We start from the raw sequence: 68,726 nt of genomic DNA, 5'->3' as shown, positions 1-68,726 counted from the left end.
ATAGCTGCAGTTATTCAACTTTGACTTGTTTCTTTATTTCAGCAATGCGTGGCTAAAACTGTTCATTACTGCTCGGTACAACGCCAGTCCTCTGTTGGACTCCAAACGTCACTGGGGCAGCTCTGTGTTACAGTATCTTGTTTTCCACTCTGATTTATTCTACTAGTGCAAGGATGAAACCTTTATTGCCAGTAAATGACCTTAACCTCCTTTCTTCCACTCCACCTTTGTGCTCTCCAAGAAATATAACAAGTTATCAGTAAGTTGTGTATTCTGTCTTAACACTCTATTACAGTGTAATGAATATTTCATCCTCTAGGGGCCGCTAATGGGCTTTAGTGTTTAACCTATTAATGAGAACAATGATCAAACTACTTTCATTACTAGCTGCCAGGGTTTTTCTACATTTGTACTTTAATTTGGATGGTTCGTCTGTAGTTAAGTAGTGATCAGAATACCTTTTTTGTCTTTTAAATGTCCAGTTTCTCCCCCCCCTCTCCTTTGAACCTGGTTCACTGCACACACAGCCCACAACAGGGTGAGTTGTTAGCAGTTTACTCCATGCACAACAGAGGTCAGTAGAAGCTGCTCTTGCATGACGTTAGCCCATCCTCTCCATCAGTGCTAGTGTCACGCTGAGTGCTGTGGACTAAAGTTTCCAAAAGATGCTGTTGGTGTGGAAGTCTTTCTTTAAGGTACCATTAACAAACAGCTTGTATCTTATTTCCACCCTACCTGATTCAGCAAACCTGCAAGCACAGGCGTGCTTTATTTATGCTGGCGGATTTTATGCATGACAGTTTTGCTGAGAGGAAAAAAAGTTCCCCCTTCCCGTCTTCCCATGTTTCCCCCATTGATTTTGGCGCTGCTATGATGTGAATCTGAGCCAGAAGTGTCACTTAGATGAATCACTGTTAGTCCAAGCTGGCATAGCTCGGCACTGACAGAAGGGAGGATTCCACGCGGATCAAATAAATACAGATGTGAAGTAATTAGTTGTATTCCCAAGGAGCCTATTGTGTGCATGTTAAAGATGCCAGGGATCAGCTGGCTTTACCACTAGCAGCTTTTATCAATTTAAAAAGGAACGGAAACTAGGTGGGTCAGAACGGTCAGAACCCATGTGGCTCCGCACGAGACGAGTCACAACCTGGAAATTAGACAAGGTGAAATATCGACGATGCTTGAAGATTTAGAAAGGAGCTGACTTTTGTGATTCATCAAAAATAATCTGGCCTATTCTTTAACAATACTACATTTTCTAAATCAAGCAAACATTTTAAATTCCGAGGTAAATATATCGGTACAATTCATGCACCACATATTGCTAAAACTGAGTGTGGTTCCTAAAGTCATAGCCAGGGACAGTTAAACAACAGTTTATTGCATTACTTATTTTGTTGCATTTACTCATTTCCTTTTGATTTAACCTCGATAAACCTACCTACCTTAAAGAACATTCTCATTAATATAATAAACACCTCAATAACATTTTATATTTATTGACAGTCCCCAATATGGTGATGGACCTGTTTGAATTTATTTTACAACAAATGCTGTTGCTTTGGTGCTTTGCAGCATTTTGAAAGGGCACATCAGGATAGAGACCTTCAACAATTACAGTAAAACACGCTTTGATCTCCACTCAGACCAAAAGCTCATTTGAAAAAAAGCTCTGCTTTAAGTGCATCATCTGATAACAAAAGCAGTGTACATTAGACTGCCATTACGATTAATGCCACTTCCTTGTGAAATTGAAACCCACTTTTTGTTGCTCTCGCAATTATAGGCCCCTTCAGGAGGGGACGCATTTATGCCTAGCAGTTAGCAATGCATTGATTTAATACGTTTCTAATCAGGACATACAGCTTCAGGGCCTAAAATGTTAATTTTTCCTGCTGCTTACAAAGTAGCCTTTGATTTTCTGTCACGGCAGTAATTACAGTGTTTTGCCACTAGATAGGGAGAGAGCTTTGTCTCCTCTAATTATGAGGCAATCATTGTAGTGCCAGCATGTTGTTCTCACCTTTTTGTTAATACTATTTGAATTTTATTTGTACATCTTTCGGCTGTTACCTTCCCTTCCATGTCATACTGTGACACCGGTAACAATGTGTGTGTTTGTGTTTCTGAGTGTATATTTGGAGTGTAGTAGTATAGTGACTGTAATTGTTGTGGTATGGGTGCTGTTAATTACTGGAGTAAACGGTTGAATCACGGCCAGGGCCCTTTGTGGTTGCAGAGTGGCGGGCAGCAGAGGAGAGAGACAGAGGGCTGGGAAATTGTTTTTACCATCTGGGGACCGAGGGAGAGAGAAGGGGAAGCAGAAAGGAGAAAAGGGGGAACAGCGGCAGACAGAGAGGCCCGATTGGTGGCCAGAGCCTAAGGGTCCGGGGGTCCATATGGAAGGAAACACTTTGCCTTGCGCTTTATTGCACACCTTGCTGTTTTAATCAATGGCAAGCCTGTTCACAGAGCCTAGAGCAGCAGTGGTTGTTTCTCATTGTCTGACTGCTACTTCCACTTTTCCTGCTCCACTACACCCCAACACTTCTTACCAAATCTCTGAAGAGCTGTGCAGCACTTTCAGGGCCTCTCTGGAAGCTGGAGAAGTGGATGTGCTGTGGTGAAAACATTTACACTATGCGCGAGGTGAAAAGACCCCTTTTTTGTAATGATGATTTGATACGCTCTTGCTCCTGCCTGGCTGCGCTGCTCTAATTTCCCACCAAAGCAGGGATAAGAATGCAGACGCCTGCTGTGAGTGGAGTCGTTTCTTAAAATGGAGGACACCATTCCATCTGAATTCCATTTGAGTGTTAAAAGTAATGGGATTAGGCTACAAAAGGCGTGTTAACACCGAGACGCTGGGACGTGTGCTAATAGCACCATAAAAGTGCCAGCCAGGAGTCGTCTGACTCCCTTGTAACCTCATCCTGGTTGCAGGCAGTTTTGGTAATCACCCCCCTCAGACCTAGCACCACGATCAGGAGTGAGGAGAGGAGCCTGTGACTGTGTGGGAGGTTGAGTGTTTGGTGTCTTCACAGAACTCGTTGCATCAATAAGTCATTAAATTAGACTCATCTTGGGAAAAACATGTAGAGTTACCTGTTTGAAAGTGAAGTCCTGCTGTTGTTGTTTCATGGGCAACATCTTAGATAAGTACCAACAGAGCAGCAATCACACAGTGGAGTGCTACACAGTATGTCATGCATCTGATGGTACTCGATGATTATAAGGACAAATCCATTTAAATGGAGTTTCACATTGTTTGCTGTGAATTATGGCAACACCAAACGCGAGCATGAATCAGGGGTACGAAACACTACAATCTAAAATAAATTACTAAAAACAAATGTCATCATATTGTACTATGGACTTGAGATGTAATCAACACTTAATCTTTCACATGCAAGTAAATGGTTATACATTTCAACTGTGTTTAACTTCAGTAGTAACCCAGAAGGATGTTTTGGATATCAAATATATGGCCTGAAGAAACCTCATCATCCCTAAGAAAAAGTGTGCATTGCACTGTGATTGGCTGGTACAGCTGCATGATGTCAGTCAGATCTCACATGGCAATAAACAGGCTGCCCAACATAAACAGCATTCAGCATGATGTCTGCTTTCCAGAAGTCACAACAGTACACTGTCTCTCCTCAGCGTAAACTGACAGTCGCTGGTGTTTGGCCTGTTGTATTACAGCCTCTGCCATTACTTGGATTTGTGATTAAATGTAGCAAAGTGCTGCCGATAGCCGAATTGTCCAGCCACTCTCAATTACCGTCTAGGGAGGGTACCTGAGAAAGCTTAACGCAGCAATTAACAACTTAATTAAGTGCCACAGCCATTGTGGCACTTCTGGAGCCGTGCAACAAGGGCCGTATTGATTGCAGGGGATTGCCAGTTGGTCCCCGATTGATCGCCCAATTGATTGGCTTGAATAGGCATTCCTCAATGAGTCAGGGAAGAGGTGTGTGTGTGTGTGTGTGTGTGTGTGTGTGTGTGTGTGTGTGTGTGTGTGTGTGTGTGTGTGTGTGTGTGTGTGTGTGTGTGTGTGTGTGTGTGTGTGTGTGTGTGTGTGTGTGTGTGTGTGTGTCTTTAGTCTCAGAGGAAGTAGCCATCACAACGCCATGTGACACATTGATAATGACCTGCCAGACTGGATGCACGGCCTCTCCCTTTCCCCCTGGGATAGGAACGCATGTCTGATGTCAATCACTCACTCACTCACACACACACACACACACACACACACACACACACACACACACACACACACACACACACACACACACACACACACACACACACACACACACACACACACACACACACACACACACACACACACACACACACTGTCTCTTGCTTTCACACAAACACACACGCACACACACACACACACACACACACACACACACACACACACACACACACACACACACACACACACACACACACACACACACACACACACACACACACACACGCACACGCAGAGGCACACACACAGAGGCCCCAGGACTGTGCATGAATCCAAATAACATCTGCAGTCTGCTATTTTAAATACACCTGACAGCAACACAGTAATAAATACACAGTACAGGAACAATTGTGAGTAAACTGACACTTTGTTTGACTTCATTATTACATTTTATATAACATCTTTTATTAGGATATGATTCAAATGAAGTTACAAATTATGTTATGTCAGAGATACACAGATGAACACACGAGGAAAGACGAAATGACAATGCTCACACACACACACACACACACACACACACACACACACACACACACACACACACACACACACACACACACCACACACACACACACACACACACACACACACACACACACACACACACACACACACACACACACACACACACACACACACACACACACACACACACACACACACTCAGGTCCAGTGGTCCCTTAGGAGCAGTTACGATGCAGGGCTGGGCTGGATGTAGGTGGGAGTAAAGTGGTGGTAAGACGTCAAATAAACTGTCATCTCTTATTGTGTCAATGAAGTAATTCCCTTTAAATGCTTGACCCTTCACCCCGGAGGAGCTCGGCCAATTGCACCGTGCTCTGGAAGAGCCATGAGGTGATAACAAATTACTAAACTGAGGGGGAGGGTGTAACCGGTGGAGCCAGCCTCTACATGTTACACCACTTCACCAGGTAAAGGCTGTGTCCGAATCAATTATCTTGGTGCCCTTTTCATAATGAAAATTATTGTACAGGTTAAAAAATGTATCTCAATATTAGAAAGTTGTATTTCAATTTTAAAATGAGTTGGTCAGGAAGGGATTTCTAAAACAGCTCCTTTTTAAATTTCACTCATGGGGGTTCCTTATTTAGCCACTAGGGGGCAGTATTATATGGACAGACCTGAAGATACTGTGGCTCAATGAGATACTTTGACTTCCTGGGACAGAAGTTTTCAGTTATGATCATATATGTTTTTGGTGAATCCAACCTTTAAGTTGTGTAATGGCACTTGATTCTTGGGGGAAATGATGGCTGTGTGTACTTATGTTTGTGTGCGTGTGTGTGTGTGTGTGTGTGTGTGTGTGTGTGTGTGTGTGTGTGTGTGTGTGTGTGTGTGTGTGTGTGTGTGTGTGTGTGTGTGTGTGTGTGTGCGTGCGTGCGTGCGTGCGTGTGTGAGTGTGTGAGCGTGTGTGTGTGTGTGTGTGTGTGTGTGTGTGTGTGTGTGTGTGTGTGTGTGTGTGTGTGTGTGTGTGTGTGTGTGTGTGTCACAGTGCTTGACAGGCTGAGCCCTCCCTGTGCCTGCCGAGGTTCTGAGGTGGTAAACTTATGACCTGTAATTACATTGCTACGTTCCTCACACATCTCAACGGAGCAGGTTGGTCTCGGACACTTCAATTACCTCACTTCAATACCTCTGTTGCTCTCACATGCCCAGCAAAATCATAATGATGGTCTAGGGAATGGACTAAATCAAATTTTACTACATGTGCCACAAGAAATGTCGCCAATAGAAAGCCAATACAGAAAACAACAAAACAGATTAAACCTAATGTTATCTGGGAAATGGTATTATTTAACACAATTTGCATATTTCAAAACTTTTTGCAATTATTTATTAGAGGAAGAAAAACATGAACCCTTGTGCATCCCTTTAGAGAGGCTGTAAACTCCTCAATATGCAGACGTTTCAATGCTTAAACAAGGTAATCTGGAGAAATCTGTCAAGCAAGGCCAACAATACCCAGCACACATTTTTTGAAAATGGCCTGCATCAATTTGCATTCAAACTTGATGTAAAATAGAGAAGAGCAAAAGATCTATCTATTGGGGCAGATTTGAAGGTTGGGTCCAGGTCCCATATGTTTGCCCTTGTAAAGCGCTGTCACATTGTGGTGTAACGGAGCCTCAGCTGCAGGATTGCAGATTTTAATGAAAAAGTGGGGGCCGCCACAACCAGGTAAGACCCCAGGAGGTTGTATTTCCAGGGCTTTGTTATATCCCACAATGAAGCTGTGCGGACACACACTCAGACACACAAAAACACACAGGCACTGATCCAACCAGACGATGATAGCTGCAGTGGCTGATAACGAAAACATGTAGTAAAGCAAATGTTGGATGTTTCTCATCTCTTCCATCAAGCATATGACGGAACATCAGGTTATTAAATGCCCAGCAAATGTATATTTTAAGAATGGTGTAGAATATGAGTATTTTTGATAACAATATTAAACAGGCAGCCAGAGGTCTTTGTTCTTGGCTTATTGCTGGGTTCAAGGCTTGACTCATATAAACACTTAATAATTTTCTAGCACAAATAATGTTTTTTTGTCTTTTTTCTCCCATTTGTAACCAGGTTTGAATCAGTCAGTTTTCAAAATAGCACAATGGCCTTTGTATTTGTTTAGTTAAAAATGATAATAAATGGTACAAAATGATTATAGACCTGTTAAAAACACCTCCCAAAAGGACAACAGATTCATCAAATTTAAGTGAGACATTTCTAAGTTACTTTGTATTAAATGTAACACAATTATCACACACCTACATTTGGCAACAGTACGTCTCTTTCTTCACGGACACTATGGCTTATTGTTTGTCATCAACATATTCCAATCATTTTCAATCTCATAGAAAGCTGATCCTCCCAGGGTCAATTTACTTACTATTATTTCATCAGATTATTTGGCAGTCATAGTTACTAATTACCTTTTAGATTAAGATTTCAAATAAAAAAGATTTATAATAAGGATTAAACCAGTTTAGATAAATTAGCAGTTTTAGACCCAAATAGGTAAAGTTATAAGATGTAAAGTCCTTTGAATAAATTGCAAACATGACCTAACAATCTGTGCATTGCTTCATGCTGACAGTATTGCTTAAATACAGTCTGTCCTGCAGATGCTACGTAGGGAATTGCTGGGCATAAAAACGCTGGGCAGCCAGTATTGGTTATTGTGAGCAGAAGGTCAGACAATAGGCAGGAGGATAAAGATTTTAGTGCGTTGGCAGTCAGGAAGAATCTTATCTGACAGGAGGGACACAACAACCACACTACAACTTTCCGCTGACTCACTGAGTTACAACGGTATCAGGTGTGTTGTCTGCAATACATTAGACAAAGGGTAGGTAGGTGCTAATGGCCTAAGTGATTAACCACAACCCGTAAATAACTTGCCGTCCACAACACACGCTGATCACAAATAAATACTATTGTGAAATGTTATTGATTCTAAAAAGGAAACAAAAGACAGAGGTCAGCTAGTGACAGCTTCCTTGCGGCTTTTTAAACGTGTCTATTTCAAAGACCCTGAATGATGGGTTTCTTTTTGGTAACTGGGAGTTAAGCAAATGAATCTGAATATTGGGGGTAAGGTATCACATTAATTAAGATAGATCCTTTGAATACACTTCAAGAAATATTCCCAGGTTTAAAGTAGTGGGCTGATATAAACATTGTATATGATTCATTGGCTGAAAATATATTCAATATATTATTATTTTAATAAATTGTTTGATTGTTTGGCATTTTATCCTACTAATATTCACTATGCTTATGTGGGTGTATTCTGTAATGTCTCTAAACAATATCCAACATTTAGTAAATCCAAATTCACCTTGAACACGATTTGCAGTTATAGTGATATCTTAATGTGTCCTTTTAATTTACAACTGCAGCCTAAAAATGCAACATTTAAAACACTGATTAATGTAATAAGAAGGCAACATTTAAATAAAGAAACTAGGAACATGTTCAGTTATTCCTTTCATTGTATTATTGGTTTTCTTCCTTACTTTCACTGTTCAGTTGATTGTGTTGCGCTTTATATGACATGTGAGCACTGACCATGATGAGTTCTTTCACACACCAAAGGTCAGAGGCATCACTTACAGAAAGAGAAGCACCCCCCCAAACACTCACTAAGTCATTTACCTCATTCCCTATCAATTATTGACAGGCAGTTGTCAGATGAAAAGGCAGCCAGACTTTCCGTTGATCTGTTTGATGAATATTTCAGCTGACAAACAGGCTACCTGACACTCTGCACAAAATCAATGTGTGGTTAGAAAGAGGGGGCCCCTCTTGGCCACAGTCATGCACATATGCATGCACATGTACTGTATATACAATTACAGTGTTGCTGTTGTTGCTGTTCGGTTCTTAATGTTTTACTTACTGTTTATTTGCGTTGATGTCCCCCTCAGGGGTGTCCAAACTTTTTTCACTGAGGGCCACATACACATCACTTGCCTTATAAGTTAAGTTATAAGTCAGCGTATTCAATCAAATGTAGGTAAATTAAGCTTGATACCTGAATATGCTTTAATTAAAAAAACACAGCTTTCCATAGGGTTTCATTTATTTTGTTGGTAGCTCATTCCTTAAAACAGAAGCCTTAGATTTCTTATTATAAGGGGACATAGGAAGGGTATATATAAAGCTTGTTATGTAAATGAGTAATGACTAAGATTTGTTAGAAAATGTTTTCAACTTTAATTGAATTAATGTATTTGAACATTGGGTTTACTAACACATGTATACTGTAACATTTATTTTTTACAAGTACAATATAAGACAATGTGGCATGAGGCAACCAAACTATGCCAGCTAAGAAAATACATAATAATACATTTTCTTTAAAGTTATCATCATAGTCATCATGGGAATCATCAGTACAGTGGGAGCTTAACATCATGAAAAGAAAGTGAAATCTTTTATGGCTGTAACCATTTCTCTTTATGTGAAAAAAGAGCACCGTTTAGTCACATCTTGCATTCAATAAAGTCACTTGACCACAGCAGGAACGAGGAGTCAATGGTGATGTGTTATTTATGTCACGCTCAGTTCAGAAGCATCCTCTATGGAGGAGACATACCCCATAAATTCTTCTATGGCCCCTTTGAGCAGGTCAGGAAGGCACCAATATTTCCTCTTTATTAGAAACAACAGAAACAACATGCAGCCATAAAAAGGACCTCAGAGGTGAATCTGAAACACGAGGATCGGCAGGGAAAGCATGCTGCTCCCAAAGCTGAAAAGTAGTCACACAATCCCTTTCTTCCAACCTGCTTTGTCCGTATATTGGTGCATTTCCTCATAACTCTTACACCAGTGACTCACAGACGCCCCATGCTTCATCACAGGTCAACTTGGAGATGAACTTTAAAGGAAGGTGTAACAATTCAATTCATATCTGCTGAAGTGCCATAACCCTCTACATATCCTGACCTCAATTTGGAGTCTGCCTGTTGAAGGCCCATCTGTGGGAGAGGGTATCGATCTGAGCAGGGACTCTGGCAGCGTCAATAAACAACAGGCTTCAGGCTTCAAGGCTGAGGAGACACATCTCTATTTCAGCTGCAGGGTTCGCATCTGGATACCTGAGTTGGGACGTGGCCATGGACAGATGGTGGGACATGTTTTTTTCTTGTTAAATTCACAGCAGCTCCTTTGTAAGACAGGAGCCAGTGAAATATTCCCTAATGTTGGTTAAATCAAGGTAAATAAGGCCTTAAACCACCACAAGCTTGTCCATTTTTACATTGAATAATTACCATTAATGGTAAGGGACATGGTAAATAGAAAGCTACCAAGTAACAATCAATATCTCCGAGAATGATCGATGCTTAACCAGCAGACAAATAGTATTTCAAGACCTTCTATATCAGCATTACAGTGAAGGAGGACAGTGCTGACTTTGGCTCATTAATCAATAAACACAACAAGCCAACCAATACATTTGACATAGACTAATGGAATAATCATCATCATTAGATGAGGAAGAAAAAGAAGAAACAGAGGCTGAATTTGTATATTTAATTATGCAACAAAAAACAGCTATAAACGAAAATTAAAACTACAGTAAATTAGTAATGTAATTGTGTTGCTGTCTTATTTTACTGGCTTTTCCCTCTGCTGAGAAAGTTAAATAAGTGCCTCATATATTCAGAGTCAAACTGAGCTCACTTTGTGCTAAGCAGCTTGTCAATAGAAAGAAAATAGGAACGGGGCAAAGGAGGAGGTCTGATAAAATGGCTTTTAATTACCAGACAGCGGATGCTGGCCTTCCTTTTCCACTCTCTCCTCCCAGCTAAGTCAGGAGTTTGATTTCTGATAATGTGGATTGCTGACTGGGCTTCATCCTAGTTGCCCCTAAAGCAGAAGGACCTAGTGTCAAGTCCTGGGAGAGTATGTTTGACAAAGTGCCATATAGATCCTCTGCTTTTCATCAGAGAGCAGTGCTGCTGGAGGCATTAATCACAACGCTTGATGGCGCGGCTTTGTTTTCCCTTTTACCCTCCTGTAACAATTAGGCGCAGTAATAATTTCAGGCATTACATGGAAATCAATGGGTCTTTAACCTAGCTGTTTGTACAGGTGTACGAGATAAGATAAGTGCAGGTCGATGCAATGAACTTGTAACCTTTGTGTTTATGCGTTTGTGGGTGTGGTTTGTGTGTATGCTTGACAGTTGACGGGTGAACAAGTAGTATTCTTACTCAACTGTACTTGTACCCAACAGAAGTAATTAAAATGGAGTTACTTTAGTCACTAATTGTTAATCTGCACACTTAAAAAGATATGTACATGCTATGCTCTATCAAAAATAACACCATTCTTTAATATATTATAAATATAAATATGATATATATTTAAAGGGGACCTATCATGCAAAATGCACTTTTTGATGTCTTTTATACATACATATGTGTCCCCGGTGTGTCAGGGAACCCTCTCTCTTTTCCTCCGTACCCAAATCTCTAAAAACGGGGGTACAACGGAGCTGATCCAGATTTGCGGCCGATATGACGTAATATCGGCGGCGGACCCACAGCACTATCAGAAAGTTGCTGTCAGAAACAATGCCTGACTGTGTTCACATTAGCATCGCTAACACTCAGAGCTAACCTGTATTGGAGAGCATGTGTGTGAAGAAGCAGGAAATAAAAAGGAACTCACCTTGTGGTATAACCGGCAAGAGAGAAAGCCTTTGAGCTCCATACTGTTTCAGAGATAATCCTTGATAATCCATGATGATTCAGCTATTGTTTAACCTCTAAGTAATTACATTCAATATATTTTAGAATTGACAGGAATTATACAGATTATAATTAATTTCAATACATAAATTTAAAAAATATGAGTATTTGAATAAAATCAAATAGATTTAAATGCTTAAAAATAAACTCTACCATGATTCATTTCTGTGAGTGCATGATATGACATTTCATCACTGCAGTATCTGCCGATAGAATCCATGGATGTATAATAAGGGTAGAATCTCCCGCATGAGCAGGCATAAACTCCGCCCCTCTTTTGTATAATTTTTTTTTTAAAGCTTTATACATAAAATCAGCACTTTTGAAACAGGAAGTGAAATAGAGGAATATGAGGCATGGCTAGATGGCTCATGGCTGTTTAATATTTTGAGCAAAACACTTACGACATGTTTTTAAAAAAAATTATATATCTGAGACCTATGCTATTGCCTAAAAAAAAAAAGGGCTGATCCTTCATATACCTTTTTTAATGCTTGAAAAATATTTTGCTGATATACAATTATTATTTGTTTACCTTGAGGATGTCTTTTTTTCAATTAAGATGGTAATAACCGACAAAGAAGTTCAGCTTCAGGCCAACCAGAGGCAGAGACTTTTGTTCAGCAAATTAGTGAAACCTAATCTAGTGCAATGGCTGGCACAGGGTACGTCTCATTGATATTGTTTTCAAGTGCAACATTTCCAACCAGACCTGAGACACAGACACAAGCTTTAACACGTTCTTATCATTACACAGAACACCGGTAAACAGACTTGAGTATCAGCTCTGTGGGCAGAGAGCTGTAAATTAACAGAAAAAGAGACTTCATGTTGCGCAGGGATCAATGTCTTGTTCTTGAAACTGCAATCAGAGTTCTTCGATGAACGAGCAGGGAGGCTGATGCGGCTCCTCAATCATAAGGCCCTAATCAACAACGGTTTTAAGTGCCCCTTTGTTTTACATTCAATTATACACTAATGACTTATGCCTAGTGGAAACATTTAAATACTAATGCTCTGTTAATTTAAACTGAAAGAGGTAAAAAACCTTTTCGGAATACTTGAAAAGCCATGGTCGTTATGCTGCTCTGTACTCCTTTTACCTTTTAAAATGAGTTTAACTCAGGTGTGTTGTCGATACGGTTGAGGGGCCTCGTAAATTGTTCATCTTTACAGCTTTGAGTTTCTGTGAAAGTGAAGATATATTCATTCATTATTCAACAACTTTACAAGAGGGATCTAAGGTCACTTGTGAAAAGAATATACACATCAGATACCAACCCATAAAGCTATTGTATGCTTAAAATTGCACTCTGTTAATAAACTTGATCTCACATTAAATCCGTCCAAGGTGACAATCATTTATTTTATTGGAGCATTCAATATGTTCAGTTTAATTGTACATGGTGTGTGTCCCAGTGATGCATTCAATCACTTTTCTTTGCAAATCTTTCCAGTCTAACTCCAATTCACATGTAGAGTATAAATAGGATCTTGGTTTTGTCAGTAGTAAATAATGACTACAATAAAATATATCAAAAAAGAAATATCCACTGTACAAAGATCAATTAAACATTAGACTGTTGTTAGTCAAGTTGGTTAATCTTTTTACCATATTGGTTGTTGGATAAACAAAGTCATGCATAAAACAGTTGTCCTGAAAAGTATTATTACAACTGTTCTACAATTGGAAAGCTTTTAAATGTTTTCTTTTGTAGGAATGGCAGGAGCACGGACTGTCAATTAGTTCATAATTTAACGAACTTAAAGGTCGGTTTCATAATGTGTAAATATTTGACATTTCGATTTTTTTTAAAGCAAATTTGAAAGAACACTATCTCTGTTGGTCAAGTTGGCGCAACAGCCTTCCTTATCTGGGCTTGTGAATTTGACAAACAAGCACATGTAAGAGCCTTTTTGTGGTTGCAGTTCTTCAACATAGAGCCAATTGTAAGTAGCCTACTATACATTGTAAGTATAGTATTATACAGTAGTACTGAATCAGTGATGTTCACTGCATTTCGTTTAAGTTGTATTTAAATGTAGTGAAGTTAAAAGTACCATATCTATCTAGTAAAAAATAAACAGAGTAAAAGTAGCATATACAATCGGGTAAAGAACAAAAAACTTGCTTTCTAACTGAATTCAGTACAGCAATGAGTGGTCTTTTATTTTGAAACTCCCTGAGCGGATGTTGATTCGGAAACGCTGTTGGAGCAGTTATGTTTCCTCAAAACTAGCTTCATGGCTAAATATCTAGTGTAACACTTCGCCCCAGAGAGCAGGCCAACACATATTCACATCAGAAGCTGAATATGTTACGCTGTTATGACCTGACCGTGAACTGTTAACGTGTTTAAATCTTCGCATCACTTGAAAAAAGTGTCTGGACTGAGCAGGATGCTAGCATGTGTCGTTAGCAAACCAATACAGGAAATTAGCTTGTTAGCTAGTCAAGTGTTATCATGAGGCTTAATGTTCCTTCTTTATGCTCATCCTCGATTTAAATAACCTCTGCGCAATGGACACCGAGGGAATAGTGATCCGTATAAAAACGCCGGCAGGGGATATGGACTCAGCCGTTGACTGTCCATCTCTTCTGAACTTCAATGACTTACTTGTGAGTGTTCAACATGCTAACAGCTAGCTAACTGTCATTTAGTGTTAGCTGTTCACAGTCATAAACAGCTGTACAGTTACATGGTCACACTGTTTCTGTGTTGGAAGATGTACTCGGATCCTTCACTTTAGTAAAAGTACAAATACTTTAGTCTTAAATACTCCCACTATGTGTAAAAGTCCTGACTTTTGTACTTCAGTAAAAGTACAAAAGTATTGGCATTACAAATTCATTACAAGTAAAAGTAATCATTCGGCAAAGTGGATATTTTCAGACTAATATAAAGTGCATAAGTATTATTAGCTACATGTACTTCAAGTATCAAAAGTAAAAAGCACTCGTGATTCAGAAAGACTCTTTTCACACTATTATAGTATTATGGTTATGATTTAATCCTGTTTTTATTGATGTAATAGTATTTTCGTGTTGTAGTTTGTCAATGTAGGCCAAATGTAAATATCAATATATATCATGTGTTTTTATATGTTTTTAATGTAGGGTTAAAATAAAAGTAGTGGAGTAAAAAGTACGCTATTTGCTCCTGTAATGTAGTGGATTAGAAGTATAAAGTGGCATTAAATGGAAATTAAAGTACAAATATGTCAAAAAAACGTAGGTACAATACTTGAGTAAATGTACTTTCTTTCACATCACTGGTCTCAGGCAAACTAAGACGCACTAAACATACTAAAAGTTACCTGTTGATCAGAGGTGAGAAGTAACTGAGTACATTTACTCAAGTACTGATTTGAACTTAAGTACGATGTTGAGATACTTGTACTTTACTTGAGCATTTCCATTTGATGCTACTTTGCACTTTTACTCCACAACATTTATTTTGTACCTTTAGTTACTTTACAGATTTGAGTTAATGATATGAAATATAATCAACACTTAAATAATAATTTAGTTCCACCTGGAGTAAATTCACAAGCTACCCTGCAGTATACAAAGGCATTACAACTATCTGCACCTTTACCAGCTTTTTGATAACACTTTAATGATCAATCATTATTATCAAAACATATCATATATATTATTCTGAAATGGGCCAATTTTGTATTTGATAACATTTTGATTGCAGGACTTTTAAATGTAACAAAGTATTTGTACACTCTGGTTATTCTACTTTTACTTAAGTACACAATCTCAGTACTTCTTCCAGCTCTGCTGTTAATATAATTATTTCATGTGTTATATTTCTTCTGGTTTTAATTTACTCTACCAAACATTTTCAGGTTGCAATCAGAGATGTCATGCCTGAAGCCACTGTCACAGCCTTTGAATGCAAGTATCTCTTTCTATCTATCTCGATTAGGGATGCTCCGATCGCCAATTTCGGGGCCGATCGCCGGAATCAGTATCGGCCGATGCCGATCCGATCGAGTGGGCGGGGCCTAAATGGAAGATTTAAACATCACTTTAAATCTTCCATTTAAAGTGATGCTTAAAACTCAGTTGACTCAGTTGTCATTCACTGGAGCTGCCACAAACAACAATCAACTTAATTATTACATTCAATTTATGTACATTATTCAAGTTTACATTCACTTTGAATAATAACACGGGAGAAATGAGCGGAAGCGCTCTCTTTTCCTCTCTCCCTCTCTCTCTCCCCCCTCTCTCCCTCTCCTGACAGCCTGTCAGTATCTCATGCAGCTCACTGATCCAGTAATGAGTGACCCGACAATGAAGAATACATATATTTATAATAACTAGTTTAGCTTGTTCCAGAGGTAGATAAAATAGCTAAGTGTGTTAGGTAACTCTTACGGTACGTCCACACAGCAGCTTTTCAAAAATCTTGAAAATCTTGGAGCTGGGCGTGTCTGAAAGCTTGGGGATTTTTTGCAAGCAACGCGACCAACAACCAATCACATGAATCTCCCGCCCCTACATACAAAGCAAAAAACCCCAGGGATTTTATGCGAGCAATATATATCCTCCTGGGACCCCAGGAAAAAAAATGTCTTCATATTTCCTTTTTTTTGTGATTTCCTACCTATTTAGGGTTAAAAAAACATCTTGCAATTTAGACTTTTTTTATTTTATTTTATTTTAAAATGTTACAGTATGTCCACTGTAGAGGACGTCGTGACCATATTAGTTTGAAAAGACAGCCAAAATGAACAGATGGACTATGTAACGTGTTATGGTTATAGAGTGATATTAATACAATAATACATTCACCTTTATTTAAAACATGAATAAGTAATTGATCTGAATATTGCTGTTTATTTGGTCAATACAAAACTAGCTTGTTTTTTGGTGAATCTTTCCAGATCTTCAAAGACTTTGTAGTCAATGTAGTGGGAAAGTACCTCATTGACTCCAGTCAGCACGGGCTGTAGGGTCATCTTGACTAGTTTTATGGATGTTGTCTCCATTTGACCATGCTCATAGAAACAAAGCTTGCATTCCTGAGGCAATTCTCATTTGTCACGGCTCCACTTAAAATAAAAACAACAATAAGACATACGTGCTACTCTTGGCCCACAGGGGGCCATGTCTTTCCAGCTCGTCCCTATCTGTCTCTATGTATCTATCTGTGCGCTCATGGAGCATCCTGCATCTTTCCCCCCCTTCTTCTGGACCCTCTTCTATCCCAGGTGTGAAATCCTCATCTCTCTCATCATCTGAGAGCTCAAAATCTTAATCTCCCTGAACTATCTGGTACAGAAAATGTCTGCTTCAGTTCCGTCTCCTGCAACAATATTGAGTCATAAAGTCCATGAAGATAGTCCTGACGTCCACTATAATGGACATTTATAAAAGGGCTGTTATTTGAAAACTTGAATTATTTAATTGCTTTCAGAACTAATTATATAGTTCCTCACATGTTAATAAACAAGAACATATATGATTTTCATGGTAAAAATGACAATTATTCAACAATATTTGACTTCTCCTCCTGCTTCTATACAATTTTGTTCTTCGTATGCCAGCCATTTTGGATGAAAAGAAAGAGGAACTTCCCAGCATTCAATTTTAACCAATGACATATCACTGGAAAGACCAGGATGTCCTCTGTACAGCACATCAGGGATTCATAGAGTAGCTCAAAAGAGTAAAAGGAGATGCATGTTAACAATATGTCCACTACAGTGGACATTTTCAATGGGCTGGGTCCCAGGAGGATATATATATATATAAACTCCCCAAACAGGCGAAAACCTACCAGTTTCACCCACTGTCTCTGCCACCTCCCTCCATGCCTGGTTCCTCCGGTTTGTATCCCGTTAATAGTTCTGGTCGTAAAGAACCGGGTGATTTGCTACCGTAATTTCTCGTTTGGAATATGAGGAAATGAACTGCAGTCTGGTTCTCCCTGTGTGTGTGTTTCGCTGCGCTTACCGGTCCGGCGGGCGGAGCTGCAGGATTTCTGCTTCACACACGTTGCATACCACTATTTTACTGTCTTTTTCGGACACCTTAAAATAATGCCAGACCGGTGAAGCCATTTTGGCGAGCTTGTTTTGCCGCACACAGAGAAAAGTGTCATGTATTTTACGTCATGCGATTGGCTCGCGATCGGCATGTTTAGAGAGCACCGATCGATCGGAGCATCCCTACCGTTATATTTATTAAGTTATTTTTCTGTGCAGTTTTGACAGAGAAAAGTACTCCTTTTACAACGTTAATTATATGCGTATAGTCAGTTTTAGTGTTTGTTATGATCAAGTATGAGGATCTAACAGGTGATCATACTGACTGTCGATGTTGCTTTGCTTTGGAGTTAACCTCATATTATGAGATGCAGATAAAAGTAACATAAATGTGTTTCTCATTTCTGTGAGGATTATAAAAAGTTACAAAATCTGCTAATCCTTTCTTTGTCTTTTATATGGCATACAGCGGCGACTGTTTCGCTCATAAAACTGTAAAATGCACATTGCATTTCATGAAGGTTTTTTGGTTATCACTTATGTCTTGTAAAAAATAAATAAAGTATCGTTTCCCTTTTTGTAAGTACTAAAATGTTGCTTCTTTTCTCTTTTTTAGTTCCTCAAACTGATGAGTTTCTATATGAGTGTGTAAAGACGACTTTTATCATGCACACACGGTTAACTGTCTTAATAATATGGAATGCGTTGCCTCAAATATTTTGCATAAAAGCTAACCTGTTAAGTACTATTGATATAAAATTAGTTTAATTTTGTGTCAAAAACAATATTTGCTATTGTACAGTTTATGTTTTTATTATTTATTTAAAGGTAGGGTAGGTAAGAATGGAGAAACCAGCTCGAGTGCGCAAGAATTTGAAAGTGCGCAGCCCGGCTAAAATAATTGGTCATGCTTTTTACAGCGCCACGGCTTCCACAGATGAATTTTTTTGATGTAAGCATTTCATATATTCATTGCTATTGGGATGTTAAGAGCATTACAAGGAATATAACAAAAAGTGTTTCTGAAGTGAATTACCTACCCCACCTTTCACTAATATTTTGATGTTTAAAAATATGCTTATTTGTTTTCTAGATGAAGACGAGGTGGGGGACAGAATCACCGTAAGAAGTGATGAAGAACTCAAAGCCATGTTGTCGTATGTAAGTATATAATGAGTTCATTACTTATATTTGTTTCAACATGTGTTTTTGCCAATTGATATGGGCAGTAGAATATCATTTTGATCAAAACTGATATTAAGGTCATACAGTATGTCACTGTTGCCATTTCTGTATTTAATGTAGATACAACATCCAGTGCACGTCTGAACTCTTTTTTCTGTGCAGCATTTCCAATACAATTAAAGTGTCTAAGAATATAATGTTTATGTTGTACAGATTGTAAGCATTTCTAAGTCACTAGGACATTGTTTTAAAAGTCCTGTCTGAGTGCTTTGTGGAAAACAATGAGAGCCACTTATTTTCTTTTCATTTGGAAACAAATCTTTGAGATGGACAACTCAAAACGTTGGCACAACTTGAGAGCTGTCTGGCAAGAAAGTGGTTTAAAGGGACAGTTCAGCCTAAAAACAAATACACATATACCTGTAGAGATTTGAATCAATCTTTTTGTTTTGTTTTGAGATGCAAGGTGTTTGAAAAAACTGACTGTAAAGAAAACTGCTTCCTCCTCACTATAGTAGAACTAGATGGCACTCAACTTGTAGTGCTCGAATGTCCATACAAATTCATAAAGAAAAACTCTTCAGCAATTTATTTTTCCAGAAAATAAACCACAGAACTTGTTTTGAGCAGTTTCATGTAGGAAATAGTAGATGCAGCGTAGATGCTAGAATGTGCCCATCAAAGTATAGGTCAGGTCAAGAGCTTTGCAAAAACTCAGGCAAGTGGCTGCCCTATGACCTATCCTAACATTAACCATTCAAGGTCAAAGTCTGCAACTCAACAGCCTGAAGACTCTGATGCCTCATCCATTTGTGTGTAAAAAAAAAGTGCTAATTTGTTGTCTTTAGCAACCAAAGCACACATACACACACTTTCACTACCAATTCCCCCACCGTGCGCTGTGCATTTTCATATTCCACAATACTTACTGTTCATGCCACGGACAGTAAGAGTAATGGCATGTAATGGGCTTTTCTACGAGGTACACTGAAAGCTAAATGAACTGTCAATTTTTATTATTTATTATTCAGTACTTAAAGTTTTGCCTCATTAAAGAGCGAGGCCCCCTGGGCTGCAGAATTGTTCAAAATCTACTTTCATCTGTGGATGTCTTTTACCCCCCATCAGCTCACAATGATGCTGCGCGAGCCACAGGCACAATTTATACTCCTTGTTTTTTGTCCATTTTTCCATGCATTCACTTGTGGTTGCTTTTTAATCATTAAGTATCATAGGGTAGCAGGGTTATTAGGCAAAAAGAGACAGCTGTGGTGCCAATGAGCGTTGAAAAAAACCGGTATGAAAAAATGTATTGACCTCCAGCTTATTTATTCACACATCTGGGTCACAAGTTCTGAGGTTCTTTCGCCTTGCTGTGCTTTGTGTCTTGTTCAAGTACCTTTCTAGGAAATCGCAGTATTCATGTACCAATAATGTTTCACTGGTTTCCTGTGCTGGATGTTTTGGTATTTTGGCGTTGTTTTTTCTTCCAGGAGATGTATGAATGCATTATTTACGACTGTGGTACTTTAATACTAATTTGATCTATGATGCGGTATATCCAATATCACCAATAGCCACTCAAAGGTGCATTTTTAAATGGCAGGAAAAGGAATTTGCAATACAACTATGAGCTATAGTTTTAGTGTCTCTGTTGGGCACATTTTTGTGTGCGTTATCATTGATTTGGTTCAAATATTTTGTATTAAAATATTAATTTACGACCCTGACCCGCATTACAGCTATTGAGTATCCAAAACTCTGCACTGCTTTGTCCACAGATTTTAAAAAGCCACATGAATTTCTGGCAAACAAATCCAAGAGCCGTTTAATAGCTTTCTGCTCCTCATGGGACAGGCAAGTGCATAAAAAGCTGCTGATCACCTGGAAAATACGGGCTCACTCAAATATAATTTACACTAGTCGAGTAGTTTAAATCTCTTATGCAAGGGCAGTCATTCAGCAGTCATTTGCATTTGTTTTCTTATTATTTGTTCATGATGTGGTTGTTGCTGTGTTTGCCATTTGGCCTCCGTAGAGACCCAAGTGGATATTTTCCTCAGTGTTGTTAATTCCAGGTGAGCAGACAGCCATTATGTGAAATTAAAAGAAACCTGCTTGTAAGGTGAAAGGTGGGACATTTCATTAGTCTCTCATGGTTGCCTTGTGTGTGCATTATTTTCTCTGTGTATGTTTTTGTGATAATCCATTACAACATTTCTACCCAGATTTTTAAATCTACCAACACTGCACAGTGTCTTTTTCTATTTCATTCACGACCTCTGCTTAAACATAGCCTTGCGAAAAATTCATCCTCCTTGTTGCAGAGCAAAATTAATGCTCAAATTCAGAACTTAATTAACACCAGTCGTCAGAGGGCATTTATTGTGAAAAGTATCCCCCATCACTGAGAACATTGATTGCTACATGTTCCTGTGAGACTCTCAAGTCTTCCAGGCATCTCTAATCATTGTTCGACACCTTGAAAGACAGACGCCCCTGTTCAAAGTTAAAGACTGGCCTGTGTCAGGTGCTAAAGAAAACATGTAACCTCATCCCTTCCTCGCTCAGCTCCCCCTGGAGGTAGCGACTCTAATTCCTCCATTCTCACTCCCTTTTCCCCTTAGTCTGCTAATGATGATGAGACCCACTCTCTGCTCCCGCTCTCCCTCTTGTCCCTCAAGGCTGAGCGATGGTATTTGGGATCGGACACTGTTTAGTTATTGGCCAACAATGGAGAATTTCTTTTAATAACACACCTACTACAGATTAGGTGGTAATTGCAGCCTTAATCAATAAGCTAGCTGAGCGGAAAATTAAAGGTACGTGAAGCCCGACCCCCCCCCCCCCCCCTCTCCTCTGCAACCTCAACACACAACATGTTTTCTGGTATTAGGCCCATTGTTCAGATGTGGCCTAGTGAAAACGCTGGAGGGCGAAAGCAGAGGGCTAGGAGCGAGGAGGGATCTGACAGTGATAAATAGGCCTTTTAATAACAGCTGTGCCACTTGGGTAGCCATTCTGATCCTTTCCCATCCATGCCGGTCCCATCGTCCTCCCTCCCTCCCTCCCTCCCTCCCTCCCTCCCTCCCTCCCTCCCCCCCCCCCACAATGAGGGAGCACATTTACATATCACAGTGGTGACTTAGTGGTTCATACTGGATTGTAAACAAAAACATGTACGTGTGGACTTCACAAATGCATCTTCTATGTGTGTCTAAAATAAAGTCTTGTTGTTTTGTTTGGTTTCAAGCCTCAAAAAGATAAATAAATAAAGTTGTATTGTATAAGGACAAAAACAACACACACACACTCGGAAATACTCCCTCACTCCCAGTTTAACAGATGGTTTGGTTAACTGAAACATCAATTGTGTGTGTGTGTGTGTGTGTGTGTGTGTGTGTGTGTGTGTGTGTGTGTGTGTGTGTGTGTGTGTGTGTGTGTGTGTGTGTGTGTGTGTGTGTGTGTGTGTGTGTGTGTGTGTGTGTGTGTGTGTGTGTGTGTGTGTGTGTGTGTGTGTGTGTGTGTGTGTGTGTGTGTGTGTGTGTGTGTGTGTGTGTGACGAGGGTTTGTTGACCTGGAGGAGTGAAGGGTTAATGCTACACTCCTCCAGAACAAGCCCACGGGGCATTGGTCCTCATCGGCAACAGATTTCAGCACAGCATGCTCACATTTTTGGGAACACAGTGGAATAATCCTCTCGTCATTTAGATAAATGTTTCTATGTGTGGTATTCTAAAACGTGGTAATGCAGTGCATAGTCAAAATCACACATGTGTCGAGGTTTATCTTCATTTATTAAGTGATCCTTTATTAATGAAACAAAATGTCTACAGTATGTGTGATAATGACTCAACACCAGTAACACTCTCCACTGTTTGTTACTTTCTCTTTAGTACTACAACACAATGAATGAACAACGCATGAATGGACTGCTGCCGGACCCTCTACAGATTTTTCCACGAGGTACCTAGTGACATGTTACAGTTTGTCATGGATTGGTGATGCTCACAGTCTCTATACAACATTGCAATTAATGTGTTCACAAGCAATCACAAGCAATATTAAAATATAGAAAAATACTCACATTTCCCTGGTCCGAAACGATTACACCAAAATGTAGGTAATTCACTTGTGATTATGTTGGATAATATAAGCAGTTAATGACTTTAGGTAAGTAATGCAGCCTCTGGAAAACATTTAAATGTCCGTGGTTCCTTCTGTTATTTTATTGACAGTCATTTGTAAATCTACATTTATTTTTGCTTCAAGGTCATTGAAACTGCAAGCTTGTGTTCAGGCTAACCCTTCCCCAAATGTCTGGCACTGTGTCGTTTATTTTGTTAACAGTCCGTTTCTATATTTTCATATCGTTTTTAACACCACTTTAAGTCATACTGTATATGATATTTAACAGACTCCAAGGGCAACGTTTAGGGTCTCCCTTTCCTTTGCTCTCTCTCTTTACATCACTCTCTTCTCTCACTGTGTGATTCTGATTTTCCCATCCTACCCAACACCAACTGTCTCAAGAGCCCAACTTCTCAATCACAACTAATTTCAGAATAACCCTCATTTCATTTCATCATTCCTTTTCTTTACAAAGAACTGATTCCCTTTCAGCACATTTGTAAATGGCCCAGTGATGTGTTCTACAATCTAGTCAATTACTGTTTCAGCCGGCAAGACTCCAGGGAACCGGAACATACATGGCCTGAAGGTACCTATCTCAATAATTGTTTCAGCTGCCTTACACCGAGAACTGAGGGAGGGGAGGGAGGGGAGGGAGGGGAGTTGAGGCAAATGGATTGGTAACACCGTGTTCCACTTATTGAAATGTCAATTGAAGTCAAGGCTCTCCTTTTCTTTCACTCATTCTCTTTCTCCCCTTGTCTATGTTTATGTATGGGGTTCGTCTCCTTCTCACCTTGTATTCTTGCTTCTTCTGGCGGGATAGACATTTAAATGCGAGGTGGGATTTTTTTTAATCCCCCTCCAGAGTATTATGTTAGTCTCATTCCCTACGATAGGAAGAACATCAGCCTTGGTTAGAGCAAAAACTAAGTCGATAAGAAGATGTTATTGTTCAACCATGAAATTGTCATTACAACGCCCCCCTTCTGCCATTCACAAATGGCCTTCCACAGAACTTCCCCTTTTATGTTGGGCATATGTTGCTATTGAACCTCATGCTAATTACCATGGGTTAAATGACTTGACACCGCCTCCATCTCTCCAGATGATCCATATTATATCCATCTTCATTTCAATAATATTATCACCCCCCCTTTCCAAATACTGAGAGTGCTTTATTTAATGTATCCTCTGAGGAGCTTTGGAAACAACTACTGAACTGTGTCAGGTTTTGTTAAGGTCAAGGGTCTGTGTTGATAAGATGATGTTTTCCAAAAACCTTAAATGCTTTGGTAATCTTTCCCCTCTTTCCTCCCGTTTTAATATAAAAGTAATTGGCTGAGGGGAGTCTTGTGAGCTGTTTGAATTAGGTCTTCCTGGGCACTAATTAAAGAGACAATCCCTGTGCTTTAGTGGACCCAACACAGCAGCCCTTTGACCTCAATTACATGAGTTATTTTTAGTACACCCTTTACAGGGTCTTTAGTGTATGATATCTGGGTTGAGTACAAAGGGTTTTTGGCATGAACATAGATTAAGATAAGTCAGTGTAAAGACCAATGTCCCCTGTTAAGCACAACCACATGTGTTTGTCTTGACTTCATTTTTGGACCGTCTGAGTCTTCAAATGGTTACAGTGCACAACGCTGGTTCGATTCCACCTTGGGACCTTTGTTGTATATCATACTCCTCTTTCTTTCTCTCTCTCTTTTCCTCGTTTCCAGTCTTCCTCTATGTTGTCATCTGTCCAATTAAGGAAATAATGCCCCAAACAAATACAAAAAAACACCTTAATTTTTCACAGATTTGTCCAAATAAATTCGGTTTTAATCTAAATGTTTGTACTTTTATACAAATATATTTTCACTTTCATCTCCTTTCCTCCATTCTGCCTCTTGCTGTCTGTCCTCCTTTCCCCTCCTTTATGCGGACACCTCCTTCCTTGTTCCTTGCCTGCCTCCCTTCTCTCCTACGAAAGTCAATTAACCTCCAGGCTGAACAGAGAGCTTGTGTTTTGTTCTTGTTCATTAGGGGGTCTGGCCATATGTCTGTCTCTCTCTGCCTGTCTTCTGGCCTTGACCAGAGTGTGTGTCTCTGTGTGTGTTTGTGTTCTTTCATTTTTGTGTTTTTACACCTACAGGTTAATACAAGACCCAACCCAGCAAATGACTGCACTCAAGCTGTCCCGGACTCCATGGCCAACAACAGGTGAGCTTGCTGGGGCATAGGGAGCATGTGAAACCGCCTGGAATACACAGTGGAAAGATGTCTGAGAACGCTTGTCAACTGTGCTGTGTTCCTTCCTGCAGCTTAAAAAAATCATCTGCAGAGCTGAAGAGGATCCTGACAAATGGGCAGGTGAGCCGGTGTTCTGGGTTTAGGTAGCATTTCACAGCTGTTGTCTCATTGCTCCTGCTCTCACACCTAGTTTCCACTGACTTCAAACACATTTCTCACTAGTGGTTTGGCTCCTCTCTTCATTTTAGTGAAGCTGACTGTGGGCACGTAATAAGGAGTGGGTATTTGGGTATTGTCCCGTAAGCATGTCATACATGATAGGAGCACGGGGTCTTTGAGCTTCCAGGATCAGCTCTGTAACAGTTATGTCTCTCTTTTAAAACAGCACACACACACACACACACACACACACACACACACACACACACACACACACACACACACACACACACACACACACACACACACACACACACACACACACACACACACACACACACACACACACACACACACACACACACACACACACACACACACACACACACACACACACACACACACACACACACACACACACACACATATATACACTACTACTACTACTACCTTATCAGAGAGACAATTAGGCCAGCGACCTCTCAGGTTTCTGCTGTTACACAGGGAGCTAATAGAGCAGTTCTCTCCCCTCTCCTCCATCCCTTCATCCTTCTCTTCTCATTCGCTTTACTCCCTTCTATTGCCAAGGTATTAATTACATCTGGGGGACTGTGTGTTTGTTGTGTGCATGCATGCATTGCTCACATGTATGTAATTATGTTATGATGCTTTCCTCTTTATGTCTATACAAAATTACGGTAACACTTTATATTAAGGTACACAAATGAACCATCAACTAGTTGTTAATTAACATGCATATTAGCAGTATATTGGCTCTTTATTAGTCATTATAAAACACTTATTAATGCCTTATTCTACATGACCATATTCTACAAGTAATAAGCCATTAGTTGAGAGTTTTTCCTCAATAACCCTCTAATTAGTGCTTTTTTTATTGCAAGTAAGGAAGTTGTTGGACATGAGGTTTGGTCTTAATATGCTCTGCTCAATATGGGCCCATTACATTACATTACATGTCACTTGTTAGACGCTTTTACCCAAAGCGACTTACATAGTCAATACTGTGGATAATCCCCACAGGAGCAATTTGGGGTGAAGTGTCTTGCCTAGGGACACAACGACATGCTGACTGCAGTGGGGTTTGACTCTAATTGACCTGAACAGGTTCCCTATTCTAAAGTTGCCTCCTCTTCACACTTTGCGAATACATTATAGCACACAACTACTGAAATTAACCTCAACAGTTCATGAACAAAGTAGGCACACGTTGAAATATCTGTTTTATTAATGAACCACGAAAGAGAGGTTCAGACACATACCAAAACATGTCAAGTTTCTCCAAGGCTGAGAACACATAATGCAGCCTGTACTTTTTAATAAAAACTGATTTTGAACAGATTTGATGTATTTGTGATCATACTGTGTGACCTGCTTGTATGTACTTACACAATAGGTGTGTTGTACTGTCTCAGTGTGAACATAGATTAAACTGCAGCCAAACTCTTTTGAGAGCCAGGGAATGAGCAGCCATGCTCCTTTACAGACTTATTTGCAGAATAAGGCATTAATAAGTGTGTTATAATGACTAATAAAGAGCCAATATACTGCTAATATGCATGTTAATTAACAACTAGTTGATGGTTCATTTGTGTACCTTAATATAGAGTGTTACCTAAATTACTTTTGGTAGCCCCACATTGAATTAACCATACACATGTCAAATGAATTGTTTCAATTCAGCATGGTCTGGGGAAATAATCAATTACAAACTTATTTACCAGACATTATGAATTCTGGCCATTTTGGATGCAAATAATACATTTTAAATAACTTATTTTGTCAATTTGTAGATTGTCAGCAAACACAAGCATTTTTTCAATTAGGAATTTCCTGTTTTATTCACAAGACATAACATATCTTAAATGATAAGGAATGTCAGTTTTGTATCATAGTAATATTTTTATAAGGTCGCGTCTGACACTTCAAATCAAAGTAGAGTGGAAGGACGACTGCAAACAAATCATCATCAAACTCTACATCAGTTACTCCCCCACTCACCAAAGCACAATGTCTTTTTATAAATTGGGCAGTAAATGTTGTATTGATCTGCTCTTCTCCTCCTTCTGTCCCTCTTCTCCTCCTTCTGTCCCTCTTTTCTCTCCTTCTGTCGCTGAACTTGGAGTGACCTGAATGCTTGTCTTGTTTATAGACTCATGTGACAATGTAATCCTCTCTCTCTCTCTCTCTCTCTCTCTCTCTCTCTCTCTCTCTCTCTCTCTCTCCTTCTCTCCCTCACCTGTGTAGTTACCTACTATCCATTGGTTGCATGTCTTCTCATGTTATAACATGTAGGAACCATTATTGTTTACCTGTGCCTGCAGATAAGTGCCCAAGACATCAACTACCAAGAGCAGCTGGGCCATGGAAACGGAGGCACAGTTTACAAGTAAGTTGTTACTGACTCTCACATTCAGGCCCAACATTACAAGGCCACAGCACACTAACAGATAGTGACCCTGAAGAGATGCCTGCTGAAGTAAGGGGGGGGGGGGTTCTGAATGATTTACACAGGGACGTCAAAGTCTCTATGTAGTGCAACATTTAAGGAAGAATGTCTCAATTAGTGGCCAGTTCTAGAGCTTTCTGCTTAGTTTTTATGACAAACGAATCACTCTGCAATAAGGGATCTGTGAAGGGTCTCTTTTGTTCCCCACCCTTCCTTCGTCCCTTCATTTGTCCATGTATCTTTCAGTGTTTGGTGTGACGTCTATCAGGCTGCTTTGTGTCTTTACCTTCATTTATTTATTCTGGTCTGAAGGTTGCAAACATATATGATATTGATTCGGGTTTGTAAGCGATGACAGCAATTGACTTAATCTGTCTATAGCTCCGCACATTGCCTGCCACAGTAGGAGAGCTCGATCCTCTCCGGCCAGACAAATGTATTACTGCCCCGCTAACGTTATGACAAGGTTGGCATTTGTGGCGCTCCCTCTCTCCTTCTTTTCCCCATTTTGTGTTTTCTACTTCCCATCAATCCTCAGCTATTGAGCTGTTTTATTGAGATTGAAGTATTGATCACTTCTCAGACTAACCTTGACTTGACAGAGCGGTCTGTTTCACACAGTCCCCAGCAAACCCAGTAAATGTCTCATCTAGTAAATCCACAAAACTGTCGCTTTTTTATTTTCACCCCCTTTCTTTCCAACGCCCTTTCACGGTTTTATGACTGCAGTAGCTCCATTAAGAGCCAATCTCTCATAGTTGTTGGAGAATAGGATTGTTGATCAGTTTGGCAACAAAAATGGTTACACTGCAGTGGGAAAGGCCAATATTGCAAGCCCAACAACTTCTCAGTCAATTTAGTCCAGCAAATAAATCCATACGCTTTGGCGCTAACATTTTATGGTTGGAAGACGATAAAAAAAAAAAAAACACAGATAAAAAAAACCTGGACTGTTTGTCCGTGATATTTTTATGTTGGAATTGTTTTTATTCATGCTAATTTTAACCAATATATATTTCACTTATTTAGAAGATGAAGCGCTTTGAGCATGTCCCAGAACACATTGCATGCCCAAAATACATATTGCACACTAATTCTCAGCAGGTTTCAAGTATGTGGTGTGTGCATACTGTTAAAGTGATGAATATACTCAAAACGGTTAATATCTAAACTAAAAACATAAATTATTTAGTGTGCAAGTAGTTTTTTTATTGACATTTTGATTTGTCAGCTGTAAAATCACAGGTAAAGCAAAGCTTAATGGATGGCTGGTTCTACTCTGATCTTGGTAGAACACATGTATAAATCTAAACAAATCATCAATTAAATAAATAAAGCTGCTATGTATCTTTCATAAAGTTATACACTTACAGTATACACATTTACATTTTGAAGATTATGAATTGCATACAATCTGAGATCAATCAAAGTTCATAAGGTTCAGCACCATTTTTGGATCTTCAAAACGTTATTTTTGTGTGTCTGATATATAATGTGAGCTCTGCTACCAAGAGTGTCTACCTACAGACGTTTGACCAGTTTAGAAGCGTCTTCATTTTCTCCACACAACTGAGTACAGCTAGGTCCACACTTAAACTGGGCTATGTCAAACTGATCCAGCTGCATCCTTCCTGGCCTGCCTGTCCTCTCTGCTGAGTCAGCAGTAGCTTAATAAGCAGCAACCGTGTTCTGGGAAGCCTCTTTTTCTGCACATGTTTCGAAGTAGGTACATTCTGTCTCCATGTAAAATCATTCTTAAAAGAGTCCTCGCTCAGGCCTTGTCAGCAAACCTATATTACCAAGCTCCATCCAGCAGCATCACCTGCCATTAGATCCCCTTTAAGAGCAGGGCACAGCTGACAGCTCGGCTGCTCCATCAACCCAAGTGTCTCATGCATTTAATTGCAACTATAGCAACATAGGTTCGGTAATTGTAGACCACAGTTCAGATCTGGCTAACCTGAGCTGTACCTGTCCAATCTAAAGACACACCTGCACTTAATGCATGTAACCCTACACTTTGCAGGCCTGACTAATGTTGATAAGGTACTTAAAGAACAACTTAAATACTGATATTTTGCTATAAAACAAGTAAATGAATATAGTCAGTTTATATATCAAACGGAAAGGTATGAGACATGAGACAGTATGAGCCTATGTTTGTGGTCTTTATGCGTGTATAAAAGAAGACTGGTCATTAGAACCCGAGGATATAAGTGTTAATTGAATTGGTGGCCTTGTGATTGTCTTCTATAAATATTTGTTGATAACTGTTAATTGCTTCCCTGTCTTTATTTTTTATTATTTAGTGTGTCCAATTGGTTTCACCTTTGATGTGTAATAGACAGGTTGTCAGTCACCTGATTAAATAATGGTGATTTGCTGACCTCAGTGTAGCTTCATATTTAGTTTGGCTGGATTTTTCACTTCAACATTTCAATTAAATGATAGCAAGGCATATAAAACCCTCTTCTCTTCTCTGTAAATAACAATTTACAAATATTTGCTGCCAAAAGTAAATTGGATTATTTTGAGATAAAAAGTGTTGGTCCAGGAAATGGACCAATCTTTTTCAGGCTGTCCTCCTAAAAATCTTTTTCATGTGGGGATATTCCTAAAGTTCTGAATAGGAAGCTGTGATTATTCAATCAGGTGCGTAAGCTGAATGAAATGTGTTAAGGATGACCCCAACCATTATTTTATGTAGTTTTATTTTTGTTTAGTAATTGTTCATTATTTTTGTTTTGTTTGGTTGGATGTGACTACAGAAAGAAATCCAATTTTCAAACATCAGCTGAAGGTCATCTCAACTTTTTACTAGGGTTGTATGTTTTGCAACTCTACCTGTTTAACATTGTACCCATCAAAGTAATTGCGGAGGTATTTGGCCAAGTCAGAATCAATCAAATGGTCATGAAGCTGCCACTAAATAGCTACATTTGCATTGTGTCATGTCAGGGGATGCCTGTAGCAAATCAAGTACCATACAGAAGTCAAATACATTCAACATCATGGGCAAATTGGGCATATCAATTACATTAGGGAGGCGTGTGGCGCAGAGGACTAGTGCGTTGGTGTTCGGATCAGGGGGGGCACAGGTTCAAACCCCACGGCAGTTGTGTCCCTGGGCAAGACACTTCACCCCAAATTGCTCCTGTGGGTATTGCCCACAATATTGAGTATGTAAGTCGCTTTGGATAAAAGCGCCTAACATGTAATTTAATGTAAATTACTTTGCCTTTATTTAACTGCCACTTAACCAGTACATCAACTTCATCAAATATTGTGTTCTGCTTAAGGTGCTCAATGTACATGCAATAAGACAAAGGTTTTTATGTATTTATTGTATGGCTCAAGGTGAAGTTTGAACTTCAAGTTAGAAGATGTGTAGGGTCATGACTTTGGTGAGCGGTTGCTAGTCTCCCTCCATAGTGACGAAGTAGCAAGACGGGCTGATGTTAATGGTTTGCGGCCTAAACTAATCATAGCATGATGTGTTAATATTCACTCTGGTTTTAGAATGGCTGTTTGCTTAAATTATTGTTTTTCTGATTTAAAAAAACTATTTTTGTTAAACAAAACACTGTATGCATACTCACCAACCGCTGAACCCTTTGGTCCAGCTTATATTAAGCTTATCACGTGTGAAAACACCATCAATGGCTCCCCTGCCTTTTAACCTCTTAGCTTAGCCCATTTATGACCCAGAGCCATTTAAACTCAATTGGATGTTACCAGCACTTCAGCTCTCCATAGCCACACACTGACCTAGCCATCCATCAATGTCGGCCTTTGTTTTTTATTACACACTCTCAGAGGTCCATCGTGTCCAGCAATCTAACTGACTCCATGGCTTATAAATACAATAACAAGGACACACAGGCCATTTTCATGACTCATGGATCCAGTGGTGCAATTAAAACAAGCACATTTGCCTGACAGTGAATGTGGTGACATCTACTTAGACACCCATGGCTGTTCCTTCACTCTCTCGGCCCATTCTCTCCATTGATTTCGTTTTCCACCTCATTGAGTAGACTGTATATTGAACGGCCAAACCTCTTTGGTTAATTGGTGGTCACCTCGTATCTTGTATCCAAATATGTTCATATTGTGTCTAGAGGTAGTTGGGTGGGATATAGTTTTCACTAAGCATCGCAGCCTAGATTTCACCTATTAAAATATTAAGACTAGAAATTGAAAAATATATTTGTATTTACTTGCACTATATATATTGTTCTGTGTTATTGTGTTGGAGTGAGCCTGTGACCTAAGATTTTCATCGTCATAACTACACTGTAGCTATGTTCGTATTACAAATTAAAAAAAACTTGGAACCTTGATGGGAAGACTGTTCGGCTCTTTGAGTGCTCTACATACAATAAGGCTAAATTATAAAAAAAATGTAAGCGGAGAAAATTGTGTAAATTATAAAACCTACAATGCACCGCACATTTCTGTTGTACGCTTAAGCAAGTTGTAACTTTTAGCAGCTTCTACTGTCCTTGCCAACACTGGCATTGTCCAGGAAGGTGACGTAGCTCAGGATGTAGTGAAGTCACCTCGTAATCATAAGGTTTCCGGTTTCCAGAGTGTCATAAAGTTTCCTTTAGCACGACACTGAACCCATTACCACTCCCTATTGACACCCTGAGTGGCAGCCCCTGCCATCAGTCTATGGATGTGTTTGATTATTGGCGGTTTTCAATCTTAAATGTTCTAATGCCATTTTTATCGCTATCTCCGACTTTTATTTTTGTACTCTATTTTATATTTTATTTTTTGATTTCTTATTATTATTACAATTATTTGTCTTTTATTATCTCAAAGCGTATCAGTATCCCTTGTTGTGAAGCACTTCGAGATTTGTCTTGGCAGATGAGAAGCGCTATATAAATTAAATATATTATTATTATTATTAATGTTCCCTTCATAGAATTAAAGAATATCGTATTTCACTTTTTTAGTGTGGTAAGATATAAAGACAACAGACCTTTCACTGTTGTCAGTCTAACATCTGAGATGCTGTATATCTAGTAAGCACTTTGTGTAAAGTTGTGTGTACATACATGTCTGTCTGTGAATGTGTGTGAGGTTTTTGCCTCACCTGTGTCACTTAGGACACCTATTATAGCAGTATCAGGTGAGAGCGTCTGGGAGAGAGAAAGGTGTCCCGTCAGCCATGTGGCAGTGTAAACCATCACGTTAGCCCTGATCCAGAAGGCCAGTCTCTCCAACTTCAGAGACATGGAGAGGGGCCTTATGAATACTGCATGATGGAGCTTTTATTACAGAGCGAGCTGGAGTGTAAATAAGATCCAGGCAATGGGGCACGTTTACTGAGGTCAGATCAGGGGAAGTGGTGGGGGGTGGCTATGTAACCTTGTCCACATGTCTCCCGCTGTCATAAGCCTGTCACTGTAACTCATAAAGGGCTGCTCGGCCCTGAGGGGGCCAAGGACAGTCTGAGAATAAAGCTTTAACCAAGCAGTAGTCACACCTTATCTCCAGGCCCTAAAACATGCCCATCACACGTATTTGTTAAAACTTTGGAAACTCTTCTATTCTATTTTACACATACATTTAATTCATATAGAAAGAAAACCTGCTTATTGTGCTTGAATTTATATTATGGGAATATTTATTTATATTCTATGTTAAGCATATTTAAGACGCATTCAATGAATGGCTTTAATGTCTGTTTGCCTAGATCTTACTATGGCCAAAGTAAATTGCAGACAGAAGGGATATTGTACATGAAGGTACATACACAAAAAATGTACGCATACAAACTTGTACTGTACACAAGGTGTCCGACGTACTCTTCTCATGTGTCAAAGCAGTAGTTGGATGCATTCTGCCACGAGCTGGGTTTGTCTTTCAGCGCGTCTAGACTTCTCATTGAGAAATACATGTCGTTCAGCACGGAGACGACTTGCTTTAATCTCTTTTCAGGCTGCTTCACACACACAACCTGCCCAGCCAGTACTTAACATGTCTACCCCTGCAATCCTGCCTCAATTAACATTTTCATCTTAATTAAGAGGCAGCACTCATGCTTAACTGATATTGATTGTAGCTTAAAGGAAGATCGAGACATTAAAATGGAAACAAGGCCGTCAGCCTTATGTGCAAAGAGCTTTTTAACAGAGAAGATGACACCTAAGATCAAAAACACTCATAGGCAAAATAAACTGAAAAATAACTGTCTTTTACTATTACATTTCCCACTTTCAGCCTTTTGTGTAGACTTTTGGTAATAGCTATTTTCACCATCTCTGCAGTTTATGTTGTTTTCGCCTTAGCAACAAAGAGACCGTTATCAAAGATGTGTAAACCACAGCTCACATTCAGCACTGCACAGCTACTTCCAAAGCCCAGTGTTGGTTCTAACTCTAAATACTTGACATGGCACTAATGCATGGCTTTAATTAAAGGCCCTGTCCTGTTTTAAGGTGTCTGGCCGAAGAGCAATGTGATACTCTAATCTAAGACGCATTAATCACACCTTGCACCGTACGCGTTCTCTGTGCTAGACCCACGGACAGCTGAGTAGCCAGGTATCGCATTCACTAACCCCTCTCGAAAGCTAACCGGGCCGTGTGACGTACGCGGCCCCTCCTCATCCCCATCACTTGACAGCTGTTGGACAGTATTCGTCCTTGAGGATTGTCTGTTGAGAGGTTCTGAGATATTGTCACTGGTGCCGTAAACTAACCTTCAAGGGCTGTAACTAAAGCCGGTGTTTGGCATAAGGACTTTGATCATGAAGTCATTATGAGGCCAGTCTGGGGCCGCTGCTTCACTTGCAACTCAAAACTCTGTCTGGAACAGCGAGTGATGGGGCTGACTGGATCTGGTTCTGGGTGGTGACCTCTGACCTTTGAGAGAAATTAGACTGCTATATAGTCATGTTAATTTTAACTCTAAGACTTATCAACTAGCAGATCTATGGAGTTTTTATTGCATCGTCATTTTTGTCTTTTATTACCTATGATGTAAACGTTATCCACAGGTGTACTACATTATTATTACAATACTTAACCATTTGTAAATTATTGAGCACAGCGGGGCAGTGTGAAAGGGATTTTCATGTATGGGAAGTATAAATGGACCCTACATTAATAAAGAAATATTATTTACTTGGAATATACAACAATTAACTAATTTAAATGAAATGAAAAATGAAAAACAGCCTTCTACAATTTTGTTTTACATCTTCATTTTTGTATCTCTAGAGCGTACCATGTTCTGGGCAAGCGGGTTTTAGCTGTCAAGGTAAGAACTCCTTCAATGTTGATGATCGTAAATGCTCTTTAAAGTGACCTAAGCATAAACACAACTTACATTTTTTCCCACCATGTTTTATAACAGGTCATTCCTCTGGACATCACGGTGGAATTACAGAAGCAGATCATGTCAGAATTAGAAATTCTCTACAAGGTAAGTTTTGACTTGTTCTTTTTTTTTTTTTTATATACCCTAAACCGGATCTACATTGTAAATAAACCACGAGTCTTACCAATGAAGCAACCTATATCGCCTCTGGTCTTACAATGTAAGCCAGGGATTAGGGAACACGGAAACACACGCAAGACACACGTGGACTAGGCATGTGACTTTAATGATCACCTCCTTCGAAACTCTTAGTATGCATATAAGGAGTTCTTTGTGTCTCCCCTAAAATGCAGAGGCCAAATCATTGTGAGGACAATTTTCTCTTATAATGAGCATGAATGCATTGTGTGTTGTGTTGAGCCTGTAATAGCGAACATCCACTGGCCTGTACTCAGTATATTGATGTTTGGTCAGCTAGCCCTCTTTTCATGCAATATGTATGCAAATAAATTATATATATTTCCAAGCGTAAACATCTGATGGACTTCAAATGGATGCTGTTGATGATTTTTCGCACTGACTTCAATCAGATTTTTTATCTTCAAGATCAAATTGTATATTTTCTACTTTTTAATGTTGTATTATTTCTATTTTGAGATTTTACATTTTAAAATAGTTTATTTCTACTCTTTAAATGTTTTACTTATGTGCAATGCCTTGTTTTTTATGCTGCTGCAACACAAACATTTCCCAATTTGCGATCGATAAAGTTCATCTTATCTTAAAGCGTTAGACGAACATGAGAAACTTTGCACGATTTAGCTCCACTGTATCCCTTTTGCATTCAAACCTGTAATCAAATTATCACTTTTCGCTCATTTACTATCAAAGGAACTATTTTTTTGCATGCTCTTTAATGACCTTGATGTCTCTTCTCTTGATTGCAGTGTGATTCGCCGTATATCATCACTTTCTTCAGTGCCTTTTTTGTAGAGAACAGGATATCCATATGCACAGAATTTATGGACGGTGAGTTTCTCGGTGGCTCGAGTCAGTGGATCATGTGTTTTTATGGTTTTAGCCACAGCTGTGTAGAAGAGACTTTGGGGAGCTGTTCTCTGTCTCTCGGCTGTGTATCCATTTACACTTCTGCAGATCAACAGGACGTCTTACGCTGTGAGCTGCTTAGCATGCCTGTGTGCTAAAAGCTACGAGGGCGCGATAGATCTCGACTTGAGTGCATTTGTAGGTGCGTTTGTACGCGTGTGTATAGACTGGTGTGAGATGAGGGACTGTCTATGTTTTAAGTTCTGTGTGTTTGTCAGTGTGTGTTAATGCAGTGATTCCCCTGTTTCACACATCAGCTAGGACATCAGCAAAGTCTGTCTAACCTCTCAGCACTCTTTGCTTCATGACACATCTGATCAGTCACTTCCAGTTAGTCTAGAAATGAGGGTGAAAAGTTGACGGCTTAAAGAAACATCAATGACTTTGTCCTTTTGTTTCTTGTTTTATTCATATGGAAAATAAGTGTTAAAATTCAATATCATATGAAGAAACAGTTAATATATGAATTATAACTGTGTAGACTCACTATAGTTTTCGGTACATTTTGAAATATAACAAGTATGTGTCCTCTACATTTAAACAGTCTTACATATTATGCAGCAGACAGCTTTGCAAAGAAGGTCCAATGACTTGGAAACATTGGAAAAGTTATTATTATTTAGTTTTCTTTGTATATTTTATGTGTTTATGTTTTGAACAATACAAGTTGTCATTGAAACATTGTGGGATTGGCAGTTCTGCATTCAGAAGTGCTTATCGTTCTTCCTAATTATGAATATGTTTAACAAATATTTTAGTTTGAATGTTCAGTGTAAGAGAACCATCATGTCTTTGTTTGGGACATACTGCTTCTGAATCAGCACGGCTGTTTTTATGTGCGAAAAAAGGCATTGAGGGTATTTGTTCAACAAATACCCTCAATGCCTTTTTTTGTAACATTTCTCAACTGTTGAGAAATGTGTAATGCTGTATCACTGCTTGATTAAATAATTTGTCTTTGGCAGGTGGTTCTCTAGACGTGTACAAAAGAATTCCAGAGCATGTGCTGGGGAGGATCGCAGTAGCAGTAAGTTTGAATGAAATACTTTATCTCCCTGTCAGTAGTTTGAATACTAAGTAAACAGCATTAGACTTAACGGGTATCCCTTAGTCTTTCAAAAACAATTTTTTTTATGTGAGATTGTCCCATGTGTTCCTAGAATCAACATTTTTAAATGCAACCTGTTATTTGTTTATGGGATGCAGAAAGCCTTAGGAAAAAACTCCTTTTATTAAGGAAATAAAACAAAATAGAACCACAGGTGTGAATTGTTTAATTGGTTTCTATTTGGTGAAGTGATGGACAAAGTCAGTGTTGTATCTCCCTCTCTTTCTGCTCTCATTTAAACTAGTATTTTGACAGAAATGGCCTTTTCCAAACTCATTACCCTTCTCCTGTCGTGTCTGTCTTCCGCCCTTTAACTTTGTCCGTAATCAAACAATGACAGCTATTTAGTCAGTGTTAATTCTAATTCACAGCTTTCCCTCCTTCCCACCGTCACAGTTGTTAATTATCACAAAAGGGAAAGCACCAGAGAGGGTGTGAGTGAAGCTGCACGCTGCAGTATTTGCACTCACACCACCGCCTTTTGAGGCAGCGGGACTTCAGACAGCTTTTTGCTTTCTTAATTTAAGTTGCCATGCTTCAGAGATAGATGTCAGCAGTCGAGAGGCAAGAATCAGCTCCCGCATCACTTGAAGGAAAGCAGGATTACTCTATCAAATACGAAACTATCAAATATAATCATTTTATGGCTGCAGTCGCTGCTCAAATGAAAAAGTCTCCTATCTTACCCACTTTACTCTCAGCAGTGTGCGTTTTCCCTTCCATATCTACCCCGAGTCATTTGTACATGTTCAAACCCTAGCTAGGTTCCCTAACAGACTGAAGTGTTCTCAATGTGAAGGAGCAATTACCGAAGTCCTTCCTAATTGCTCAGCTCCTAGGAGACAAATCTCCCTTTGAAGAAACACTTTCTTGTTTGCTTGTATCTGCAGTCTTATTATTTCAGTGACTACCCAATTCTTTGAGCAGAATGGAGGACCGTAACAAAGATTGAGCTGTAAATTGCGAGTTCGGACTTTTCTTTTTACCCCACAGTCCAATACACAGTCTAAACAAGTTCAGCCTAGACACCTACCTAACTGTAATGCATTTTAGGATCCTTTACCCTGGTATTAAGACTTAAGAAAAGTCCAATTCTTCTACATCAGCCAGATCCCCCACTCATCTAGGCTGAGTGAGTAGGAGTAGTAAGTAGGGGGATCTTGGCAGGGAGAATTATGCGATTACCGATATCAACTACGATAAATAGATATAAAAGCCTACTAAGCTCTGCCTTACCGTGATGTAAACAGGACCATTGCCATTTTGATGCCAAAGTTCATCTGTTTCCTCTCATCGGTGTCTTCAGGTAGTCAAAGGGCTGACGTATCTGTGGAGCCTGAAGATACTTCACAGAGGTGAGTAAGGTAGTGTGCGGGAGCTGTGTTATTAACAAAAGAGTTGATAGCGACTGGCTGTACAGTGCTGATGCTGCAGTTCTCTCAAGCAGTTTGTCTCCGCAGATGTCAAGCCTTCCAATATGCTGGTGAACACCCGAGGACAAGTCAAGCTCTGTGACTTTGGTGTCAGCACACAGGTACACTGGTTTGTTTATGTGAGCATGAAAGAGAGCGAGAGCGAGAGAATGGAAGAAGAAATGTGTGTGTGTGTGTGTGTGTGTGTGTGTGTGTGTGTGTGTGTGTGTGTGTGTGTGTGTGTGTGTGTGTGTGTGTGTGTGTGTGTGTGTGTGTGTGTGTGTGTGTGTGTGTGTGTGTGTGTGTGTGTGTGTGTGTGTGTGTGTGTGTGTGTGTGTGTGTGTGTGTGTGTGTGTGTGTGTGTGTGTGTGTGTGTGTGTGTCTGTGGTCAACATTTCAATCACTGGCGTCATTTTCAACTCAAAACATCGAGGCGATCCCAAGGGTCTTCCTCTCACATTAACTTCCCCCCCACCACCATTGTTCTGCAGCCTCCAAAAAAATCACTTGTTATAATTATGACTCACACACACACACGCACAACGGCAAAGCCTCATTGATATGTATTCAGGAGATGTGGGGAAAGCGTGGGTAGCAGACAATAGCCTTGTCATTGTGTGTGGGCGTGTGTGTGTTTGAAATGAAATCATAAGGGACAGACCTTCAACGTTCCCCGAAACAACCCTGAGGACTGTGTCCCTCTTTTAAACAAACACACACACACACACACACACACACACACACACACACACACACACACACAATCATTTCCTTTCATCCATTTTTAACCTCCACTTCCTTAAAAGATACAAGGTGAATTGTACACCCTGCACGGATAGCTGGACACTGTAACATTGACTTGCCCTCAATCTTTTTTAACTCTGTTTCTGTTTACGTTTCCTTCACACATACACACTCTCCCTCCCCCCTATACAGTCTATGCTCCCCCCTCTCACATCGTAGGCCATGAGGGAACAGACACTCATTATCACAGTCCTGTCATTGATGGCATGGGGCATTGTACACGCACACACACTCACCAATGTCTCCTTGTCGTACTCCTGTTCCCCTTTGCAAGGGTTGAGAGCATCCCAAAATATCAACCTGACATACCGATACATTTAGATGCAATTTAGGTCCAACTCCTATCTCTATTTGTCTACATATAGGACACCAGAGGAATGACTCTATAACCATGCGTAATAAAGTCAATGGCATAGTCATATTTTATTTTGGACTGCAGCATTATTATTTGCTTATCCACTGTTTCATCTTTTGTTTTGCAGTTGGTGAATTCTATTGCCAAAACGTATGTTGGAACAAATGCATACATGGCAGTAAGTGATCCTCTCAGTTCCTCCTCTGTTTCAAGTTATTTAAAAGTTGTATAAGTAGATGAGGTAATTGTCATTCACAAAGTTTGTCCTCATGGTTTTTGTTGTTTGTTCTGTGCTCCACAGCCAGAGAGGATATCGGGAGAGCAGTATGGTATCCACGCAGATGTCTGGAGCGTGGGAATCTCTTTCATGGAGGTGGGAAAAAGTATATATTAATTCACACTATAGCTGGAATTTGTACATTAAAAAAAGTGTAGGATATTGATGGAGGTGACACTAAATGATAGCAAAAGTGGTCTGTTTTTTTGTAATAACACAGTCCAAATTGAGTTTGAAGATACATGTGTAGCTTGACTGACACCCTGTGCTTTAAAATTACATTTTAGTTTTAGTTAGACATTCCTTGGTCTCTTTTCCCCCGGCTGACATTATTGATTCACCCTCCGTCCCTGTCCAATAATCACTAATATCTTTACATTTATAACAATAATAGATGTGTTCAGAGGAAAGCAGCCATGTCACAAGTATTGACACGATCTCTCTGTGATAAAGATGTATAGCAGAGGACCCCCACCCCCCCTGGCCCGGTTCTCTTTATTTCTCGCTGTGGGTGTGTGCATTAAGCCAAATGAAATGGCTCTAAGTCCCATTACATTTGGATTGATCTTCAGCCTGATAGTTGGTCTATTTATGTTCAAGGAAAAACTGTGAGTGTTTTGACTTTTTAATAACATAATGTTGCCAATAAGCTGCCCTTGACCAAGATGAAAAATGCTCACCCCGTGTGATTTGCCAAATGTCAGAGAGAGCTGTCACCCCACCCCCAGCCAGAATAACACACGCACGCACGCACACATGCACGCACACACACACACACACACACACACACACACACAGACAGACACACACGCACGCTCCATACAACCGTCCCACAATCCTGTCCTGCCTCTCTTCATCCTACCATTTTATTCCCCGCAGGTGGTAATCGTGGGGGGTTATTAACTAATAGCTGGTGTTGTTTGATGAGGAAGTGTAATCAGCAGGTGGGCACTAAGCTTACCCCAAAGACAGAAAGTCCCACATTCGGTAGGCTTCAGCGGCTTTAGCAGCATTTTCCTTCTGTATCTTCAATGTAATGTCATTAAGACACTGACAATGGAGAGGCCTGAATACATTTAATGCAATTTTCTCAGACTAAAAACATGGATATGTTCATCAATCATAAATGCCTTTCTAGTTCATTGGGGTTCCAATCCAGCAGCCACACAAGACATTCTACCTTTTTGAAGCATCATTTGTGAGATAACATTTGACGCAGGGTCCCTGTGCTAGGGGTGTACACACTTACACTCTGCATGCATCGCGTTCTATCCTCCACACGGACCAACGTTCCCTTATATTATTATTTACATTATCCCTTTTAGCATTGGATTTAAATCTGAAATATTGCCAAAAAGGCGCCTTTTCTTTTTGCTCCTTGGCCATTGTCTTATTGGTCATGTCTCAGTGAAAGGCAAAAACCTGTTTTACATGTATTTACAGATATTGCCACAGTACTGACGAAACCTTTTCCTAAAGAAAATTCTTTTTTCTTTCTTCTTTACACAGTTGGCGCTAGGCATGTTCCCCTATCCACAGGTGAGTTCATTTCAGTCTCTAATTATTGAATTATTTTTAGGCTAATTGTTTTTATGGCATCTCTACTTAAACATGTCCATGTATTTGGCTGTGATGAAAGATGACACTATCAGAAATCCTGAAAAATAATGATATACAACTTTAAATGTTAACATCTACTGAGTTGTTGGGTTTCTTTCCTCATTTTATCTTAAAATCCAGCTCAAATGTAATTGCCGCCCTCTGAAGAAACTTCCCAATCCCATCAAGTCTTAATTAGCCCTTTTTAAAATGGGTTTATCTCACTAATCCCTATCGCAGCAATCTAATCTGGTTACCTCAGGTTACCTCCTGGCAGTCTGCCTTTCACGAGACGGGGAGAGATATATAATGAACACTTTGTTCTTAAAGCATGATGACATAGACATATTTTTCAACATATCAACAATACAACTTTACACTTATTGTTTGACTAACATGGAAAGTAAGTCCTGACCATGTTCTGCATATTAGCATTGGTCATCGGACTGCTCCGTCAGTCAAATGAAACGTTGTTGCGGTTGATTAAAGCAACCGAGTGTGATGCTCTATCAGCCCGGGGATTGCCTAATTGACGGCTTCCTTTCACTTTGCCAACTATCCTTTCTGGGTGAGAGGAAACCACTTTACTTAACGTTGGAGCTGAATGATACGAGATTTCAATGATCATTGAACTCAAATGTCAAAGTCTTTTGGATTTCAATGTTAGTAACCCCAGCTTAAAGATGTTATCCTATTAATGTTCTCTCTTATGTGCTGAGAGAAACCCAAGTATGTTTTCATTGAATTACTTCAGTACCTAGTTGCGTACTTCCACAGTGAACAGCAAGTCGTGATGTAGCTATTCGCTTGTTTCCTGTGTTGATCATTAGTTCTTGAGCCATTATGAAAACATATGCACTCCTTTGTGGAAGGGAGCATAGGTGTGTTTTTCGAACACTTGAATTGTATAGGGATGTAAATGTCACACAATGATCAATCTGTGTGTGAATGTCTGGTTTTAGAGGGCTGTAGCTTTCATTATCATGTTAATTGATGGTGTATTTTTTTTTAAATAAAGGGAGTTTATTCTACCCTCATTGACAGAAATAAGACAACATATTAGAAAACACCTCTCAGTTTGTAGTTGAAGCTCTCCACTGTCATGCAGCTTTCCTCATCGTAGTGTTAATTTCCCCCTAACTCCATATGGTACTGCAGACAGTTCACCTGCAGGCTGTGGCAGAGCGGTGTGGCGAGAGCGCTCGGATCCAGCTCGTCAGGCGCAGCCAGCCAAAGTCCTCGGGCCTAAACTGTCATTTTTGCAGACGCTGGCACAGCTGTAGCCGCTGCTACACTTCACGGAGAACATTTTAGTACATACTGAGGGAGGAGTTGGAGAAGATGAGAGAGAATCTGTGGCATCTTGGTGGAAGATACCGGTTGAGTTATTAAAGTTGGGTTTTGGCTGTCCATGATTTACCTTTTTGAAAAGCAAATGTTAGCATTGTTTGGGGTCTTAGCTTCAGCCTTTACATTCTGAGTATGAGCTTGTGATGCATTATCCCTCATCTCTTTGTGCAGCACGCACAGTGGAATCATCACCTCATGTTTGTCATGATTAGAGATGGTCTCTTTAATTCCACTTCACCACATGTCGGGATTCATTTGCGTCCTTTGTCAGGAGTTAATGGAGTTTTTGCGCGGCTCGCTCTGAAAGTCTTTGAAGACACCAGATCCTATGTGATGTGTATACAGCCGCCAGCGCTATTGCTTCTGATTGATTTGTTTGCTTTATGGTTGTTTTTGTTTCTCTCCATTTTGTCATATTTTTCTCAAATTTGAATTAATTTTTGGATGAACTACCGTGTCAGTTATTTTTGTGTATGTTTCAGGGGCTTCCATTACACATCACTGCATCCATCAAACGGCAGAGACACGTTCCCTTTGCTACTCTATTTTTCCCTCTCAAATGAAATGGAAAGAATAGTTTTGTAGTTCTGTATGCGTGTGGTTAACAATGTTTGCTGTAATTTTTCAGCATCCTATACCCGCTCCACAGCTCCAAAGTTGTTTGTTTTTGCTTGGTCACATGTCCTCCTTTAAGAGATTAGTTGAAAAAAAGAAATCGGAGTATTAGACCCCTTTTTAGGCTTTAAATGATGTGTACAGCTACATTCTGACTATTTCTTATCATGCTATTTGTTGTCACCCAAACATCTTTGAGCTATACAAAATGTCTGTATAACTGGCACTAATCAAACAGGTTACGCCATCTAAGTTTACCTCAACAAATCTAAATTGAGCCGTTTTGGAGCGTAGACTTTAGAATAAAGGGGTTGCCCTTGCCCATGCCCAAAACATGCATGTCAACCTTTGTAGAAATTGCTTTCTGCTTTTTTTTTATCACAAAGTGAGACTTTTTCTTTGGGAGTTTTCTGATTCCTTACCTTTGAAGAAATATCTCTGAACACCCTTGAGGGGGGAAAAGGCCATCTGATCTTTTAGAACTGTGTATTGTGTTGCTGTTAAAAGGAACAGAAATAATTTGACATCCAAAAATGGTGACTTCCTATTTTCACACTGAGCCCACAGTGATATTTTCAAACAACCCAAAAAGTGTTGTTGTGGCTCACAAATTGTCACAAAGCCAAACAAGGAGCTGTTGTTCTTCACAACTACAGTCGTCATTTAGCATTACACACACACGGACACATTCTCACACACACTCGGTTGCTCTCGTACACAATCCTATTGGATGTGGGTCCATTCCCAACTTCTTCAGCAAACACAAATTCATTTCTTGTCAAACATCATTTGTGTCCTTCTTATAGGAAGAAAATGTTATGATATGCATAATTATAGTCTTTTTAAGTTTAACTATGAAACACTATTACCCTCAGGATGAACATGCAGATAATGATATGTCTACCAGATAGTCAGCCATTAGTGATGAGAGACTGTTAAAAGGATACAAAGGAAATCATTTTGAAATATCTCTTTTTGATGCTCGGTCAATCTACCTAGTACAAGAAGAATAAGTGCTCAATTATGCTTGAATAAGTTAGTCTCCCACTATCCAATTTCAACCCCTGGAGCAGCACGCTATTTTGTCCTAGTAATTATTTCTGAACAAATTAGTTTTCCATAGTTGCTTTTAATGTGTCTGAATCAGGCAAAACTGGATATAGAGGCAGTTTAGGAGCCTCTTGGTATTTGCAGAGTGTGAAAACCTGTATTTAATTGAGTGAATCAATAAGTGCTCTAATGCACTGTCAAAAAACCTAGAGAAAATAGCAATTTATTTACCAAACATTCTTAGACATTTAGCTGAGACTATAGGTTTCAGGTCCTATAGCACTCAGTCTATATGAGTACGTTGTACATTTGGGCTTTTGGAAATCAAACCAGATTGTCCTGGTGAATTCAGCCCTGGAGGTTTAAAGAAGGAAAACGAAATGCTTTATGCACTCCCACTGTAGTATCACTACATTTACATTAGATTACACAAAACACTCATTGCTAGATCTTTCATATTAAGACTTCCTTCTCTAGCTCTTATTTGCAAGGACTATATGTTTTGAACGGGAACATAAGAAGCGCATTTAGTAATTCGTTTTTCTGATTTGTCGACTCAACACTAGATATTTGGTGTTATTTTGTTTGCAAAGATCTGCACACAAATCACATTTTTGCGTATTGCATAGTCTAAAAAAACAATAGCTTTAACCCCACTGTCATCATATAACATCAAGTGTTGTACCTGTGAAGCTGACACAATGAGCATGCTCCTTACAAAGCCTGCTCATACTGTTTGTAACAGTTATCCCGGCACATCTTGATAACCTGGAGGGTATGAACAAAGTACTTCTCTAAAAATGAGCATTAGTGGATCTTTTACCCCCATTCTCCACAAATGAGAACAAGGCCATTAACATTTGTGTGTTTTCATTATGTAAATGGTTGTAACGCATACTCACAAATTGCCAACAGGAAAGAAATAATTTTCTCCTAGTGATCATAATGTGTCCAAGTGTATCGTCTTGATTATGACACGCTAATTACATATTGCCTCGTCCCCTCTTCTCTGTCTTGCCCTACAGATTCAGAAAAACCAAGGATCTCTAATGGTAAGTTTTATTGCATTAGAGTAGGAAGGAAGAAAATAGGTCTCCCACACTATAGTCTGTTACTCTTGGTTGGCTCTCTCATTTGAATAAACACTCAAATTGCATTTTTACAATGAAATATTAGATCATGCTTAAACTGCTGGTAATACATTAGGTGCCATTATGGAATAATAATAAAAAACATGCAGGAGCTGAAGGATTGCTTTGGCTAAGCTCGCTGCATTTGATTAATCTAAGTAGATACTTTTTTTTATCACACTATTGATTTTCCCTATTGCTGTGAAACTCCATGTTTTCATCTCCCTGTGTCTCTCCTCTTGCAGCCTCTCCAGTTACTGCAATGCATCGTTGATGAGGTGAGTCGTCGTCTTATGTGCTTTTGCATCTAAAGTCAGTCCTAATGGCCCGGAAAGCTTATATTTTGTTTCCTAATGAAGCAAACCACTCAGGCGGCTTTGCTCCCCATTCACTCAACCCTTCACCCTATGCAACTGCCTCAGGCAGTACACATATGCACACGCACATTACTGTTGAGGCTGGACCTGTCACGACTGACACACTCAGCGGCACAGCTCTCCATTCTGTGTACTATAGAAACAACAACAAAGCAATTGTTTGACCAGGAATATTCTTTTGATGGCCCTGTGTGTTTGTTTCTATAATAAAAGGCATAACAAAACTCTTAAATAAAGGCAATTATAATGACATAAACAAACATATATGTATGAAAGAAACAATAAAAAGGGAAAAATATATATTACACATTTTATGTAAAAAATGTTCAACAATTGAAATTTCCCGCTTGTAATTTATTTTAACATACTGTAGCCAGATTTGTACGTACATTATTTGATGACATTTCGGCTTTAGAGGAAGTCTGCCATATTTATGCCCATTTCTATATAATATGTTTACCTGCTGTAGGTAATGTCTGATACTGAAATGCTCAAATGTTTCCCCTCTTTTCCTAATACACACGTTTTTATATGTCCTTATTAATTGACATGCTATTTCAATGAGTCTGTGTGTATGGATGTGTAGGCTCACACCACTAATGTGTTTTTAAAGCAGCAATCGCAAGCTTTCCACACTCTTTTCTTGAGTTATTTGCTGTCGTCCAGTAATAGCAAAACTGCCACAACACCTCTCTTGCCTAAACTAGCCCCCCAAAACCCCTTCTCCAGCCGTATTACACATTAAACATACAATGTCACTTGCCCTTAACTGCCTATAGATTTGGCCGTAATTAATAATGAAATGCTTTTGGTTGTAATGGATTGATCTAGGCTGAACTGTTCATTAGTCTGCGAGACAGAGGCATCACTCAAAACTATTTTTCCTGAGCCTTACCCTGTTTCTCTCCTTGAGGCCAGAGAACGTTTTATGTTGTCCCCTAGCGAGCTAGCACTGCCTTACTGTCCTAACTAATGCAGCGCTTTGGACGAAGAGACAAGAGGATAAGCACTATTTTGACCAAGTTGCTCAGAGAATGTATAGGACTCTAAGATCTCATCTCGGCCTTTGACACAGTTTTTGATTTTTTTTTGTTAGATTGATAATTTAAATCCTCACTAAAGACACGCTTCTTCTCGCTGGCCTTCTAGTCAGAGCGGAGCACGACTCCTGACTATTCCCTGTGTTTTTTATATATCTGTTGTAATTTATTGTGATTGTAGTAATGTTTTTTTATTACATTGATTTGAGAAGTAGAACTGCCAGATTTTTCAAATCTTATGAATCCAATAACGTATTCTTGAAGATTTAGGAGTTTCTCCTTTATGTGGCCCATGTGACCTGTGGCGTTCCCCTAGGCTCAACCCTCGGGCCTTCATGTTTCTGTGTATACATGATGTGGCTGGAACATATCATAGATAAACACAACATGCAGTTTTTAAGCGTCATTGTTTAGAACCCAGTTATATCTCCATCTCTCCTCATCCTCCTGGATCTAACTGCAGCATTTGATACCGTCGACCATGACATCCTACTCCACCGTCTTCACACTACAATTGGACTCTCTGACTCTGCCTTAAACTGGTTCACCTCCTATCTCACCGGGAGGACTGAGCACGTCACCTTGGGAGCGGCTAAATCAAGAACTCACTCTGTAACTTGCGGTGTCCCCCAAGGATCAGTCCTTGGCCCCACCCTTTTCACCATATACATATCCCCCCTTGGTCGTGTCATCAGCCGGCATGGAATATCTTTCCATTGCTATGCAGATGACACACAGCTCTACATCAGAGCAAACCCAACCCCCTCTGCACCTCTGCCATCATCCACAATAACCACATGCCTGGAGGAGATAAAGGTGTGGATGAAGCACAACTTCCTCCAGCTAAACAGCTCCAAGACTGAAGCCATTCTTATTGGCACTCCACATCAGGTCCGTTCATCCGCCATCACCAGCATCACCTTCTCCGGTCAGAACATTCCACTCTCAACAACGGTTACCAATCTGGGAGTTAAAATGGATCCTCACCTGACCTTTGAGGCCCACATCAAGCAAATATGCAAGACCTCTTTCTACCACCTGAGAAATATTGCGAAACTCCGCCCCACACTCAGTCTGCCAGATGCTGAAAAGCTTGTCCACGCCTTTGTCTCCTCCAGGCTGGACTACTGTAACGCACTTCTCATTGGGATTCCTAGCAAGAACATCCAGAAGCTGCAATACATCCAAAACACAGCTGCTAGGATCCTGATGAGAGTGCGGAAGTACGAACACATCACACCCATCCTCAAATCACTGCACTGGCTCCCGGTCTCACTCAGGATTGACTACAAAATCACCCTCTTCACTCATCAGTGCATATATGGAAATGCTCCCTCCTACATCAAGGAATTGCTCACCCCACAAACCTCCACGAGGAACCTACGTTCAGTAAAGGCAAACCTCCTCATCCCACCAAGGACAAAACTGAAGACCATGGGAGACCGAGCCTTCTGCTCCGCTGCTCCGAGATTGTGGAATGCCCTCCCAAGCCAGCTGAGGACACCACAGACTGTGGAGGCTTTCAAAAAAGGCCTAAAAACGCATCTTTTTAGAATAGCCTTTAACTAGATTTTTAAATCCCCCACATTATGCCATGCGGGCATGAATGTCACAGCTTTTATTATGTTGTTTTAATTGTTTTTTTATTGTTGTTTTGTTTCACCCTTTTTAATTTTTAATTTTGTAGCACTTTGAGTTTTGTTTACGCAAATGAAAAGTGCGCTTATAAATAAAATATATTATTATTATTATTATTATTATTATTATTATTATTATTATATTGCTGGACTGCTTCCTGTCTGATTGAATGTGCCTTGTTGCAGACCTGAAATGTCCTCGTTCAACCATATAGAGCACTTTGCAACTTTGTTTTGAAATATGCTGGATAAATAAAGGTCATTATTTGTATAGCATAACTTTTAGAGGCATTATGGACTAACACTGATCCAATGGAGTAGTTAATGTAATGATTAGGTATTTTAATTGAGCTAGACACACCTGGCTTCAACATTATGGCAGGTGTGATTAATTGTACCTGAGTCCTTGACATTTAGTAAGTATTGCCCATTATATTGTAGATCCATATACTTTTTTCTTTGGTTGTGATGCTTTGATATTGTGTGTGACTTATCCACTGGGGCTTTGAAAGTTGCTTTAATGGCTGAATGAGTAATAGGCTGGATAGAGTGGATCATTAATATTATTCTGGCTGGAGGTATGTGTGTGGTGGGGGTTGCAGTATAACAGTCTGCCACTCTTTTTTCTTTCTTCTACTCCTATCGCACACAACCACCCAGTGTGTCAGGGCTGAGAAAGCCTTTCATGAGCTCAAGGTACACAACAAATCCAAATATATGTGGAGATGCAAATTAAGCTAGTTTACACTTAGAATGTAAACAGATCAACAGATAGACAAAATACAAATTCTGAAATGAATTTGTATATGGCAAATAGAGACCATTTTAAAAACCCATCAACAAAGATAGAAATATAACTGATAAAATGTCACAGCTTACAAGATGAATGGAAACAAGACTAAGTTCATCCTACCAACAAAAATAAATATGTTCTCACTAACCTAATGGTATCTAGCCATGCACGTGTCCCCATATATCCCAACATAAAGGGATTTGATGTAACTTTGTTAAGAAAATATATTTTTAATGTCATAGACGATTCAAAGAAAATTGGCTCTCCATAGTTTTCCTTACAGCTCCTTTTTTCTGTGTAGAAATGAGTTAATCGAAAGCAATTCGTACTGTGTTACGGAAAAAAAGTACGATTGTGGGAAAACCTAAAGCAATATTCAGCGGATGCCTGTGTAAAAATTGCTTTTCTATTAGGCCATCTTTTTATTTTTGGATGTTAATAGTGTATGGCAGAGAAACATGCTCACCTTATTCAGCTTAGGTCTTCAACGAGAAGTTCTATGGAGTTGTTCCCACCATCTGTCCGCTGTCGACCCTCATTAATGTGCCTGTCTGCTCTGTTTGTTGAATAGCAAGTGGCTCCACTAATAAAGAACTCCCACTTTATTTTCAAGCCTGTAATTACTGATCTAATTTTGCCTAATAATTGCTTCATGGCAATGACATGTATATTTACTTGTACCCTTGAAGTGTGTGTTCTGTCTCAGAGTGGAGCGCATTGACAACCAGAGGAATAATTCACGCAGACTAGCCACTTTCATCAGCCTGCTTGTCTTTTGTGCCGTCGCCTGCTGCCACATCAAAGCTGCAGCGGTGTTCCTCTCAGCTGGAGACATGAATACATGCATAAATGTGTGTGTTTGTGCCTGCAAAAAGCTGCATGTGCATACAAATATTCTGGGAAAGTGCAGAGAGAGGTTTTGTATCAGATTTAGCTTACACGACACATGCATGAGTTGTGTAGTCAAGATCGTGTGTGAGTGTGTGTGCACACCGCAATACAGTGGTTGCAAATGATTTGGTTCTCTCTCTCTAAACAGAGTGAACACTCAGACTTGTGGTTTGCATTGCTCAAGGGCATTTGTTTGTGGATGCCTGTGTGTTTATGTGCATGTGCTATGATATATTGCTCATCCAAGCGGCGGCAGCACTGTGAAGTGCAGTGAGATTAGAAGGGAACCCATTCCTTTGTTAATTTAAATGGGTTCATGCATCATGCTTTGCGAGAGCCTGCCGATCAGAGCATTAAGGAAAAGCGAACACTGCCCAGAGGTGTTTTTAATGGCACAGCAGGGCTTCAGATGCGAAGAGGTTTAATTCCCTGCATTTGAATAAACGCTTGGTTGTAGACCCAGGCTTTATGATTGTAGTGGATATTTGAGTCGTTTTTTGTTGTCGTTCTTTTTCACATCTGAGCTCATATCATTGGTTATAACTGTTGTGCATATCGTGAAGGACTAACACCAACCAATAACCTACTGGTCAACTTAGTTTTAACATATCATGTTGTAATAGTACCTATTTGATCTGGGGTAAACATCTGTCATGTGCTCATGCTGGTGTGTCAGGATGCGGTATGTTACATTTCAGCAACCAGTGTCAAAGCAAGATTTTAGTGATCAAAGTTATTCTTGCAATTGTGTTGAAATGATTGCCAGTTTAAACATTCATTTGATCAGCAAAAACATATTAATATAGATTACCATACTCTACATATACATATCGTCATTAAAACTGAGAATACCTGTGTGAATTTGATATACTGCTTTTGCAATGCAGTGGTCCACATTGGTAAAGATAAGCGTACATAATAAGATCCGCCAAAGGTAGAGAAAGGAGCAGAGTGATGAGGTGAGGGCAGTAATACAGGGTCAGTCTGGCCCAGCTGTTCTACATGACACGGTTCATAGACCCTCCATTGACAACATGTCACAAGCCTGATGCACACATACACACACACACACACACACACACACCTTACTCATGTTCATTTTAGCAGCATATTTAGTCACCGTCCCAAAATTAAATGTCTTTGTGAGTTTTAGTCATAGTCTCAGTCTTTTACTCAATAATTGACCAAAAAGAAAACAATCTAAATATGAAATGTCCCTTTGTGGATCGTGTGTGTACCAGCTGTTCTGATAGTATGAACGTGCACTATTCAAATCAACTAAAGAAATTATTTTGTATTTTATTTATTTTAAGGGCATTATTATAATTTTCCCTTTTTGTTGCATTGGCTTTCAATATTGAACAGAAGGTTTTATTTGTGTCTTTCTTTATCATGCTTTCCCAATTGTAGTGTTTTCTGAATAATAAACCAATTGCATTAACAACTTCCTTTCACTTTTTAAGCGTTTCTTTCTTGGCTAGAAGACCTTGATTTGGTTATTTTCAATGAGAAGAGCCACGTTGCTCATTTAAAAACCTCAGCCATGTTCTTTCAACATAATCTCCATTACGGTAATGCTGGGAATCTAAACTATGAAGGCTTATGAATCAACATATTCGTTGATTAATTAACCCAACCAGACAAAAGTTATGTCCTCCAGCAAGTGTTGTACAACGACCACTCAACGTAGCCTGTAGCCTTGAGGTCAGACTCAAAGTGTTCTTACAAGAAGGATACTTAACTATCAATCCAGGCTCTTCAGCGTTATGTAGTCTTTGAAAGTGGTCTTTTTTACTTGTCTGTTTTCTATAAAGCATTACACCTTGTCGAAACATCTTGCTATAGTATTTGGCAAATCCAGCATTTTTTTTCACAGAGAAACTATAATATAAGGTGTGACAATGTATTTTCTGTCTCTAGTGTACCAAAACCCATTTTGATTTATAATGTTTTATATCTAAAAAGGTTTGATTTAGATCATTTCTGACATACTGCTACAACCCCCTTAAAGCTAAGATCATAATTCGATTTTTCAAACTTACCCCAACTACCAATTCAACATTTTAAGGAGGTTTGCACTGGTCTAAACTCTGGTTTTACGAGGGATTAAATGGCATAACACAAGTAGGATCACGTTTAAATCATGCAGTTACGTATGTCAGTATCTTTCAGTCTGTACAGCAGGTCATTCTCATCCTTGAATGAGATAGGTCTTGTTTTCTCAGTGGTTTTGTTTCCTCTTCACAGGATCCTCCAGTGTTTCCTGTGGGCCAGTTCAGTGAGAAGTTTGTTCACTTCATCACTCAGTGGTGAGTCAGTTACTCTTCCATACGCTTTTGTTTCTCGAAGGACAGACACAGAAATTGTTTCAATGAAAACATTCAGATTTCAAACGGAATGTTGTCAGTTTTCAATGGCTGTTGATTGCACAGTATTTGTGATTCTAGTTAATATTGGCTTAATATGCGTGGCACAGTCAGCCACCTGAGTCCCACAGAGCCACGCTGAACAATTACAAGACCAGAAGCTGCATTTGACATAAATAAGCCAAATGATGGTAGATGAATCAAAGGTATAATGGCAATACAAAGGGATTAAAGTGTATTTGCCTGTGTGTTCATGCATTGTGGTTGTAATGGTTTTAGCTATGATATTCAATGCTGCTGAAGAAGGGATGATTGAATCCTCTAATGCAACAGGACAAAGACCATGTTTACCCTGAGCTTGCCTCTGATTCATTAGCCTACAGTTGCACAAACATGTACATACACACCCAAACCGTGTGTGTGTGTGTGTGTGTGTGTGTGTGTGTGTGTGTGTGTGTGTGTGTGTGTGTGTGTGTGTGTGTGTGTGTCGCACTCAGGGCCTGGTTGTGCCATCTGTTGTTTATCCCCCCTGCCTGCTTTGTTTAGTTAAACGGGGCACGACTCTCTCAGGACAGACTGAGGTACCTGCCTCGGTGCAGTATCTCCTCCCAGGCTATTCTTAGAGGATCATGGCCCATTCATTGTGATACATAAACTGCTGACATGACAAACTGCAGAGAGGCCCCTGCACTAATTCCTCAAAGTCCCCAATATACAGCGCATACTATAAAGGACACTCACAAAACCCACATGAATATAATAAATCTACTAATATGTGGTTATTGCTTCAATTTGAGTGTTCTGACAAATAAAACAAATCCATTTTATTTTTGAAATATTGAATAAATAAATGTATTGAAAGAAATGTTGTATCTATTCCGAACTCGTATTGAATATAGCTTCATAACTGAAAAAGATGCCACCGAGATGAAATTCAAAAACACCTCTTGTACATTTGCAAAGACAGTTTGAATAGTGGCTGGATACAGACTGCTTGTATCACTCTTACATTTTTTTTTTTTTCAGCATGCGACGGCAACCCAAAGAGAGGCCTGCCCCCAATGACCTCATGGTAAGTTCAACCAAGACTTCCATTAAACACTTCCAAAGTCAACATATACGTTTTGAATAGCTGTATACATACGGTGAACATATTCATGCATACAGATACAAATTCAATTAAACACTATTTTATTAAATGTAGCTATTTGAAAATACTATTGTATATTTTACAAAGACTGGGGTGTTCTTGATCAAGGATCATCAACGTTGTGGTTTGTGTGAAAACAAAAGTAATGAACTGTTTGCTGCCAATGAAAGATGTTGGAGAGGTCAGAGAGAAACCTTGAGGTAGTATTGAGACCTACTGCAATATCTCATCCCCCCTCATTGGAGTCAACATCAAATGAATCAGGCCTTGCTGTTGTAAAGGAGTAAAATAATTGGTTTACAAACTAGTTTTCTTTTAACATTTAAGGATGGGCCAAAAGGACATTATTTGTTGTGTCTGTCTGTGCCTGTTAAGGTAAAACAAAAAGTGCCAATATAAGATAATTCTTTCAACCACAACCTCTTGTGTGTTCGGAGGATCGGTTCCACCAGTCTGATTGGGAATGGTAAAATAGTAAATGGACTTCTTTTATACACCACCTTTCTGTCATACTGGATACATGTGCCTCTCATTACACAGCGGCTGAGATGCCCTGCAGATGGTGGGAAGATCCCAAATAAAAGCAAAAGCCATTTCTCATTTAGCCCAACATAGCATCCCTCTGTTTCCTATAGTAAAGTTGCAATACAATGATTTTCAACCCTATAAGATCACGTAAAAAATCATGCCGCATAAAAATCGAGTTACATTTAAGGGATCCTTTATACAGTATGTAGATTCATCAGCTTTGTTTTGAAAGTTGAAATAGATCAGCAAATCAAATAGCCACGAATTGTTATGCTCTTTAATATTTTAAAAAGGCTCTTCTAAGACTTCCTATGAACTCCGTAATAACTTTTTATTAATCCAGCATTGGATATTGGGATGTTTTGGTATTTTTGTATGTTCCGGTGAAAAGGGCATATCCTCTTTAACATGAGTACAGTGTGAAAGGTGCCATAGATGGGGGTGCCACTAAAAATATACATCGGTATGAACAGGAGCAAACGTTGTACCATCTCTAACTGGCTCAATTAGTGTCATTTTAGGTTGCTGTGGAAACAGATTGTTAATGGTAATTATTACTCAAAGCCATAGATTATTTGCACTGTGACTCTGGTGCAGTAGAGTTTTATAGGTAAGGAAGAAGACTTTACTAGGTTCCAACTCTTCCTGTCAGTGTGCCAGTATAAACTGCAGGCCTCGCTCTAAAGTGGTCTTGATTTTTGTTCTGTCCTGGCGTTAGCACACAAGGCTGCAGCAGTTTGCACAAACTGCCTTTTAAGAGTTGCAACATGCTCTGGCTTCTGTGTTAGGACCAAGGACAGCGACAGTTGGGTCCGCAGAGAGAGGAGGGGTGAGGGTTTATGTTGTGGGGATGGAGTGCTGGAGGGTGTAAATGCAGAGCTGCTAACAGATTGTATGTTCTCAGTCTCACACCAGAAAGGGGGAGTAAAGGGAAATGTTGTCGAGACACACTTTGGGAATTCTTGCCTCCAGACAGAAGTGTTTCTCTGAAGGGAGACCATGCACTACTTAGAGAAGTTCAGCTTGTTGTGTTGTGGTGGGTTCCTTTTCTTTTAGTGACCTTTCAACAGCTTCCATTGTGTGTGTTGACACCATAATGTTCTTATTGTCTGTCTTTATGATTGTTGTAGTGCAGAGGCTTTTGTCTTTCTTCTCATTAATTCTGGCTGAAAGCCCGCTTCACACGTCTTCTCGGCCGTACCTTGAGCAATAATATGAATGCTTGAGACTGAATACTGGGCTCTTTTTCAGCTTTTCCATGACTTGGGTTACTTCTAAACTGCAGTCAAATAAGATGTATTTCTCAAAGCAAAAAGACTGTTGCACTTATTTTAAGTCCTTTGATTGTGTGTGTGGGTCCAGACCAACCTCTCTGCATGGTTTGATCTGTCACACCACAAACCTGCAAATGTGCTTTGTTCAAATGTCTTCTTCTTTCAATTTTAAGCTGACCAGACTTTTTTGTAATGCAATCATGGATATGCCAAACATTTTGTAGATGTCTCCTTTTTCCAACCCTCCTCTCACTCTGCCCTACTTCTTTGAGATGTATTGTGGTCCCTGTGCTCTCTTTCAGATGTACCTTCTCTCCTATATGTCTGTCCTCCTGGAGGCCTTTCATTTCTTCCTCTGCCCCTTGTGAACTGAGATATAAGGTCATGGATGTCTGCCTTGTGGCACCCGGCTGCTGATTGTCTTTCTCATTCCCTCTTTTCTTCCCCACCTCTCACTTTACCTCCCCATCCTCCCAGCCTCCTGAGTACATTAAAACTCTTTACCTATTCTATCTGTATGTTAATGCACCTAGCCACACACAGCTGCTCTCCCTCTGCTTTACAGACGGTTTGTTATCCCTGCATCTCATTTCTCCTGAAAGGTAATGCAGGAAAGTCACACAATAGTGCACGCATTAAGCAAATAATGTTGTTTTATGGCCATAGAAACTCACCTAGTGGCTCTAGTTTGCTCATCAGGTTTCACCGTGTGGTTTCTCTAATCACTGGTATAGCTTTTATTGACGTCATTATTTTCACTGGGATTTTATCCTATTAGAGCTTCTCGAAAGGGCTGCTGTTTGATTGCATGCCTGCTCTTGATGGGTTTTGTCCCTGAAGCTTGACACGGTGTGCTACAGCTTCTTATACTGAATGCTTTGCTCATACTAATATTATTTTGTCCTATTAAAGATAACACTTTTTATCACTAAGGCGTTCAGTGATAGGAAGCCTTTTTCTTAGATTAATGCTATATGTTTGCAACAGGAGTAAGGGCAGAACGGGAACAATACAAAAGGTGTTAGTTCCTACCGCCACAAAAAACAAAATGAACTAATGAAATATTTAAAAAATGGCTTTGTTTACAGCTATGTTTCCTAGCTTGTTGGCTTGTTCCTTTGTTGGCTTTAGTGTCATTGCGTTACTAACAGCAGAATAACATCTGCTCCAGGAATCTCTACACACGTATGTTTATGCTTTTTCTTTTGTAAACATTGCTTCATAGCCCCACTCATGATCCACAACTCCACTCAGTAAGGGGACGCTGAATCGAAATGATATTCAACAAAAAAGATCCCATCCTTTTCCCATGGAATTTTCCTCATACTGAGGCAATATTCTCCAAATAACATCCCATACTTGATTTATTTGGATTGATTTCAACATATTTAGTCTCAGTTAAGCTTCTATTGATACATTATAGGCATTTAATAATAATAATAATTCCTTACATTTATTATAGCGCTTTTCCAGTGCTCAAAGCGCTTTACAGATACACATTACACATATTTTTTATACATGCAATGGTCTTGCCCAAGGACACTTTAGAAAATACTTTCATTTGTCAGATTATTTTCGTTTTTTTATCTTAAAGGGAACCTATCATGCAAAATGCACTTTGTAATGTCTTTTATACATGAATATGTGTCCCCGGTGCGTCGGGGAACTCACGCAGCATCAGAAAATAAAACCCTCTCTTTTCCTCCGTACCCAAATCTTTTAAAAACAGGGGTACAACGAGCGGATACAGATTTGCTGAGCGGACCCACAGAAAGTTGCTATCAGAAACAATGCTTGACGTGTTTTGGACGTAATCTCATCTTTGTTTACATTAGCAAGCCTCGCTAACACTCAGAGCTAACCTGTACTGTAGAGCACATGTGTTTTTAAAAAGCAGGAAATAAAAAAAGGAACTCACCTTGTGATAAACCCGCAGGAGAAAAAGCCTTTGAGCTCCATACTGTTTCAGAAATAATCCTTGATGTGGTTTAGAACAGGATGGTGTTTTATCACAGCAGAATGTAACTTTATCTCCGGTAGAATTCTGATCAGGCCTTAGCTCCGCCTCCTCTTTTTTTGTTTTTCAAGCTAAGGACCCAAACTCCGCGTTTCTCTAACAGGGCTTCAAAAGAGGGGGATGAGCAGTATGAGGCATGGCTTCAATGGGTGATCTGTTTGGTATTTTAAGGAAAAAACTTCACAGACATGTCTTGTATAGGTATGGCCCTACACTATATTTTTCTAATATAGCATAATAGGTTCCACTTTAAGTACGTTATTTTATTCCCCTGCTCTCTCTGTGAGTTTATAGCAATATAAGTCCATTTCAATGTGTTGCCCTAACCCCAATGGAAATGTTGAGTTGTTCTGAACCCAGATGGTTACACCATGACTCATAATCTGTTTGTCATTATGTGGACGCTAAATCATTGAGAAGGAATATCTAACGGAGCACTGTTAGGCTGCATTAAGCTCAGTATTTCACTTCAGTCAGTAAAGTGTGTTTTCCTTATTTCTTAAGTCATTTGAAGAGAATCCCATGTTGAGTTATCAGAGAGGAAAGGACGTGTGTTTTCTCCCCTTATACTAATGCATTTTTCATTGTGGACACTCTATCCTGTCATAAGCTAATGACGCTGGTCAGTAAAGGAGGATACTTTCCATTGGCCGGCTCCCAGGACGTGAGCAGCAGGTATTTGGTGATGACCTATCCTGTCTGAGGTCTTTCTCCTCCCCCTCCTCCCTCAAAACAAGGCCATAGTCTGACTGCAAGATATGTATTAAGCGTTAGGGCACGAAAGGCAGAAAACACAACATGTTGTGTATCGTTGAGCTTGATTGTGTGTGTCGTGTATGTATGGCAGACATAGAAAACAAAGTGTGGATCCCATGCCTTTTGTATTCTTCGATTGTGGTTTGATTGACGTTTCATTTATCCCTCCCCCCTCTTCCTTATCATCCCTCATTCCCCAGCTAGAAGCCTTCACACAGCCTTTTAGCACCTTGTCAATGCAACCCTCCTATTCTGCTTCTCTATTCATAGACACACACACACACACTCATTTTGTAGCCCCCATTCAACCCCTGAGACACCAGATGAGCCCCACGGTTCACAAAGGAAACCCCTCCTGTGTCTAACTGTCCCTAAATCTAGTTTAGACTCGCACACATTAACACGCACATAGATGGAAGCTATAGCCTCAAATTGTGTCCAAATACTGCATCAGTTTTAAAATCTTTGTACGGTTGTTATTAACACGGACAACCTCACTAGTTACTCATAGGATATCGGTCACAACACACGTGAACAGCTCCTCCATTTCACATTTGTACTTATCCAGCATGTCGGAGAACATGAATGTTTCAACTCCCCACGAGGACGTACATGGACTCATAAACCGTAGCTCTAGATTGGCTGTTTTGCACAGATACAGACTTTGTTACACATTGTATCATCTATATGTGTATTTTTTTTAGAAAGGCTTTTTTAATGCCGATGTCTTGCATGTCTCTCAAACTTTTGATGTGGTTGCTCATTGTCTGAGTAAAGGCAGAATATGCAAAAAGGTTTTCGCATGCATGCTTGTGTATCGTGTTGCCTGTTTGGGTCTCTTCTCAGTGTTGTACCAAATCACTGGTGCCTCCTCCTCGCTAAACTTTTCTGTCAGCACCTTTGCTGCCAAATGTTTTCACATTTCACCCATGGGTCTTCTTTGACCTACACCCATTCACACAGACTGGGACTGCTGCGCTGCACACATTTCTAAACACATCACTTAAAATGAGTCCAAAGTACACAAGTATATTGATGTTAAGCTGTACCTTTTAGTACATATGAGCCCTGTGCTCTGCTGCGTTGGACACTTGTTTTGCACAGGTGGTTGGGGACCTAAAAGGCCATGATAATGATGGTGCTCTCCCTCCTCTCCCTGCATTCCTCTTTTCCTCTCTCTTTCCCTTTTTCTTTCCGTTTCGCTGGATAACATTTAGTGTTGTGGCTCATTGATCGGCGGCTATCTGGAGAAAGTGCCGCCTCACTATATGCAAACAGTTTTTAAAAGCAACAGATTTGAAAGCAGCATTCGATGCCCGGATCATTAAGTTTAGAGCATTGTAACTCTCCTCAGAGAAGTGTCCCTACATTCTTTGTGCACTAAGATTGACCAAAGTACACACACTGTTCTGTCGTGTACACACACACACACACACACACACACACACACACACACACACACACACACACACACACACACACCACACACACACCACACACACACACACACACACCAACCAGTTTCCAGAGGGAGCGAGTGATTAGCATGCAAATCTGTAAAGGCCTAGTTATTCCATTTACCTCTTCAGATTCTCTCTGTCCCTCACACAGACACTCACACACACACACACACACCTACACACTGACAAACACACACCTACACACTGACAAACACGGCAACGCTGTTCTAATGAGGTGATGACAAGGTCCTATATTATAATTGCCTCACAACTCCCTTTTTAATTTCGTTTTGAGCGTATTAATCATACATAGAGTTATTTAAAAGTGCATAAATTAATCTTAGATTAAACAGACCCTTGAAAGGCTTCAAACAATTAAAGAGTTTGGTAGAATTTCCCCTGGGTGTAGGCCATTTCTATTTGAGCAGAGCCGTTGCAGGTGATTATCCCATTTTGATGGCCAGACGGTGATTAATGTAACTTTCTAAATGAGTCCTTCCCCCATCTCACCTCTGTCCATGCAGCGCTAAGGGGGGAGGTGCAATCACCTTCATTGACCTAACTAAAGATTAGTTGTTGGATTTGTAACTCTTTTAACAGGTTTCATACTTAATTTGATGTTGCAGGGAATGTATTAATTATTAGGTATGTTACTGCCAGTGTGACAGACCAACACATGTATCCCTTGTTTAAATCAATATATCAGGGTGTCTGTTCACCTGCAGTGTCGCATCAAAGCAAGACTTGAGGCAGTTTTCATTCAATACAATTGTCTGCAGATAAAAGACGAGGAGCATCTTTTCAAACCGGGGTGTTGTCTGTTGGGGCGGAGGGGCAGCCAGATAAACCTGCAGGGTTGATATTTGCCATTGTGGACAATTAAAGCAGTGTTTGGTACATCAAATCTGAGCGTTGGCTATTTTATTTTAGTTTTGTAACTACAATTACATAAGAGGAAAGGACAATTAAGTTGAACTCTGTCTCGATGAGGTCCATTTGAAAGCTGTTCTGGAGGTTTACGTGGTATCTCTTCATTAAAGCAGATTGAATTGTAGAACACCTTGAGGATGTAGCTTAAAAGTTTAGATTGATACTTGACTTTGGGAACATAGTTTTAAAGAAACAGTTTCAACTCGAGGAATCATGTATTGGCTTTCCATCTAATCACTACCATCTAATATGTTTACTTTGACTTCCTTTGTTGTATGCTTTCCTTAGTGGTCACCTTTTCTCCCTCGCTCTAGTTATCTGTGGCAGGTAGCGTATCTGTGTGTTGCCAGGGGGAACATTAAGTGAGAGGAACAAAGCAGTCACGAACAACCAGCTTCAGACCCGTTAGTTCTATCGTGTGTGTGTTTTGAGTGAGTGATGCGTGTCTACGTGTACTCTGTATGTGAGTGTGTGTGACAGGCCTTACACCACATCCAGGTCAGATTCCAGCAGATGTCTGTGGCCTGTCGGAGTTCGTTTCTGGAGCAGAGGTGGAGAGCAGGATTTTAAAAAGCATCCACTCTTGAGTTCCCTTCTTTATTTCTGTATCACTCCCTCTCTACTGAGGCAAGAAAGAATGATTGATGAGATGGGTATTTCAGCACATAGGACACCAGGAGCGTCCACTACACCCGTCTCATAGTGACAACACACACACACACACCAACATGCACACACACACACACACACACACACACACACACCACACACTGATATGAGAGTAATTAACCTCAGACTGTGTTAACCCAGCTGCCCATTAGAAGGACAACAGGATTGATGGTGCTCCCCCAGTCCTTTACAATCTCTTTACATTCTCTCTCTTTGGTGGATCTTATAAAGGAATCTTGACCCTACAGTAACTTACAGATGTATTCGCTGTATTCAACCTTCATGTGACTTTATTTTTGATATAATGTACAAAACAATTCCACTGTGACTGCAAATAGACTAAATGAATCCCAGGAGAACCGTCACTATCCGCCTGTCCTACTTCTAATCTCGTCCGCACCAGTTTGAATGTAGCTGGGGGGGGGGGGGGTGTTTAATGTTGAGGAAACAGCTGACATCAACACTTCTCACTTTTAAACTCGTGATATCACTGTTGCAGTGGGATGATGTTTTTTGGAAGAGCCATGTGTTAAGAAACATGACAGAATATAATTTGCATTTGTATTTGTTAAAATATTACTTTATATCGAGCTTGGACTTTTGTTTGTAGTAAGCAAAACTAAGGAATTATTTATAGTTTTTTGTTCTTTGTAATTAACTTGAGATCTGTTATAACTAACGTTAAAGCCTAACTTCATTAGTCAGAAAAGAAACAGACTAATGTTTATAAAGCAACATAATATTTGACCTGATTTAAAATATGTGTTTTGTAGTGTTACTTTCACGTTAAAAGTTAATATTTGAAACCTATCTAGATTTTGGAACAGACGATATCACAATGTTATAAAGACACCATTTTATTTTTTACCAAGGATTCACAGCCTTGCAAAGCACAAAATAATTGTGGTGAATGTTTAGGCTGACAAAGAAATACGGTTTCAGTGTCTTTTTTTGTGTTAATCAAAGGAGCTTATGGCTGCATTATACATTTAGTTATTTAAACTTCCATTTGCTACTTTGTTCCATTTTTGAACATGTTGGGACTATAGCACAGCCGATACAGATTGTAAAAGTTTGACGGTAACATATTAGCAGCACAGCCAATGAATCCGTTGAACACAAGAGCTGCAGGTTGTGGCTATACAGAGAGGCAGATTCATATCGGTAGTGTGAGTTACCATAACGTACAACATTAATAAATACAATACACGGTGTCTGGCCAGTTTAAGTTGGAGCTGAACTCTTATTAACGGTGACAGTCTCTTGTTGTTGAGGACACATATCGCTGAAATCAGTGTTGACATGTTCATTTGAACTGGCCGGCCACAGCGGTGTTTATTTAATTGGACATCTAGACAGTACAAATCAAATTCATGGTCAGCCTCAGTTGAAGTGTTCCATTTAAAACCTCCTCACCTCTGACCCCTGAGTGACCTCTGCCCCCCCCCCCCCCCCCATGCACCTCTGCCCCCCCCAGATGAGGCTGGGATTGGGACTGTTGTCATTGAGATATCACAAGTGACACCTCAGTGCAGCAGTAACAAGTAACTCTGCCAGCCTTTAACAAACTTGATGAGCTACCGATCCACAGAGAACGTGTTCTGTCGAGAGCTCATTTATTGGCACTGGTGGTGGAAATCAGTCCAAATTAAGACTGTAGGAGAAAGAATTAAGATCATGTTCAAAGGCATTTTTAAATAGTCAACATCGAGGTTTTATTACAAAGCTTAATTTTACAACCTGTTATGACTCATGTCGATCATTAAACTGATATTTCTTTAAAATGCCCTGACAAGCCATTACTTAAACGTTCAGCATTTAAAAGCAAATCTGTTGCACATGAATATTTAGGAGGGTTAAATGGTGTTCCTGTTTAGTTTATTTGTATTATATTAGAATCATGATTTAGAATAATTATACTAAGTAGAACTTAACCAAACACTTCACATAAAGGTGTGATAATGTGTGTGGCTCCAATCTGTTTGATAATATAAAATTATATTGCAGAATAAACTTTTGATTGCTGTTTTTATGGAAAGCTCATTACTTGTGTTTTTATGGCCGCTTCAGTCCGTTTTTTGGCAATTATTCTGAAGGTCATACGTAAGGTCTGAGATTAGTGGCAGAAGATGTTAATTCATATATTCATTATTTCATTGCATCAAAAGATTAACATTTGTTACAATAGATAAGTTCAAGGAAGAGCACATTTTGTGAATCCAAAGAGTAAGGGTGAAAATGGCTAGTATTTGTTTTTTAGTTATAATTTCTAAAACTAATTGGAGTGAAGGCTAAATAATATAAAAAGGATTTGTCTTGATTCGTTCAGGAATTTCAGTCTGAAAAAACCCATAACTTAATAATAAAACTTTAATAGCAGATGTCATTACATGCCATTTCATTTAATATCAAAATGGTCATAAAACTCTGCCTTTTGAATTCCTTCTGACAGTTATTGTTCTCTTCTGATAGTTTTCCCCCCCAAATAAAACCTTTTAATGCACTGATTAAATTCCGAAAATCTGTTTTTCTTAATTATAAAATAAAAACTAACCCAAACTTTCAGTGTCTGTTGTTTTCTTAAAAAAAGTGATTTTACCACATTTGTCCCCCTCTTTACTTTTCAGGAGCATTCCTTCATCACACAGTTTAACGACGGTAATGCGGAGGTGGTGTCGATGTGGGTGTGTCGCTGTCTGGAGGAGAGGCGAGCTCAGCAGGGTCTCTGACGTCCTCCTGCTGTCCCCCCACAATGCACCAGGGCGTCTGATCCCAAACCTTCAACACTTACAGAAGGCTTCAAATGGACTGTACAAGTGACTCATGGACTAAAAATGACTAGATGTTACAAACTTTCTGTGAGTAATTCTCTATTTAACAGCACTCATGCGCTGGGACAACGAGGAGCTTCTTTGACTCTTATCTCTGCATTTTAAAAAAGTGCAGCATCTGCAGCTTTGCCCCCACCTTTTTTGGGAGAAAAACGGTTAGATTTAAAGGATCAGCGACAACCTTCAAATGCATGAGACTGCAATAGGCCGGCAGAGTAATGCCCTGATTCTGGGGTGGTATCTCAAATGACCCTCTCGTGCTTTACTGTTGAGCCCTCTTGTGAATGTTAAGCTTTGTGCCTGTGAGTAACGGCCCGTGTGTGTGCCTGGCTTCCCACTGGTGTCATTTATTACCTCAGAAAACGTAGGTTGTCACTAAAATAGCAAAGCGTAACCTGTTTTTAATGCTTCCACTAGAACGTTGGTATCCAGTTATTCCCTAATCTTGTAAGGTCGGAGCATTACGTGGACACAAAGCTCTGTCTCTGTCCTAAAGGGGGGTTAAGTGCACAACAAACCGGCACGATCAATGAGATTTTAGCAGCTCTGAGGTGTTGGAATGCAATGAAATGTTAACATCCATCTTTAATTGGTTTTCAGGCTTACTAACCAAACAACTAATTGTTCTCATTTATTAACAGGAACCAGACTCTCTCTCTGTTTCGACACATTTTTGATGTTCTTTTATCTCCGTTTGCACAAACAAGCCTGAACAAACTACTTGAGAGTGAATTGTGCTGAAGCAGTTCTCCATGTTCATTCATCAGCTTTTATATTATTAGAATCCATTAAGAATAAGAGAAACTATACACAAAAGCAGAAAATGTAACAGACACCATATCTCTTCTTCTCCTCGCTGTATAAACCAACACCTTTTGTTCATTTAAATGATTGTTTCATCCCGCTTTCTAACCAGTAAATCCTTACTTTAGCCACATATGTCACGTGCTGAACAGAAAGTATGCTATTTTATTGAATTGCCAAATGAGATTAGTTGATATACTATCGAGGGAAACGTTTAATGGAGTGCACTTAACACCAAAGACCACTGAGGACCCAAAAGGTGAAATATACCTTGTTTCTTTAGTGACTTAAAGGTGGGGTAGGTAATTTTGGAGAAACCAGCTTGAGTGCGCTAGAATTTGAAAAAACACAACCGGAGAAAATCTGCCACTTCCTTACACAGCCCCTCCTCCAACACACACAAACGCACACATGACCAATGAGGGCACGAGATAAGTTTGTGCACAGATGGAAGGCTGACAGGCAGGTAGGCCATCCAGTTACTTTAGCCGGGCTGGTTAAAATGATTGGTTGTGCTTTTTACAGTACCACGGCTTCCACAGATGACATTTTTTTATGGATTTATTGTCAAAGCACTTAAGATATTCATTGCTATCGGGATGTTAAGAGCATTCCATGGAATATAACAAAAAGTGTATCTCGAGCCGGTTTCTCAAACGTACCTACCCCACCTTTAAGCATAATGGGTTAAATGACTCAAAAAATTGTTTTAATGATTAACTGTTGAAATGTATAGAGTTCAAGTGCAATTAAATGTGATTTCTTCCATAAAGGAACTGTAAAACATATCCCACAGTGACAGAATATAATGACAGTTTATCAGACACGGCACCAGTTATTATGTGCTTCTGTTGATGGTTTTAGTAAGTAGAGTATTTCTTGTTGGACTACTATTTTTAATATCAAGACTAAACATTGACTCTTTGAAGAAACATTGTAAAGGTTCAACATTTCACATTAGCAGGAGTGTTCAAATTGGAGTGTAATCGACGTCCATCTTTGCACATTAAGTATCATTTGAAAAAGACCCAGTACAGAAATGTCATGAATGCTAACCACTAAACTATGTAGCATGACAGTAATAATGCTACGGGGTGTCAGTACAGTCTGAAAGATTTAATTTTGGACAGATCACACATCTGGTGGTCAACTCCTTATTGCAGATTGAAACGCCAAAGTAGCTTACGATGTTGGAGGAAAACCTCTCATAGCGTCCTCTTCTAGCTGTGGTTAGAAAAAAAAGAAAAATTGAATCGAATATTAAACTATATTTGTAATATGGTATCTGTTTCCTTATGCGTTACCACAGCTAAGATAAACAGTTTGTGATCAATTATTCAAATGATTATGTCAATATTCCTGCCTGACACCTGAAATAGAGGCACTGCCTTTTTACTTAGGTATAGATTAATGAAGTCTTCTGTGCAAGATGCCATTCATTTTCATAAATTAAAATACAAATATCAACTCACATTTTGAATGTCCGCCAGTAGCTAAAATACATCATGCATTTCCAAAAGTTGCACATTAACTAGAATATGTACTTTACATTATACCATATATATTGTTAATTATATTTATCTAATTGGCCAAATCTCTTCTATAAGAGATAGCCCTTTCATTAAGTTGGCCCTAAATGTAGATCAAGCTATAAATAATTGGCAGTTAAGGTGTGAAATAAGAAGTGTGTTTAGTGGCCCCTGGCTGCTCTTTAACACGCTGCAAATCTTAAATGTATTCTTGCAATTAAAAATAAAACCAAAAAGAAACTTGTATTTGTATTTCACCAGATGGCCTGTAAGGTCCAAAAGCTAAGACTTATGTGTTGCCAATGTATTCACTGACTGTGTTGTTAAGTATGTATCTGCAGTATCAGTAGAGAATATTTATTATTTTTTTACTTTTCAGCTTGTGACCTTTGCCCTGTGTTGCTTTAACCATGAACCATTCACGGCAGTGACTGATTTTGGCCTTCTGTAATTATCTGTGTGGCACATATTCCAGCCATTATGCACAAATAGAATAAAAGTATTTTAACATTACACTTTTGTTATTCACTTGGTATTGTGAAATCAGTGAAAAACTGAGATTGTGCTCTCAAACTGAATAATGATGAAAGTCAGTTTGAGAGCACAATCTCAGTTCTTCACTCACGCTGAACTAATCACTGAGGTATTTTCTTTATTATTTGTAGGTGTGATTTTATTCTGGTGCCCACATCATTTACCAGCTTTAAGTTTCGATAGCTTGCCTGATTTTTTTTACTTTTTAGTTTTGAGAGCCCCACCGCCCTTTTCCTGATATTCTGACTACAAATGAGAAAAAGAGTCAAATAAAACTCTCTTAAACAGCATTAACTAAATCCAATGTTATACCATTGATGCCTGCATCAGATTGCATTAGTTTAGCCAGAGGTAAATAGGAAATGGATAACTGTAAAGTACAGACTACCAACTAGATTTTTTTTTTTTATAACAAGACCTTAGTTTCAGGAAGTGACCCCAACTCTTTACCTGACTTCACAGAAAATTGATGGTCACTTCATTAATAGTTTGACATTTACATGTCTTGCCTTAGAAGGACCCAAACCTGTGTGCACCTTGCTGTCTTAAGTTAAATTACATTTGCATTTCATAATTAATCTTGGTCAACCTTTAATTAACACCCGCCTTCTTTTGGTTATTAATGTGTGCAGACAAACCATGGTTAATTTAAGAGTCTGGACAGGTCCTGTGTTTATGTGTGGTTGTTTTTTTTCTACCAATCTTGAAAATCAAATAGATGAAACAATGTCACGATGAAACAAATCTCATACTGTATCTCTGCATGTCGTCTCGGCTTCCATACAGACGCGTTTGGCCTTCACAGCTTCATTGTGTTACTTACTGGTGTTCTTCAATCAGAGACCTTGTCTGATTTACACAAGTTCCTGTCTGAATGCAGCAACACATGTATTGACAGTCTGATTTAATAATTATGCAGCTGTGTGTGAGCCTCAGGACCCTGACACACACCTAAGCACTCGCATCGAATCAGTGCTGTGTCGTATTGTGTGTTTTCAACAACACCTTTAGAAAGCAGAAGGACAAACAGCCTGATTTCAAAGCTTGTCTATACTTTTCATATTATATCTTTATGCAGAAGTTAATTACAAAAAGCTGAGATACGGGAAACATATTTTGTGATTCATGTTACCTTCACTGATCTGTGACATGTTGACCCCTTTCATACTGCAATGTAAGCCAGAATCATTCTAATGATGGATGCCAAAGGTAAAAGTAATACGGTTCGTCCTTCTGTTTCTTCTTTTTTT

At 39.5% G+C, this 68,726-nt stretch overlaps 1 protein-coding gene across 3 annotated transcripts; it reads left to right on the top strand.

The window, feature by feature from the left end:
• Positions 1-13,765: 13,765 nt before the first annotated feature.
• map2k5 (mitogen-activated protein kinase kinase 5) lies at positions 13,766-67,455 on the top strand. 3 transcript variants are annotated; one of them, XM_034107485.2, is made up of 22 exons: positions 13,766-14,176; positions 15,415-15,463; positions 18,656-18,723; positions 22,644-22,713; positions 23,427-23,467; positions 25,022-25,089; positions 25,191-25,239; positions 27,621-27,685; positions 34,984-35,023; positions 35,120-35,188; positions 36,031-36,112; positions 37,156-37,217; positions 38,605-38,653; positions 38,759-38,832; positions 39,997-40,047; positions 40,171-40,242; positions 41,656-41,685; positions 45,786-45,812; positions 46,136-46,168; positions 52,876-52,937; positions 54,021-54,066; positions 64,406-67,455. In XM_034107485.2, exons 1-22 carry the CDS (start codon positions 14,045-14,047, stop codon positions 64,505-64,507), a joined length of 1,341 nt encoding a protein of 446 aa, XP_033963376.1. In that variant the 5' UTR covers positions 13,766-14,044; the 3' UTR covers positions 64,508-67,455. The 3 variants fall into 3 exon arrangements, with proteins under 3 accessions (XP_033963376.1, XP_033963382.1, XP_071062576.1); XM_071206475.1 differs by lacking the exons at positions 13,766-14,176; positions 15,415-15,463 and adding an exon at positions 18,472-18,514; XM_034107491.1 differs by lacking the exons at positions 45,786-45,812; positions 46,136-46,168; positions 52,876-52,937; positions 54,021-54,066; positions 64,406-67,455 and adding an exon at positions 42,904-43,218.
• Positions 67,456-68,726: the final 1,271 nt, after the last annotated feature.

Source organism: Pseudochaenichthys georgianus, chromosome 3 (genome assembly GCF_902827115.2).
Source record: "Pseudochaenichthys georgianus chromosome 3, fPseGeo1.2, whole genome shotgun sequence".
NCBI classification, from domain to species: Eukaryota; Metazoa; Chordata; class Actinopteri; order Perciformes; family Channichthyidae; genus Pseudochaenichthys; species Pseudochaenichthys georgianus.
Note: the sequence above shows the minus strand (reverse complement) of the source record. Positions and strands in the feature narration are given on the sequence as shown.

Excerpts from the sequence above, each read along its gene's own strand:
- map2k5 (XM_034107485.2), top strand. The coding sequence starts at position 14,045 with ATGCTCATCCTCGATTTAAATAACCTCTGCGCAATGGACACCGAGGGA. Across the intron at positions 27,686-34,983 it reads AACGGAGGCACAGTTTACAA|AGCGTACCATGTTCTGGGCA; the intron begins GTAAGTTGTTAC and ends TTGTATCTCTAG. Across the intron at positions 36,113-37,155 it reads ATGCACAGAATTTATGGACG|GTGGTTCTCTAGACGTGTAC; the intron begins GTGAGTTTCTCG and ends TGTCTTTGGCAG.